This window comes from Trichosurus vulpecula, chromosome 4, assembly GCF_011100635.1.
Source record: "Trichosurus vulpecula isolate mTriVul1 chromosome 4, mTriVul1.pri, whole genome shotgun sequence".
Lineage (NCBI taxonomy): Eukaryota > Metazoa > Chordata > Mammalia > Diprotodontia > Phalangeridae > Trichosurus > Trichosurus vulpecula.
Window position 1 is genome coordinate 112,235,255 of NC_050576.1, and position 63,540 is coordinate 112,298,794.

A 63,540-nucleotide genomic window follows, 5' to 3' on the forward strand; every position below is an offset into this window, starting at 1 on the left:
GTGTGAAAGAGGACAGAGACGAAAATGAGTACATGAGAAAAGTACTGTGGCTCTAGAAAGACCTGAGTTGCATCAAGAGAGAGGAGGAAAGCCACAAAAGATCCCTGAGCTCCTGAGTCACCTTTCTTGACTGAACTAACTCCCTATGGAAGCAACTAGGAGGAGAAACTGAGTTTCAAGACTTTTAGCTTGCTTGCCCGAAAAGGACTGGGCCTGAACATAAGGATCACATGGGCTAAGAGGGGATGTCCATATTAAGTATATGTATGTATGTGTGTATGTGTATGTGTGTACATGTATATACACACATATGATTCATTTATTTTAATTTAATTTTTAAAATTTATTTTAACACACTTTTTAAAATTTTGAATTCCAAATTCTCTTCCTCCCACTCTTTCCCCAGCCATTGAGAAGGCATATTCATTTTTTAACATTGCAATTGAGAAACATTATGGCATAGTAGATACAGATCTAGCCTCTGGTTCATGACAACCTCTTACGAAGCTAGCTACTTATCAGGGCTCCATACAACTACCTATATATAAGTCGTAGAAGAGTTGCTGATCTGCATTGGCAGAGGGAGTTTTTTTTTTATTGGAAACTAATAAAATCTCAGATCTGGACCATAAAATAATGTAGTGATGTAAAGGACCTCACCTTAAAGGTAGCAGAGATGGCACAAGGTCAAGAACTTGGTTGGTGTAGTGGCCTTTGATGTTGCCAAGGAGAGATGCACCCACCTGAGCTGTATGCCTGTTGGTCAGAATGAAAATCTCCCAACATTTCTCTCCCCAACCTTTAGGGAGTTTGGATTGATGCATTCAGACTTTGACTGACTCACCAGTCACTCTCCTAATAAGAGAGGAAGGTTGCTGCTGAAGCTGAGCAAAAGGAGAATGAGGCTGGGGAGTACCCATGTCAGGAGCAGAGGCAGGTGGAAGGAATGGCTCCTTGACTAGTCAGCTGCTCTAGGAATCAAGAGGGGTACTCCCAGGAGCTGTGAAGATAAAGCACCAGGAACGAAACTTTCAGCTAGAGGTTACGTATGGGCAGGGAATGCCCCAGAAGCACATAACAGTGGATTTATTGAAACTGTTTGAACTGCCTAGTCCTAGGCTGATGATTCCTCATGCTCCCCCTGCCTCTTCACCTGCCTCTCCCTTTCCAAAAGACGTGTGCCTATTCCCTGAATCTCTTTCTAAAGAGTTGGTTTGCTTTCTCTTTCTTTTTGTATTTTAGATACGAGACACATGGTTAACTATTTCATTGCCAATCTACATATTTCATTACTCAAATGTCACAAAGGAAAGGAAATTCATGAGAGACAGACAGAGACAAAGAATGAGAGAGAATGAGAGAGAGGGAGAGAGAGAGAGAGAGAGAGAGAGAGAGAGAGAGAGAGAGAGAGAGAGAGAGAGAGAGATGAAGCTAAAGGGTGTGAGGGAATCATTCTTTTGATAGTCACAGAAAACTTGGTGGTTCCTGAGCGCTCTCTGGTTTTGGTTGGTGTGCATGGCTGCCTATATTTGATTGAAGCATGATGTTAGGTAGGCCCAGAGGACTTTAGGATATTTTTTAAAATGTAAAAATTTTTAAGGTCAGCTTAAGTGCTTCAGACACCTCCTGTGACTGAACTTTCTTGATTTTTTTGTACAAAAAAATTTTTTTGTCTAGTTTTCTTACTGGGTCTCTTGTTCTGAACCAAACAGCTGTATTTTATTATAGCTCTAATTGCATGCTTATGCTCTAAACTTTTGCTAGAGATATATCTTTACCAATTTTTCACATTGTGTGCTCTTTAGCAATGATATTTATTGCATTCCTCTGTACACTGTAATTATTATTTAAACCAAAACTAACACTGTCAGTCCAGGGATTGGAATGTTGGTGTGAAATGATGTACTTGTCTCTCCAGAGGGAACACATAGTATTTGGTTTGACTAATACATTGGGGGACGAGGATATTGAGAATGTACTTAGAGATGCTCTCTAATTTAGGGAGACACCATATCGTGTTATCTATGTTATATAAATTGTCTGAACTCAACAAGCATTCCAACATTCCTGCAGTGATGTAAGTGTGAGAGAATACTTAGAATCTAGTCACTAGTCCTCAGCACCAAAGATGAAAAAATAGAAATAAAGGTCAAGGCTTTCTTGCGAAAGGAGGGATTGTCTAGTGATGCCATGAGATATATGGCATTGTGGGCAATATGGTATGTAGAAAAGAGCACTGGTTAAGAAATTCAAGGATTTGGGATAAAAGTCTACTTCTGATGCTTATTGCCTATGTGGTCTTGGACAAATCATTCAACCTACCTTGGCCTCAGTTTTCTCATCTGTAAAATTAGGGCATTGGACTACATGGTCTCTGGGGTCCTTTCTACTTCTATATCTATGCCATTAAAACACTGGCATATATGGGAGAGACAGGAAAAGATAATGAATGACTTGTACAGTTGTCAGTACATATTTACAGAACTTTCTGCCCCAAGTGAAGAAGCTTCTCAGGAGACTATCCATGCATTGTTTGGGAGAAAGCATTTGTATCCTAGGTAGCAGTAGCAGGGAACTGATTTGAATAAGAGGCTGTTAATGGACAGCCTCTAGAGACTTGCATTTGATATCATATATGGCCTTTAAATCACAGGGTAGTGGTATTTGTGAAGACTAGAGAGGTAATTCTGTGACTTGGAGGAAATGGGAAAAGCCTAGAGCAGTTTTTCAATATCTATCAGCTAGATGGTGAAAGTCCTTTGTGGAAGGTCAGTTTCAAAGACCAAGAGTCCAAGAAGCAGCGACAGAGAAACAAGCCTTCAGATTATTCCAGATGAGCTGTGGGTTGAATGGTGATCAGAGGAGAGAGTGAAAGGTTGGTAATGCAGAAAAGAGACTCCTAGTGGCTCCAAAGAGAGGTGATGAGAGCCTACACCAGGGTGGCAGCAGTATCAGAGGATAAAAAGGAGTACCTTGGAAAGGTGTTGGAAATGAGAAATCAACAGACCTTGGTAACAGGTTGGATATGGGGGTGTGGGAGAGAGGACTCTATAAGGAAGCACTGAAGTGAAACAATAGGGAGCTTACATTATAATGGAGGAGATACCACATGCACATATATGCATTCAAAAATATGTACAGATTGAATACAAGGTATTTTGGGTAGAGGGTGCACTAGCAGCTGGGAGGGACCAGGAAAGGCTTTATATTATAGGTGAGAGTTGAGCTGAGTCTTGAGCTCATTGACAAGTTGGTGAATGTCCAGAAAGGGGCAATCAGGATGGTAGTGATGGGCATCAGAACATTGCTACTTGGTCAGTTAGAAGAACTGAAGATAGTTAACCTGGAGAAGAGATCTGTTTGAGAAACATGATGGTATTCTTCAAAAATCTGAAAGATTGTCATATGAAAAAGGAGTAAAACTTATTCAACTTGTCACCAGAAGGCAGATCTAGAACCAGCTGCAGGAAGGCAGATTTCAGCTAAACATTAGGGAAAACTTCTTAATAATTAGTACTATTCAAAAGTGGCATGATAGTAAGCTCTTCCATGTGTTTCACAGTAAAGGCTAAACGACTACTTGCTGGGAAGGGAACAAACATCTATTAAGCATCTACTATATGCCAGGAGGACAGCTAGGTGGCACAGTGGACAGAGTGATGGGCCTGGAGTCAGGAAGATTCACCTTCCTGAGTTCAAATCTGGCCTCTTACTAGCTGTGTGACCCTGGGCAAATTACTTAACCCTATTTGCTTCCATTTCCTCACCTATGAAATGAGCTGGAGAAGGAAATGGCAAACCACTCTACCAAGAAAACCCCAAATAGACTCACAAAAAGTCAGACATGACTGAAAACACACACACATATATACACACACTATCTATCTATCTATCTATCTATCTATCTATCTATCTATACATATACATATATATATATCAGGCACTGTGTTAAGTGCTTTACAAATATTATTACATTTGATTTGATTGAAAATGTTATAGAAGGTTTGGGTCTATGGTCTGGCTATATGGGTTGGACTAGATGACCCTATGGTTCTCTTTTCAACTCTGACATTCTAGGATTCTCCAACTAAAGGAGAGTATTTTCTTAACAGGTCTGAGCTTTTAAATTCTAATGATGTTGCCCCCTTTAAGGAGACAATGCACTTCTTCCATTCAAATCATATGACCATAAATATAGAATTAAATAGGACTTCAGAGGCCATTTAGTCTAATCCCTTTATTTTACAGATGGAGAAACTGAGGCCCAGGGGTCCATAACTTCCCCAAGGTCACATAGATGACAGAGCCTGGATTTGAACCTATGTCCTCTGACTTCAAATTTATTCCTCTTTCCATTGTACTCCACTTCCTCCAAGCATTTTTAGGATTCCCCATTAGGAACTGCCTTCAGTGTTATTTATCAATCCTTCAAGAAAAGCAGCCTCTTTATTTTATAGTCAAACTTTTACAAGTCTATAGTAAATGCTTGAAAATCAAGAGCTTAATAGGTCAAGCACCCCAATCATGTGCTTTTGCGGATGAGACAATGATAAGGCTGTCGGGTCGGCTAAAGATGTAAGGATATACCTTGTTTAGTGTACATCTATATGTTTCTTGCATGAATGAATTCATGTCTCCAGTCTTGGCCAATGGTGGCCAAATAGTATGTGTGTCTGTATGTGTAGTCCTAAATGTAATAATAATAGCTTTGCTTATATTATCTTATTTGATCCTTACAATAACTACGTGAGTCGGTCAATACCCATTTAAAAAGTGCCTACTATGTACTAGGCACTGTGCTAAGTGCTAAAGAATAGCAAAAAGCAGTCCCTGCTCTCAAGGAGTTCACAATCTAATGGAAAATATATTCTTCCATATGAGTGATTCATCTCCCAGACCACTTCCTCCTAACATATCTGAATATATGATTGTACCTGTACTGGAAACAATTCCCAGCCAAAGTAATCTTGACAATATTACTTCATCATAAGAAACAGTGAATATAAAGAATTCAGAGAAGCAAGGGAAGACATGAATTGATTCAAAGTAAAATAATCAGAATCAGGAAAGCAATTTACTCAATAACTACTACAAAGAAAGAAGAAAAAGCCCTGAATATTGTATAATGATATTGACCAAGTGTGGGCTTTACAAAGAAATGAGAAAAGGAACATCTCCCACTTCTTTAAAGGGGTATTATGGAAAATGGGCCATTTCACATACTGTCACACTCATTTATGTGCAGTTTTGCTCAACTGCTTTTTTAGCTTTCTCCTCTGGGGAGAGGAGAAAAAAGGGTTATATTTGGAAATGACAATGATACGAAAACAAAAGATATCCAATAAAAACATTTTAAGTCATTTGTCTTTTTCAGAAACACAAGGTTTAATCCAGACCTAAAGTATCATTCTCTTGTATTCCCAAAATGAAAACTCCCTGCCCAGCTATCCCCTAATTTAGCAGACCGAGCAGCCAAAAGACAAGACTAGCCAGTGAAAGGACAATTACTGACCCAACAACCAAAACTGAGAGACTTCTAACCCTAGTCCTCAAGATTTCAAGGGCTGAGGGTTCCCCCTTGCCGTAGCACTAAGTAAGAGAGGAACTGGGGTTTGTAAGTACTGTGACTTCATCTGTTTCCTGTTTCAACAGGACTACTGAAAAAAGAAAGGTCGGTGGAGGAGGGAAATGCCAGCAAGGATTGGAACGGCAGATTGAAAACCCCAAACATCAACCATTTCTCTTGCCCCATCTGAGACCAGAGTCAAACCTGATCCCCTAGAGAACGGGAATGTTAAGGCCCCAACACTGCTGCTCCTAAGAATACTCCCTTCTGCTGCTGGCCTGAAAGCATCTGGGACAAAAAGGTAACTGGGGGAGAAGCTTGTGTATTTTTGCCCATATCCGCATTTTGGTCTCTGACTTTGGGGTGGGTCAGAGAACGTTTTCACGTTTGATCTGCCTGGGGCAAAAGAAAGAAACACTAAAATGAATACTGTTGGGTGATCTGAAGAGCAGGAAAAAATAGAATTAAATTCCAAGAGCTCCAGTCAATGAGGACAAAGGGCAGCTGCCATCTCTTCTCTATATGATATGTAAGAAAGGAAACAAATGTGTATTCACAGGATCTCATGAGATCACAGATTTAAAGCTGAAAAGGATCTTAGAGGTCATCTAGTCCAATCCCCTCGTCTTATAGATAAGACAGCTACGGCTCAGACAGATTAAGTAACTAGCCCAATGGGTAATAAGTAATAAATGGAAGAGACAAGAACTTAAGTCCTCTGATTACAAATTCAGCACTCTTTCCACTACTCTGTTATGGTGAATGAATGAATGAAATACAGTCATCCCTCCAGAAAGGCGTAGGGATCAGGCTACTTGAAGATGAGTAAATGGAGTAGACGTTCTCTCAGGGCTCCCTTCTAGCCCGAATTTCATATATTAACTACTAAGCAGTGACGTTCCTGTTGGAGGGACTGTGGAAACTCATATTCAGGACTATAAGTGATCCTAGAGACCATCTAATTCAATCCCCTCATTTTTATAGGTAAGGGACTGAAACCTAGAGAGATTCATTGATTTGTTCAGGATCATACAACTTGTAAGCAGTTGAGGCAAGATTTGAAGCCAGATCTTCCTGACTCTGGGCAGCTAGGTGGCACAGTGCATAGAGTGCTGGGCTTGGAATCAGGAAGACTCATCTTCCTGATTTCAAATCTAGTCTCATATACTTACTAGCTGTAAGAACCTGGGAAAGTCATTTAATCTAATCTGCCTCAGCTTCTTCATATGTAAAATTACCTGGAGAGGGAAATGACAAACCACTCCAGTATCGTTGCCAAAAAAAAAAATGGGGTCAAGAAGAGTGGGACACAACTGAAATGACTCGGTGTCAACAATTCAACAGCAACCAACAACTTCCTGACTCCAAATTGGGCATTCTATCCTTTATTCCGTGGTGCCTTTCAGAGGTTTCCCCTCCTATCTCTAATTCCTAAGACACAGACAGACAGGGCCCTTACTCATGCAGGAAGTCCTGATGATTCAGCAAACTAACTTGTTAGCATAAAGTCCCTCAGGAATGGGGGGTGCAAAGTCAAGGGGAGTGCTGACCCAAGCGAGAGGCAGATGCTACTCAACCCAAAGACATAAACTTCCCCACTCCTTAGGAGCACCTCCCCTTGACACACTTCTTAGGAAGGAGGATTGGAAAAGGGGAACCAAGAATACCACAGCTTCTCTTCCTGGGCTCACTGCAGCCCACTGTTCATTGAGCACCAGGTATTCCTTCCAGATGCCACAAACCAGACACCTGACCAAGAGTGAGTATAAGTATCTTCTCAGTCTGGCCCTTCTGTGAACCAGTCAGAGTACAGAGTACCATAGGCTCTCCATTTCCTTTCTCTTCCCTTGCCTATGTCTCCAGTGCCCAGATTGGCAGGCTTCCTACTCCTGGGAAATCCCAAGACTTGGGTAATTTTGCTGCTGGCACTACAGGGCCAGAAGTATTTCTAGGACCATGGCTACCTCCATTCACTACTGTCCAGAAGAATTCACCTGAAAGGCTAGACACATCAGTCAATCAATAGATCCACAAGCTCCTCTAATATGCCAAGCACTGTGACAAGTACTAGGTATACAAGCAAAAGTGATAAAAAAAAGTCTCTGTCCTCAAGAAGTCAGAGTTTACATTCTATCAAGGGAAGCACCATGTACATATACTTGGCACAGAGTCAGTCTATATAAATGTCTGCTATGATGATTATCACATGTGTAAGTATACATAAGTGATGATATGGGGATAGGGAAAAGCTAGGAAAAGTTCTGAGACCATGGGAATCTAGGAATTTTCCCCTTCTCGAGGCGTCCTTTCTGCCAGGACCCCTTCTTGGGTCACTCACTGCACCTGCCCATTGGGAAGCGGGGAGCTGAGCAATTAATTAATTGGATCAGTGTAGCCAGCTGAGCTAGAGTCATCTCCCTCTGTCCCACCACTACCTCTATGATCTTCTATAGTGTGAGGAAGGGGAATTATCTCAACTATTCAGATCATTCACCTCAGCTACAGAGCCTGAGAGTCAATTGGTATCAGTAAGAATCAGTAAAAGTCAGAGGCAGGATAGGGTGGTGCCTGGAATACCACAGACACTTCAGGCAGCCTGTTCCCCACCTCCCAATCACCCTCTTCCTGTGTCAGTCATGTTCATGCCTACCTGACTAGTCCAGCCTGGACAGCAGCTATGCCCAAGCTAAAGAGAAACACCCCCCAATCTTCACCCTATCCAAAGAGGCCACCTCAAACTTTGGGCAAATATCCACTCCCCACCCAGCCCAGTAAACATCACATCCTAAGGTAGCCAGTGAGAGAAAAGGACAGGATGCACAATTTCCCCAATCTACAGCAGGCTTAGATTCATTGGGGTCCATCGATCTCTGTTCCAGCAGCTGCTAGAGAGGGAAATGAAAGGCCTGTATAATAACCACAAGGCAGGATGTAGAGGGAAGGTAGGTGGGGCAAGAGTTGGGGGTGGGGGAAGGGGAATAGGAGGGGAGAAGAGGAAAAAATACAAGAGCCTTAAGTCTAGTGCTAGACACTATGTCAGAAGTGAGACCATGTGGCAAAGAATTAGAAATTGAGGGGATGCCCGTCAATTGGGGGATGGTCAAACAAGTAGAGAAATGTGAATGTAATGGGATACTATTGGGCTATAAGAAATAATGAGCAGGCAGATTTCAGAAGAACCTAGACTTACATGAACTGATGCCAAGTGAAGTGAGCAGAACCAGAACATTGTACATAGTAGCAGCAACATTGTGCGATGATCACTAAGATAGACTTAGCTCTTCTCTGCAATGTAAGAATCTAAGACAATTTCAAAAGACTCATGATGGAAAATGCTGTACATATCCAGAGAAAGAACTATGGAGTCTGAATGCAGAGTGAAGCAGACTATTTTCACTTTTTTTGCTTGTTTGTTTTTATTTTCTTGTGATTTTTTTTCCTTTTGTTCTGATTCTTCTTTCACATGACTAATGTGGAAATATTTTTTAAAAAGAAGAAGAAGAAGAAGTGAGACCATGCAGAGGCACAGCAGTATGACTTTTACTCTTGACAAGGGTCTTTGGGGGAGTTAGCAATATGTCTATAATGCTGTGATCTGATGAGGTTTGCTGATGCTAAGGGTATATGATCCAGGGAGGGTTGGCAGGTAGTTCTAACACAGGTTTAGGAAATAGAGAGGCATGGCCTTCGTAGGCAGACTGCCTTAAAAAAGGAGTCTCCTTTCTAGTTATTGAGCCAGGAACTGAAATCTGAGGCTTGAATTATACCCTTCTTTGCATATAGCAGTAATCCAACATATGCTTAATGATTACTTGAAATGAGGCTAAAAGTCATGTCCTGCCTCTGAGACTGGGCTTTGGGATAGAAGAGGAACACTGATTTATGGTTCAACCATAGAGGGACACCAGTGGGAGTTCCAATCTAGAGCTTTGGCTGGCACCAGGCCTACTTGCCTTAAGAACAGTCCTTGATAGTCTCTAGTAACAGTCTATTCTACGAGATGGGGTGAAGATGTTGACTCCCTTCTAAGGACAGAACTCTATAGAGTCTAGAGAACAAAGAGAGAAAACTTCAAGTAAATCTTACGAAGGCCCTAAAAAATGAAGCTTTTAAAAAATGATTTAAAAAATGAAGTTAAGTATAGCTAGGCAAACTGGATAAAATACTGGTTCTGGAGTCAGGAAGATCTGAGTTCAAATGTGGCCTCAAACACTTACTAGCTGTGTCACCCTGGGCAAGTCACTTTACCTCTGTTTACCTCAGTTTCTTCAACCGTAAAATGTAAAACAGCACCTAATTCCTTGGGTTGTTGTGAGGATCAAATGTAAAGTGTTTAGCACAGTGACTGGCACATAGTAGGCACTTAATAAAGGCTTGTTCTTTTCCCTTCTTCTCCTTCACGGCAGAGGTAGGGGATTCCGAGTGTAGAACGTTGCATATAATGGTACACTTTTTCAGCGAAGCAGAACTTTTTTCCCTCTTTTTTATTTGTTATAAGAAATGGCTTTTGGGGGAAAGGGGGAAAGACATGTTGGGAAATCTAGGAGATATAAAACTAAAGACATGAATAAAAATTTATTTTTAAAGAATTAAGTCTAGCCTCAATTAAAGATTCATGTCCCCCAAAATCTGAAAACTCCTTACGGTTTTTACTTAATCCATGTTCATGGCATTCCTGACTAAGAAGGATGGAAAAGGGAAGATATTACTTCCCATTTTACAGGAGTAAACTAAAGGCAAGAAAGAAGTAGGAACTTGCCTAGGAGACAGAAGCTGTCAATGGACTCAGGAGGTCAGACTCCAGAACAGCACTCCATTCTGCCCATGTTTGTCTCTCTTCTTTACAGGAAAAGGGTTTGGGGGCTTGGTTCGGTTTGGTTTTCCTGCTCCACTGATACAAAATTCTTGTCCCTCTTCATGCCTCTTGGCTTGCTCTAGGATAAGAGAGGCATCCTAGGAACCAAGAGCCAAGCAAGACAAGTCACTAAAGCATCATGATCTACCCAGAGCCCAAGCCATTAGCTAGACCAGCCCGGAGAGCTGAGACCTATGAGGCCAAGTGTGAGCGTCGACAAGAGATCCGAGAGAGCCGTTGCCGACGCCCCAACATGACCACATGCCGCCAGATGAGGAGGACCAGAAGAAGGCCCCGCAATGAGCAGCCCCAGAGCCCTCGTCAACAGCAATTTTTTAAAAGAAGAAACTTGGAGGTGGAAGAAGGGAAAGTGAAAGGCTCATTATCTGAGACCCAGGGGGTCTTAAGTAAGGAAGGTGACCTCCAGGTATCCAACCTCTGCAGTGGCATGGAGTCATCATCTGGACAGCAGGTAGCCACTATGGAGGGATGTTCACACTATTTGCCCTAGTCTGGGGCTGAGGGAGGAACAACAGAGAATAAACTCACTTAAAAGTGATTTAAAATCAATCCCCTTCCCTTCAGCTATATAGTAAAGCTGCCATTTAACATGACTAACCTAATCAGAGTTCTCAACCAACTTTCTGCATCCGGGGGTTCCCCATTTTGGTACTGGACTCGGTGCAGACACCCAATTGTCTAGATCTGTTACGGTTCAGAATTCCTGAGCTCAAGCAATCCAGAAACTTCCGCCTCCCTGGTAGCAGGGATTATAGTTACATACCAGCATATCTGGCCAACATTTTTTATTTCAAAACTTCTTGAAAATCTTCCTAAAATATATCAAATACATATCCTTCCTTGTTAAGGATAACATAGAATGGAAGATTATATCAATAATATAGATGGAAGGGTTTTGTTGTTGTTTGGTGGCTTGAGGATCCTGTGGGTCCTTAGGACTATCATTCTGAACATAAGATTTTTTACTTTCACTCTCCTATTCATTCCAACACATGTGCTACATATAGTGCCCTACACTAGGCACAAAGAATGCAAAGATGAAAAATGACATTATGTCTGCCCTTTAAGGAACTGACAGCCTACTAGAGGGATGAGAACTGTAGGTCACTAAATATCACTAGATAAGAGAGGTCAAGGGAAAAAAATAAGCATTCCGTGGAAGAAGACATCACTTCTAGCTGAGAGATTTAGGAAAGGCAGTAGGAGGAGGTGGTACTTGAGCTGGGCCTGGAGGAAGGGAAATGACCACATGGCAGAGCTAAATAACAGATCTGGAGTCAGAAGAGACCTCAGAAGCCAACTAGTCCAACTCATTCATTTCATAGATGAGAAAACCAGCCCAGGGACCTTAAGTGACTTCCCCACAGTCACACAAGAATAAGCATCAGAGGTAAGATATGAACACAGGTCCTCTGACTCCAGAGTCAGCCCTCCTTCCACTGCACCACATTGATGTTCAGGCTCAATAAAACTATTGCTACAGTATATATCTCATGGTCAGTTCAGAGCCAGTCCAATCGACTACGCCTCTCACACCTACGTTATTCCCCGTACAAACCCTCATCAATGGTCAAGTTGGCCTTCTTGACATCCCCTAAACACAGAATGTTCATTCCTACCCCCAAACCTTTGTACCTTTCCCTCGGCCCCTCTTCCTTCTACATATTCAAATCCTATCCATCATTAAAGACCTATTTCAAACTCTGACTTTGATTTTTCTCTTCTCTATAGCATTTAAAATTGGTATTACAACCAGGGGTGGAGAACCTGCGGCCTCAAGGCCCCATGTGGCCTTCTAGGTCCTTGGGTGCACCCTTCTGACTGAGTCCAAGTCTTACAGAACAAATTCTTTTATTAAGGGGATTTGTTCTGGGAAGTGTAGATTCAGTCAAAGGCCACACTTGAGGACCCAGAGGGCCAAACACAGCCTTGAGGTCCTGTGTTACTTCCCCTCAACCATTAGTCCTTGTATTGCTTTTTCATTGTTTCACTGTTGTTAATCTTGCCTTCCCAAATAGATTATAAATTCTCAGAGGCAGAGCAGACAGCAAAAGTGTTTGCTATTTTTTCAGGCATTCCCACTATGACTAGAAAAGCATTAGGCCCTGAATAGGTATTCTATCTATCAGTACCTCTTGATTGATTCATCTGCAATTAATCAAGCAGACTGATGCTGAAAGAACCTTATGTTCAGAATGATAGCCCTAGAAAACCATGAGATCCTCAATCAACCAGAAAAAAACTCATTATATTATCTATATATTATAATATATTCTGTATTATTCTTTCCAAGGAAAGATACATATTTGATATATTTTAGGGAAGACCTTCAAGAAGTTTTGAAATAAAAAGGATTGGCCAGGCATGCTGGTACACATCTGTATGCTCTGTTCCCAAGGAGGGGCTGAGGCTGCTGGATCATTTGAGCTCAGAAGTTCTGAGCTGCAATAGATCTAAAGCCAATCAGGTGTCCATACTGAGTCCAGCACCAATATGGCAAGCCCCCAGAAGAAAGGATCCGTCAAAATCTCTAAGCATAAGGGGGAATTGTCCCAGATCTGAAAGGGAGCAGATCAAAGCTATTGTGTTGATTGGCAGTGGGATTGGGCCCATGAGTGACCATTGTACTTCTAGCCTGCCAAGACAGAGAGAGGAGAAAGAGAAGAGGAAGAAGGAGAGAAGAAAGAGGTTTTCAAGTTTACCTTCCTAAAAAATGAAATTAGTTACCAGAGTTTTCTCCCAACTTTCCAGTTACTCATCACTTTACTTTCCTTAGAGACCCTGAATCTGATAAGATTCCCTGGACTTTCTGTCCCTTTCTAGTGCAATGCTCAGGATTATAGAATGTGAGAATGGAGAACAACATCATAAATAATCTAATACAACCCCTACCTGAAATACAAATTTTCCCTAGAGAATTCCTGATTAAAAGTCATTCAATCTCTACTTGAACACTTCAATGATTCTGTCTGTCCAAAAGATAGCATTTCCAATATTCAAAAAGAACTATCCTAGGGCCTCTCCATTCCCCCAAAACCCCCATTTAGTCTTCGTTAGATTAAATATCTCCAGTTCCTTTGACATGCTCTTGTGACGTGGTTTGAAAGCTCTTTGCCATTTTGGTCACCTTGGCCTGAATGTAAGGCTTATCAATGTCCCTCCTTTTTAAAATGTGGAACACAGAACTGGACACATTCTTCAGATTTGGCCTGTCCAGGGTGTACTATAGTAAGATCTAATTTTGAATGCTATGCCTCCATTATTAATTGCAACAAGATTTTGTTAGCTTCTTTTCTATTTGTCCTAGCACAATGTTGATTCTTATTAAAACTGCAGTCTGCCAAAATCCTGGAACTGCACACTAACCACATCACTCTTTATCTTCTATTTATGCCCCTGATTTTTTTAACTTAAATGTCATCTCACTGTTCTAGCTTGTCTTTGTATTTTGACAATGCTTGTTGGGTTAAATGCTTTTTGATTTGGCTTGATCCTAATTCTGTCATCCAGACTATTAACTAAGCCTCCCAAATAAGAATTTCATTTGATAAGCATGCCTTCAGTGTTTAAAACACTCATTTTATTGATGAGAAACTTGAGGTATAGAGAAAGACATAGGCTCTTAGAGTCAGAAGAGATCTCACAGGTCATCTTGACCAAATTCTGAATCCCATCTACAATATCCATGACAAATTTTCATCTAGCTTCTTTTTTTTCTTTTCTTTTTTAAAGACTGGCTTTCCCTTTCTTGCCCAGACTGGACGTGCAGGGGCTACTCACAGGCCTGATCTTACTACTGACTGACGCAGAAACTTTGACCTGTTCCATATCTGACCCCTCCATAGGCAACCTGGTGAATCTCCCATCCTGGGGATTTACCATATTGGTACTGGACTTGGTACAGACACTTGATCAACAGAACCCCCTGCACATCAGACTTTCCAAACTCAGGGTATCCACTAGCTCCTGTGATTACATAAGTGGGATTACAAAGACATACCTCCACACCTGGCTCATCTAGCTTCTGGTGATAAGGTTAAGTGCCTCACCAAGGTCGCACAGCTAGTTTGTAAGAAAGCTGAGACCAGATTTCCTGACGCTTGGTCCAGTATTCAATCCACTTAAACAAAGAACTACAAGAACCCCAAATATTGTGAATGGAGCAATGAAAGCCTGGTCTGAGAGAGCACAACCATTGGACAGCCCTGACTATTATCTGTCTGAACTAGGGAGCAGTAGTACTGCCTAGGATCAAGGGGATGATTGAGATGTTCACTTTCCATGTCAAGAACGGTTAATTTCTAGAATGACTCTAGTGCCTTGAAAGCCAGGGCAGGAGAGTAAGTAAAAACAAAGTTTTCTTGGGTCATTCAGAGAGTTCCTGAGTCTAAAATTCCTAATTCGGTTTTTTGTAGCAGGTTGGAAAATCTTCTGAGGTTCGGGAATTGGCCTTTATCATCTCCTGATTTCTTTGCAGGAATCTGGGACCAGCACCAAGGTCTTTTCAATGCAACACCATCCTTCCCCAGGAAACCATAGGGATGCTTCTGACCATCCTTCTACTTGGGAACTCTTACCAGTGGAGGTGCTAGTCAAAAAGCCACTCACACTCAATCAAGGTATGAAGGAGATCCTTTCCCCTAGTGGTACAGAGCCATGCAGACAAACTCTCAGCAATGACTCCCAACTTACTGGAAATGGAAACTATCCTCCCCCAGCTACTCTTTCTCCAGGACCATTCTCTCCTATTCCTCTGACAGCTTCAGGGTCAGAGCTTCACCTCAACAAGTCTTCTCCCAACTCCTCTCTATTCCTCAGGTACACAGACGAAATCATTAGGAGTACAACTAACAATTAAAAATGATGCCAGCCAGCAAACCAAGTAAGTATGTCCATGGTTATATCCTGGTCCCAAACCCCTCACATTCCTATTTCCCTAGTCTGACTCCTTCTATAACACGTGTACTCCCAAAGGATGGGAGAGGGTAGGGACTGTATGTGTGTGTGTGTGTGTATTTATATGTATATATGTGTATGTGTCTGTATGTATATGTGTATACATACGTATATAGTATGTATATGTGTGTATGTGTATATATTTTCCTTCTAATATTAAAGGAAAGGAGGGAACCATAGACTGTGGGAAAGAATAGAATGGAAGGGGTTAATTTGCTGATGAACTTTGTGTCTCTTTAACACAGCTGTCCAAATCTAATAGCCATCTCCTTTTTCGTTTTTTCTTCTTTTCTCAGTTGCGGGATTACAGTCCTGGATAAGGTAAGAGAAATCCAGGCTGAAATAGGACACACTCCTTACAGAGCAGAGGAATTGATGAGGCAGTTAGGCAAAAATATGGGCCCAAAATACAACCCTAGTAAAATCCAGGATGGATATCAAAGACCCATAGGATCGTAGAGTTAGAAAGGACCTACGAAATCATTTGATCCAGCTCCTTCATTTTACAGATAAGAATTGATACAGGTTAAGTGATTTTCCCAGGATCATACAGGTAGAAAATAACAAAACTAGGATTCAAATGAATGAGTGAATGAAAAAACATTTATTAAGAGCTTATTCCAATGCCCTTTCCATTGCATCACTTACCTAAGGTCACACATAATCAACAAGCCTCTGTTAAGTGTCTCACATGTGCTAGACACAAGTACATACACACACACACACACATACACATACACACATACTTCACCCTTGCTTGTGACCTACTTGAGGTCATAGGCATTAAGTTCTTTTTAATATCTTTCTCTTTCTCCTTAGGAAATTATCCAGCTTTCTGACTACCTCAAAGTAAGTAATAAGCCAGCACCCACCCCATCCCTGCCAGTCGGCACTATCCTCCCTCTCAGTTTAATTTATCCTTCCTTCATTTCACTTCCAGGAAGCCCTGCAGAGAGAGTTGGTTCTGAAGCACAAGATGGTGGTTCTCCAAGAACTCCTGTCTACACTACTTCAAGCTTCTGACAGGTCTTGGAAGGTAAGAACAATCCCTTTCCATGCATGTGGCCCATTCAATTGGACAAGCAGCTGTTATATGCAAAGCACTGTAAGAAGTGCAAAGACAAACCAGGAAACCAGGAAAATGCCCACAAGGGGATTACATTCTACTGAGTCATTCAACATGTACACAGATATGTAAAAATAACTTGAAGAGGGAGAGAACAACAACTAAGAGAATGAGGAGAAGCTTTGTGAAGGAGGTGACACCTGATCTGAACCATGAAAGAAGCTAAGGATTCTAAGAGGTGTTTGACAGGGATTAATGTGAACTATCTGAAAAGATAAGTGAGGCTGGGGACAGACCATGAAGGGCTTTGTATGCCAAGCTAAGATGGTTAAGACCACTTTCGAAAAGGGCAGGTGGAGAGGTAGGGAAAACTAAGGCCCAGAGATGCTGAACAGCTTCTCAGATTGTAAAGCAAGTCCTGATATTAGTGCACACAGAAACTTCCTCTTGAGTCCCAACACAAGGTAATGTTGCCATGGAAAAAGAAGTTTGGGGAGCTACCAGTAACAAGAATCTCCCCTTTTTTTCTTTCACCAAAACAAATGAAGTTTTCTAAACATTGAGTGCAATCAAATTTCAATTACCCCATGTAGAACAATGAGTCTGATTCCCAGCTCATCCAAAGCCAAAATTAACCACAGACTAGTTCCATCCCTCACACTCCTACTCAAACATTTACAAGAGCATAGACTGTCAGACAGAAGGGACAACTCACAGATCTTGTCCAATACTCTCATTTTACAGAGGCCAGAAGGACATAAGCCCTACCCAGGAGGCCACACAAGGAGTTAGTGACAAAGTCAAGATTAAAGCTGTCTTCTCACTCCTCATCTAATGTTTTTTCTACTTACTGTACCAGAGTACACTCCATGGTTACCTCTTCCTGCCACCCAGCTAGTAATTAGTCAGGCAGTGCAAATTCATTTCCTTAGTCTATACAAAACAATGAAATGTTAGCACTTTTAGTGAACTTAAGGATCAGTTCCAACCCATTTATTTTACAAATAAGGAAACTGAGATTCCCCCAAAGGTGAATATTTATCCAAGATTACAAATAACTAGAATTAAATAACTGGAACCCAGATTTTCTGGTATGATTAAGGTTGATCAGTGGCACCACAAAAAACATTTTAGATGAAAGGAATTTGAGTTATCTGCACCCCTGCTCCCTTTCATTAAGCAGATGGATAGGATCATAGATGCAGGATCAGAAGGGACCATAGAGGAACCTGGTTTAACTATCTTGCTTTACAGATGATGAAACTGAGGCCCAGAGAGATTAAGTGACCCAGCCAAAGTAACACAGCTAGCGTCAGAAGCAAGTTATAAACTCAAGTCCTCTTGACTCCAGAGTCAGGGCTCTTTCCACAAAGCCATGCTACCTCAAAAGAGTCGCCTCTCTGCGCATTTGGGAGACACCTGAATAGTAAAGCAGTTGTAAAGGGGTACAATTGCACCAAGCCTAGCCCTAGAAAGGTCACAGACTTTCTGCTCAGCTCTACCACCTCAACTGGATCATAATCCCTCATTCTGTGTCCTCTTGGCCATAAGCTACATTGCAAGGTCATCTTTATTTAGTTGGGTGGAAGTGAAACAATTTTTTTTTTTTTTTTGCAAAGTGAGGACCCAGGGTTGAGGCAAACAGTCCTAGTTACCCTCTGAGGTTCTTTATTGCATGAGATAATATGTGTAAAGCAATATGCACATCTGAAAGCATTATATAAATGCCAGTTCTGATTCCTAAATTCCTGGATTAAGTAATTCCACGCATTTGAGCAGCATCTATGTGGCAATATGCTAGGCACTGGAGGAGATATAAAGGTTGAATGAGATCCAGTTCTGACCCTCATTAAGATTAATTAAAGAGAAGAGGGAGATATAACATATACCTACAAAATAATACCTGATTATTACTGAATATATACTGAAAAGTATAAAAACATCAAACATTTATTCAGAAGATGATGACGCACAAAGGCTGTGTGAAGTCCAAGAGGAAAAAATGTCAGTTACCAAGTGGAAGGATTTGAGAAGGCTTCTGATAGGAAGTGATGAGCTGAGCTTTAAAGAATGAGTAGGTGGGGCAGCTAGGTGGCGCAGTGAGTAGAGCACCAGCCCTGGAGTCAGGAGGACCCGAGTTCAAATCTAGCCTCAGACACTTGACACATGTACTAGCTGTGTGACCTTGGGCAAGTCACTTAACCCCAATTGCCCTGCCAAAAATCCAAAAAAAAAAAAAAAAGAATGAGTAGGAGGCAGGCTAGAGGCAGCTAGGTGGAAAAGTGGATAGAGTGCTGGGCCTGGAGTCAGGAAGACCTGAATTCATATCCAGCCTCAGACATTCACAAGCTTTGTGACCCTGGAAAAGCTATTAACATTATCCAGCAAGAAAGAGAAGAAGAAAAGGCTTTCACTCCAGACTCAGAAATGGGGAGCAGTGGTTCTTCTGACTGAGTCCCCATAACACTCCTCCCCCAACTTCCTGTTTTTAAGAAGAACATTCTCAGACTCTTCCACTGGGCTTCTGAGAGCCCTTGCTCTCACACTCAACTGACTTTTACCCCAGAGGTCTGAGCTTAACTGAAGATGAATAACCCCCTAAGAGGTCTCCAAGGCCTGGAAAAAAAATAATAATTTTAGGAGTCTGGCTCATCCTCAAAGTCCAAGAAGTTTGTTTTATCATCCTTTATTGGGTGAGGTAAGCCCCGCTACCTCTCCCCATACAACGTACTTCTCCATACAAAATACCTTCTCATAAACTAGCTATCAGAGGAAGCAAGATTCTAAATAGTTTTACTTAATGGGGACCTTGCAAGCTGGGCTCCCCTGGAAAGTCCTGAAGAACCCACTTGGGAGAGTGGAAAGGAGAGAGCATATGATGCTGACAAAAAAGAGAGCAGAGAGAGCTTGAGCTGTTTCATCTGATGAGATCTCCAAACACCACTGAGCAGAGATGTGAAACCGGTAGGGAGGAAGGGGCTTGGCTGCCCTGGCACAGGCTCACTGGTGTGGGGAAATGAGCTGTGGTTTGACACTTCTGTGAGGTGAGGTGGTGGTGTTTCTGGTAAACAGAACAAAGACAAAGTGGGAGGAAAAACTGAAACGGTTTCAAGAATTGAGTGCTACGAAGCCCATACTCTGCAACAGCAACAGTAACAGGTGTGTATGACTGGTCTTTGTCTCTTTGCCTTAGAATGCCCAAACATCCACAGGGCTGAACACCGGTGGATAGCAAAGGGTTTGTGGAAAGAGAAGCCTGTGGAGATACTGGAGGTTTTGTAAAAATACTGAAGTTTTGAAACTCAGCAGAGTTTAACCCAGCAAGAAATTCTCCTCATATGAAGTAGCTCTCCCCATGGGGCATTCTCTCTTGAAAAAAAATATTTATTTATTTATTCATTCATTCATTCGGAAGGTGATGGGCCTTCTGATCAGAACTTGAAGGGACTTTCCACAGCCAATAATATTTAATGCATAATCCTATCTTTTCAAAAATGTTCTGTTTCCATGTTCACTTGTATCAGTGTGAGATTTCTTATAAATGAAGTTTTATGCATTCAGGTATTTTGGATGATGTCTGATGTGACCATTAATAAAAGGTGCAGTGAAGTAGTAGACAATCTTGCCATCTGAATACAACAAGAATTTTCTGTTCTGCACAGGGAGCTATAAAGTTGTCAAGAAGTAACTGTCTTGCTATAGGGAATTGGTTGGTCATCTTTGCCTTAATCAGCTATTATGTCCATCAGAGAACCTAGAGAGATCTTCACAAGATGATCATATCATGGGCCTCCTGACGAGTCTGGTCTGATCTTAAATGTCTATTGATGGCCTTTTATTTAAAAAAAACAATATTTTCTTCAATTAACAAGCAGTTATTTTCTCTCCCTCCTACCTCCTCCCACCTTGGGTGCATTAAGGGACAGGGGAAGTGAAATCTTGCAACAAATATAGATAGTCAAGCAAAACAAATTTTCACGTTAGCCATGTTCAAAAACATATGTTTCATTTTGTATCTTGAGTCCATCACCTCTTTGACAGGAGGTAAGTAATGCCCTTCATCACTGGTACTCTAGAATTGTAGCTGGTCATTGCATTGATAAATTCTTAATTCTTTCAAAGCTGTTTGATTTTGTCATGTGTATAAATTGTTCTCCTAGTTCTGCTCCCTTTACTTTGCATCAATTCATACAAGTCTTCCCAAGTGTCTCTGAAATAATTCCTTTCAGTATTTCTTATAGCATAATATATATATGCCCTAATTTGTTCAGCCTTTCCTTGATTCATGGGTACCCCCTTAGTTTCCAGTTTTCTGCCACTAAAAAACAGCTGCTATAAATATTTTTGTACATATGGGTTCTTTCCTTCTTTCTTTCATCTCTCTGGAATATAGGCCTACTAGGAATATCACTAAATCAAAGGGTATGTACAGTTTAGTTAACTTTTTAAAGATATTTCCAAATTCATCACTCCACAAACTATGCATTTTGATATTGTTTTCCCAAAGGTCATCCAACAGTCTGTCATTTTCCTTTTGTCAGTTTTGCCAATCTAATGAGTTTAAGGTGAAAACTCAGAATTGTTTTAGTGTGTATTTCTCTAATAGTAATTTTTCATATAACTATTGATAGCTTGGATTTCTTCCTTTAAAAACCAGCTATTCACACCTTTTGACCATTTATCACTTGGGGTAAAGGCCTGCCCTCCCACCCCAAGGCCAGAACAGATTGGAGAGAATGCTAACACAAATTGTATTTTTTTTTCTTACATTCTAATGCCTCCTATAAAGTGTCCAAAAAAAGTAGAAATCTTTTCTGAGTCAAGCTAGAAAATTAGTTATTTATCATCTGGAGCAGCTCATGAATGCATTCTGCAGTTGGTTTTTCAAGGTTCTTCAGTAGCATTCACATAAAAATGAGCAACAATGCTGAAGTTCTATCTGCCATTTTCTTCTTTAATATTGCAGCCTCATGGTCTGGGGTCTAGAGCAATGACACTGAGGCCATGTTTTACTGCAGTTTGATAACAACCCATTTTTTAAAATAACATTTTATACTGAGCAAGTTAAACCAGGCAACCAGTACAGTACAGTCCAGGGCACTCTGCAGTTTCTGCCTTTAATGGTACATAGATGTCAAACATCATTTTACATGTTAGTTCCACAGATTCAGTCAAATACATTTCATTAATTATCTCTTCTTGACAAGTCTGCCAGGCCCACATATTTTCTGAGACCCCTGAAAGCACTCTTTTCAGGAAATCTGTTGAAAGGCCATAGTTTTGTTTTTGTTGGCAGGGGGAGGTGCAGGAAGGAGGGTGGCTTTTTTCTCGTTCATTTGCCCTTATTCTTCATCTTACTGCCACAAGTGACTGACAGGTGTGTGTGGTACACAGAGCCCTAGCAGTCCCTTTCCCAGAGACTTTTGGATCTCGGATCTTCCTAAACCATGATTTGAGGGGATGATTTCTGGTACCACTTAATGTCCTGATTGCTTTGAGTTATGAACTGCTAAGGATAGAAGAGGCCTGCGAGTGAGGAGACAGAATTGGAGTCAGTGAGCCTTTGTTCCCTCAGTTATAAAAGAAAGGGAATTGGACAAGCTGAATTCTGAAGTCTTTTCCAGCCCTCTGTTTTTTATCATCTTTACTAATTTGCTGGTATGAGGTGAAACATCAGGATTGTTTTAATTTACTTTTCTTTTGTTGATGGTTTAGAGCAGTGGTAACAAATTCAAATAGAAATAGATCCCTGCTGGCAGCATATTGCCTTAGAAAACCTCAAGTTAACATTATCTGTGTCGTGTTATATTTTATTTATTTTGCTAAACATTTCCCACATATGCTTCAATATTGTTCAGGCAGCACTTGAAAATTCTAAAGGCAGCAACTTGGGGGCTGGGAGTTTGACACCTCTGGTTTGGAACATTTTTTCATTTATTATTGATGGATTTAATTCCTTTTATAAAAAAACTATATTTTTTGACCACTTATCTGTTAAGGAATGACTTTCGGTCTTATATGTGTCTGTTAATTCCCTATATATCTTGAATATCAGACTTTTATCAGAGATGTTTGATGCAAAGAATTTTTCATAACAATTTCTCTTCTAGATGCATTGGTTCTCTTTGTGTGAAAGGTTTTTATATTTCTGTAACTGAAATTGTCTATTTTATCTGTTATGATTATTTATATCTCTTGTATTTTCTCATTAATAATACTTCTCAGGGAAATGGGAATGATATGGGGGAAATTCAGGCAATGTAAAAATATATATATCAATAAAAAAATTTACTTAAAATTTAAAAAAAAAAGAATAGGTAGGGAGAGAACACCAGCACAAGGGCACTGTTCAAACTGGTAAACAGCAAGGGGGAAAGAGAGAAGAGAGAGGGCTGACCCCTGTTCTCTTTCATCCTCGCTTTGTTCTCCTGGTAAACTTTATACTTTGGTCCAGTTTGATCAGTATACAGAGCAGCCAGAGAATAGTAGAAAAGGCCCGGGACTGCAAATAATAAAGCCTGGCTCTGTCACTAACACACTGTGTGGCCTTGGAGAAGTTACTTCATTCCTTAAGGTTTGGTTTCTTCAATCTATAAAATGAGGGGCTTGGACTAGATGATCTTTGCCTTCTCTTCTGGGACTAATAACCTATGATTCTATGAATCCATTTGGTCCCACAAAGGATAAATGAATTCTCAGGAGGCTGGGGTTGGAGACCCTAGACTCTACTGGTGGGTTGCTCTTGGGGAAGCTGAAAATACCTGGAACAATAAAAATTCCTTGCTCATTCTTCTATCTGTCCATTGGCTTTAGAGGCCTGGATGAAGCTTTTAGAACGAAAAAAAAAACAGAAGTGAAGTTTTTGTTTTGCTTTGTTTCAACAAATCATTTTTTGTTTTTGAAAGTTACAAACGTAAGACAGGAAGGTTAAAGGGTGGGGTTCCTGTTGGTTAGGAGAGAGGCCACTAGCTATGATCAAAATGGAAGATGAAAGATGCTGCTTTATCAACCCCTGAAGTAGGCCAGAAAGGGGAAGAGCATCTCAACTGGAGAGGAAATATCTCACTGATGCTTCAGTGTTCTGGTATTAGATGGAGGTGGGGATAAAGACGGGGAATTTGTGTGGAGAAGAGTGTCCAAGGCAGAAAAGAGATCTCCTTTCTAACCTATTCTAGCTCACCCCTGCCTGGGAGTAAACCAGGAAAGCCAGGTGGGTTGTGGATGACAAATAAACCTAGATTATTTGTAGAAGCTAACTGCAGGAGACAAGGCTGGGAAGGTGATGAATGGCCTACAAGGGCTTTAGAAGTGCAGCTAAGGGTGGGCTAGGAGAGGCTGGAGCAGGAAGCCTTGAGCAGTAAATTAGTAATTGCCACAGATATCCTTTTCTCTGGAAAATAAGGTTTTGTTGGGTTTTTCCTGGTAGTAGAACTGACCTAACTTGTGATCTCATTGCCAGTGCAGAATAGCACCTGCTCTTCAATTAACAGTTTTAGTTTTAGAGAGTTGCCTGAGAGCACTGAAAGGTTGTGACTTGTCCAGTGTCACACAGCCAGGCTGTGTCAAGGGCAGGACCTGAACCCAGGTCTTCTAGCTGCCAGGCTGACACTCTATCCACTATGCCTTATCATTAATCTGCATTAACCTCCCCAATCTCAGAGCCTTCCAGAGACGACATCCGATGCCAAAAAAGCAGAAAAATCCTCAGTAGGGATGAAACTAATAAGTTGCAAAATGTGGGGGAATCAAGAGGACTAAAAACCAAGTTAGCAAATATGTTTCTACTTTATTAGAGCCCAAAATAGGTATCATGGGGTGCAATGTGGTACACTAGTGCTGGCTCTAAAGTCAGAGGACTTGGGTTAGAATCCCACCCCGAACACCATCTGCATGACCATGGGTAAGTCACTCTGCCTTGATGGGCCTCAGTCTCCTCACCTATAAAATGTGGGGGCTGGATTAAATTATCCTTAAGGGTCCCGAATGGCTCTAGATTAATAATTTACTTGTGGGAGTCCTAAATATTTTATTCAACCTCATTAAGGAATACTAGACAAAAATAGTTCTCATGAAGTGGATATACATTCCCCACAACCCTCTCCCCTCCCACCCTGGCAGGTAACTTTTCTCATTGAATTTCCATAATATTACCAGATGGGGCCACTCTGTAAATAGATGAAATAGGAAACCTCCACTGCAGAGGTGTCAAACTCCCTGCAATCTGCAAAACTCCCAAGTGTGGGGAGAACCAAACTAAAATGTATTTGGGAAATGTTTAACAAAATAAATAAAAATGTAATAAAACATAGATAATGTCGATTTGTTGTTTTCTAAGTCGATGCATGACCTGTTGGGCCCCGTTTCTATGTGAGTTTGACACTACTGCTCTAACGTGATATACTCTGGGGGAAGCCTGTCTCTCCATCACTGATGAACGACTCATTTCTAGGGGTCATAAAGGCTTTTCAATATTCAAGAGCCACCTGTCGTTGTTGCTGTTCAGTCACTTTTTCAGTCACGTCCGACTCTTTGTGACCCCATTTGGGGTTTTCTTGGCAAAGATTCTGGAGTGGTTTGGCATTTCCTTCTCTAACTTATATTACAGATGAGGGAACTAAGGCAAACAGGGTTAAGTGACTTGCCCAGGGTCACACAGCTAGTAAGTGTCTAAGGTCACATTTGAACTCAGACTCCAGGCTGGGTGCTCTACCCACTGTGCCACCTAGCTGCCCCCCCAAGAGCCGCCTAGTGAGATTGAAATCGTTCTGGGTGGAATAGTATCGTAAGCATTAACAGAGGTTAATAGCTAATGCCCTGGCTAAAGATTCAGGAGCCGGAAGCTTGAGTGAAATACAGGCCGCCCTGTGGGAATGAGCAACAGGCAGAGAAGTGGGAAGAGGAAGACTTAAAAAGAGAGTAGGATCTTTGCCCACAGACAAATGTCTAGGTGCCTAATTCACAATTTTGCTTCCTTTGAGGTGGCTTTAGTCTGGCAGGGAAATACAGAAGAAAGAACTTTGGTTCTAGAATCAGAGGACATGGGTTCAAATCTAACCTATGACTGCTTGCTCCCTGTGTGACCTCGAGTTAGATGCTAGACTTCCATGGGTCTGTTTTTTCATCTGTAGGATGAGTCAGACTAGCTAGCCTCTGAGTTCCCTTGAGGCTCTAGATCTAGGGTCCTATGATATCTGTGCCATTAGGAAAGGCCCTTTGCATCATTCTAGCTCCTAGCATCTCTTTTTAAATCTGCTTTTAATATGTTTTGATACCAGTCATTTCTCGCTAAACATTTCCTCCAACCCCCTAATACGATCCACTTCACTCCTGTAATTGCTCCAACCAGAGGAGAGGTAGAGTCTCTACCCTTCCTAATAACCCTTGTCTGTCCCTTGTCCTACCAGGCTTCTGGCTAAGTGGTAAAAAGCTCCTTGCTGGCTTCAGGTTAGCCCAAACTCACATTCTTTCATCCCACGCTCTCCCCAGGGACAGCTGAATGAGGACAAGCTGAAGTGCAAACTGAGATCCCTGGAAAACCAGCTATACACCTATACCCAGGTAATGGCCCAGAGGGACCCTTTAAGTGCTGGTAAAAGGAGAAGCCTGCCTGGGAGCTCAAGACGATGTCCCAGAAGGGCCAATGTGACTGATAGACACTCATTCGAGCTCACCTACCTCTGTGATGGCATCTTTCTTCTGAGGATTTCCTCAGAGTCCCTGGCTTCTCCCCTTGCTGTACTCTTTACCCTTTCCCTCCTTTCCTTCCAATGAATCTCAATACTTAGCATATTATGGACCCAAGGGAAATCTTAAAGCTAAACTAGAAACCCAAAGACAGGCACTTGGTAAACACAGATATCAACCAGACAGTTTTTGTGCCCGGAGCTTTGACAAACTAGGGTTATATAGTTTGGGTCTTTTAATGAAGTCTGACAAACTGAAATCTGGCTCCCTGAGACTCTGAGACCAGCCCTAGCCCCCGGTAAGAAGGAGAATACAGTTAACTCCTAATCACCTACAATTTAGTGCATCTATAGACAATCTTGCTTCCAACTCTTTTGTAATACTATCAGCTCAGCCTTAGTAACTCCTTGACTGGTGTAAAAGAGAAGGAGAATTGAAGTTTCCTTCATTGACAGAAAAGTACTTAATCATACAACGAGCAAGCTAAAGAGGGGTGGTCAAGGCCATCCGGGGTGGTATTTGGCAGTAGTCTGACAGGTTCTTAACATGCAGTAAGCATGAGAGAGGGGTAGGAAAGGGGTAAATGAGTAAGAATGAAGAAGCTAGAAACTTACCGGCTCTTCCTGAGTGTTTTTGCAGTGAGGTTTCATCATTTGATCTGATATACTGTGAATTCTTAGACACACCCTGTTTTAAATGTAAGTGCTCAAAGTTAAAACAAAAGGATTTAAGGATTGTCTTGCATTTTGAATTATCTGTACCTAGATACTATCTAATTAATGCAAATAATCAATAGCTGACTCTAAAAGCAATCCATCTTCTTTATTCATGTGGTATATCGTTACTCACCCTCAATAGGAAAGTCAGTCAACAAGCATTGGTTAAATGACTACTACATGACAGACATAGATTTGTGAGATCAATTTGATTCAAATCCCTTCTTTCTTGTGCCTGTAATGAGATGTCAGGTAAGAAAGCCTTACTCTCTCTCTCGCATTCACCTTTCTCCTGTCTGTCTAAAGTAATCTGCCCTAGCTCTCATCACCTGGGAGGAAGAAGTATGTATAACTGACCAATGGCAGCTTTGCCCTCTTCTTTGCAGAAATACTCCAAAGAAGGTGCAAAAAAGGTCCTTCTGGAAATGGAGGACCAGAAGCAGAGCTATGAGCAAAAGGCAAAGGAGACCCTGCAGAAACTGCTGGAGGAAAAAACAGCGGCGGAGCAGCAGCTGGAGAGCACTCAGGTACAGGGCAGGGCTTGGCTTGGGGGCAGGATGGGAAGAGAGGCAAACATCCTGAGGTGTCACCCTCTCCATCTTTGCACTCCCCCAGAGGTCCCTGGCCATGGCTGAGCTCAAGTGTGAGCAGTGGAGGGAACAGTACGAGACTTTAAAGAAAGACTGGAGAGACCTAGGGGCCAAGCACAGTGAACTGGAGAGTCAGCTCTACGTTCTACAGTCCAAATTGCAGGTACAAGCCAGAGATGGCAGGGGAAAGGCCTGGGGAAAGAGAGAGGGAGGCCCTAGGCCTGGAACCACAGATCCGGACTAAGGAAATTTCACTCTCAGTCCCATACCCAGGTACCTATGCCCTCCACTTGGCCAAGGAAGTTCAGAAATAAGGCATCATGGCTTAAAGGAGAGAGCATTGGACTTGAATCCAGAAGACTTGGATTTGAGTCCTGCCCCACCCCCACCACCTACTAGCCCTTTCGTCACCTACAAAAATGGGACATTACCTGTCTAATAGGGCTGCTGGGAGGAAAGCGCCTTGTAAATGATAAAGCATTATATGGAAATAAGCTTCTGATGTTATCCTTTTCATAAGGATGTACTGTGAACAGTTCTTTAGTATTGCTGAGAAATGAGGTTATCAGAGTGTGTGGAGCTGTGCAACAACCAGAGAGAAGAAACACTTGCCGTCTGGCAGCTTCCTTTTTTAACTAACTAGACACTGACCTCAGTCGGTCCTGTGCTTTGTAAGTGTAAGTGTTGTGCCCTCTAAATTTCAGCATCCTGGAACAAAATCCCGGCCACCCTGCCCTAGCTACAGCTCTAGTGAAGGGAGTAACCACCCCCACAACAAAAATCACAGATCCTATACAACTTCTTCACAAATATTGTTTCAGTTACTGATAGGTTTCCTTATAAATTTTGATTTATTTTATGGGGCATGCCCTGTCTCTCTGCCTACATAGCCTTTGTCTTTGAGGACTGAAAATTCCTCAGAGGCAGAGGATTTATTATTTGTTTTGTATTTCTCTTGCTCTATCTCACATAAAACCTCACACAGACAGAAATGTATACACAGTTAATACTCAACAAATGTTGTTAACCCTCTTCGCAGCTTCAAAACTGTGCTAATTTTTTTAAAAGGCAGAATAGTGGTGGTCACAAAGTAAGGAAAACAAGGAATGAATAACAACTAATTCTCTCTGGTATGACATGGATTATTTTCCTAGTAATATAGGAAAAGTTTTACTCTTTCCCACAGTTCTAGCACTCTAAAACCTGGGCAGGGCAAGTGGAGATTAGCCCCAAGGTGCCAAAGTTTAGAGGGCAATACTTATAATCCTTCAGGAGGTAGAAATTATCCAGTTTAGTACCAAGGTAGTATACTTAGCCTAAAGGCTATACCCCACCCTTCTCATTCCCCATAGTCATGGACCAGTATTGCAGTGTCTCCACGTCGGTCTCCTCTTCAGCATCCTGGGTCTCTCCTCCAAAGGTCCTTATGAGCTGAGGTCTGACATCTTTCCATGTAGTTTCTCCACACCACTCTCAAAATATTTGGTCTTTGTCCTAGGTGCAAGAATTGCTAGTTTTGCTAAAACCTCTTCCATCTCTAAGAGCCTTTGATTATTTGACATGAGAACAGGCTAAGACAGAGCTTTGCATCTCCTCCCATCACTGACCCTCATCTCTGGGAGGGGGTCCCTCCTCCTTGCAGGGAGCAGACAGCAGAGATTTTCAGCTAAACCAGGCCCTACATCTTCTGGAGCGTGAACACCAGGACCTTCAAACGCAGATTGACCGCCTTCAGGGGGACAGAGAACTGGGTTGTTCTAACATCAGTGACCTGCAAGGTACCATTCCAGTCCAGAGCTGAGAGTTATGACTGACTGACCACTTGCCACTTATTTGTTTTGTGTGCTTTGTGATAAGAGGGCAACACATATGGTATAACATTTGACTTAAAATTACACAAGCTGCATTGAAATCCTGTCTCTGACACTTTAATGCTGAGCAAATAGCTTCTCTGAGGCTCAGTTTTTTCCACCTGTGCAGCTGGGATAATACCTATGCTATCCACCTCACAAGGTCACTGTGAGTAGCATAATAACTGAGATTTATATATGGTTTTAAAGTTTGTAAAAATACATTTTCTCATTTGAATCTCACAACAACCCTACAAAGTAGATACTACAGTTATCATTATTCCAGTTTCACAGATGAAGAAACTGAGGCTCAGAGAGGTCAAGTCACTTGAATGTGAGCACAGAGTCACTGTCAGAGACAGAATTTGAACTCAGATCTTGAACTCCCCAGTACAGCACTCTATCACTGCTGCTATATAAACCTAATTATTGTTCCAGAACTTTATTAGGGAAAAATAGTGGGGCTATATCTCAGTTTGAAAAGCTGTATTAAAGAATCTTGAGGTCTCATGTCTCTTCTGCCTTCCCTCCCCCACAGTTCTCACCTTCTCTCCCCTCACCATTCTCCACCCCTATCCCCAGCCATCTTTTTGGAGGCCCTGTTGTAGTTGCTTATGTAACTTGTCATGACTGCCTGTATTCTCAGCTTAAAAAGAAAAGGGTAAGGCATGGGAGATATAAGGGTCCTCAATCTAAAAGGGATTCTTGTACTGAGGGAGAGGCTGAATAAAATGTCCTTTAAAGTCCTTGCCAACCCAGTCCAGCTATGCCAGCTGTGAGGACCAAACCATGGGTAACTATAGTAATTAATCCAGCTAGTCCAATGTGAAGCTGCTAAACCAAATGAGAAAACACTAACACTTTGAAAACCTTAAAATTCTATATAAATGTTAGCTCTTACTTATTAAATCTGTGGTATTCAGATTCTTTTTTCCTCATGTTGTGACAAGGGAATGATAAAATCAGCATCTAGTGGATAACCAGTGCAACACCTCCCAAACAAGAAAAATACTACTGTAGATTCCCAATTCAATTCATCGGTATTTGCTAAGCACCTAATATGTGTGCAGGGTGCTCAACTTCTGGGGGAGATAGAAAAAAAAAGGGCCTTGCTCCCTGCCCACAGGATGGTTACACTCTAGCAAATCCAGCCTCATGCACTGAATGTATTGGCACTGAAGATTTTTCTTTTCTTTTTTTTTTTGCTTGTACTTTTCTATTTCCAGGTCAACTACAAAGATCAGAAGAGGAAAAGCTTGTCCTAAAGTCTACAGTGGAGCACTTGCAGAGTAAGTCCTCCCTTCCAATCCTGCAGTTCTTCCCATTCCCCTACAAGATAATTCCCCCTAAACTGGCCATCTGAAGCTAGGCTCCAACTGGTTTTCCTTGACGGAGACCCATGCAAGCTGGACACACCTGGAAAGCAGTCAGGAACCTCCCACCTTGGAAAGGTAGGAGAGAGCTTGTAGCAATGACAAAAGGGGAGAAACACAGGGACTAGATGGAAAAGGATGGCATGGGTGGGTAAGCTTGAAGAGAAGTAGAAAGAAAATGGATTTTGTGCCTGGGCAGCCATTGGTATTGGTGGATGAATCAGAAACCAGGTACGTAAAGGAACAAGAGCTGAGTTGGAAGATTTGTTATTGATGAGGCAGGGGTAGCCCCAAAGAGGCAGAGGCTTATAGACTAGATCAGCCTCAGGGTCCTAACTGGAATGTTGGGATAAGAGAGATTTCATCTTATAGAGGTCCTCTAGTCCAGCCTCTTTGCTTTACAGAGAGAAAGTTGAGGTCCAGACTTAGGCCTTCTATCATAACAGAAAGCTACCGGGTCCTGCCCTTGTAGTGCCCATGATTAATGGCATAGCTCCTCACCTGTGATGCATTTGATCTTTTCTCAAGTATCCTTCCCAAGCCCATTAGTAGAAAGCTTGGAAGCTTTCCCACTAGGAAGACCTGGATTCAAGTCCTATCTCTGACACCTACTATGTGTTCCTGAGCAAGTCGTTTAACATCTAAGTGCTCTAGGCAAGCTGTGGAGAAGGTGGGTTTCTTCATCCCAGAGTTCAATACTTCATACCAATGAAATCACAGGTCTAGTCTGTATCTCTATCCCCCTTCTCTCCCATACCCTCACTTTATTGTTGTTCAGGCATTTTTCAGTTGTGTCTGACTCTTCATGACCCCAGTTGGGATTTTCTTGACAAAGATACTAGAGTGATTTGCCATTTCATTCTCCAGCTCATTTTACAGATGAGAAAACTGAGGTAAACAGGGTTAAGTGACTTGTCCAGGGTTACACAGCTACTAAGTGTCTAAGGCCAGATTTGAACTCAAGAAGATGAATCTTCCTGACTCCAGGCCTGACATTCTATCCACCCTGGTTGCCTCACTTGCATTTTCCTGAAACCTCAGAGGAAAAAAGAACATGAGTCCAGTTTTTTGCTTCTCCTGATAACTTCACATCTAAAGCGTACTTTTCCTTTTAAAATTTTTTTTATTTATTTCATTAATATTTCCCAATTAAGTAAAAATAATTTAACAATCTTTTTATTAAATTTTGAGTTTCAAATTCTCTCACTCCCTCCTGCCCCTTCTCCCCACCTTGAGAAAGTAAGCAATGTGATAACAATTATACGTGTGAAGTACAAAACACATTTTCATATTAGTCATTTTGCAAAAGAAAACACAAACAAAATAAAACAATAAAAATAAAGTTTTTTTTTAAGTATGCTTTAATCTGTATTCAGAGTTCATCAGTTCTCCCTTTGGAGGTGGATAACATTTTTCATCATGGGTCCTTTGGAATTGTCTTGGATCACTGTCTTGATCAGAGTAACTAAGTCTTTCACAGTTGATCTTTATTACAATATTGCTGTTGCTATGTTCAATGTTATCCTAGTTCTGCTCACTTCACTTTGCATGAGTTCTTATACATCTTCCTATGTTTTCCAGAAACTATCCTCTTTGTCATTTCTTACAGCACAATAGTATTCCATCACAATCATATACCACAACTTGGTTCAGCCATTCCCCAGTTGATGGGCATCCTCTCAATTTCCAATTCTTTGGAAAGAGCTGCTATAAATAAGTCCTTTTTCTCTTTTCTTTGATCTCTTTGGCATATAGATCTAGTGGTATGGGTCAAAGGGTATGCACGATTTTATAGCCCTTTGGGCATAGTTCCAAATTGTTCTCCAGAATAGTTGGAATAATTTACAACTCCACTAAGATTGTATTAGTATCCCAACTTTTCCACATCCCCTCCAGCATTTGTCATTTTCCTTTTCTGTCATGTTATCTAATCTGACAGGTGTGAGGTGTGAGAAAAAATTGCACTTTTTTTTTAATCAGTAGTGTTTGACAGCATTTTTTCATGTGACTATTGATAGTTTTGATTTTTCCTTCTGAAAAGTGTTTGTTCATATCCTTTGACCATTTATCTACTGTGGAATCATTCCTTGTATATTTGAGAAATGAGGCCTTTATCAGAAAAACTTGCTGTAAGAAAAAAATTTTCCCCAGCTTCCTGTTTTCCTTCTAATTTTGGCCACATTAGTTTTATTTGTGTAAAAGCTTTCATATTTCATGTAATCAAAATTATCTATTTTACTTCCTATCATCCTCTCTCTTGTTTGATCATGATCTCTTTCCTTTCCATAGATCTGACAGGAACAGTTTTCCATGCTCCCCTAATTTATTTATGATATCACCCTTTATGTCTAAATCATTTATCCATTTTGACCTTATCCTGGTATATCCAGTGTAAGATGTTGGTCTATACCTAGTTTCTGCCAAACTGCTTTCCAGTTTTCCTAGCAAATTTTATCAAATGGTTAAGTTCTCAACCCAAAATCTGGTGTCTTTGGGTTTATCAAACTCTAGATTACTATAGTCATTTGCTACTATGTATTGTGTACCTAATCTATTCCACTGATCCACCACTCTATTTCTTAGCCAGTATCTGGTTGTTTTGATGATTATCATTTTGTAATATAGTTTGAAATCTGAAATTGCTAGGCTGTCTTCCTTCACCTTTTGTCCTTCCAGATGAATTTTGTTATTTTTTCTGGCTCTATAAAATAATTCTTTGGTAGTTTGATTGGTATGGCACAGAATAAGTAAGTTAACTTAGGCAGGATTGTCATTTTTATTATGTTGACTTGGCCTTCCCATAAGCAATTAATATTTCTACAGCTGTTTAGATCTGTCTTTATTTGTGTGAAAAGTGTTTTGTAATTGTATTCATATAATTCTAGGATTTGTCTTGGCAGGTAGATTCACCAGTATTTTATATTGTCCGCAATTATTTCAACTGGAATTTCTTCTTCTATCTCTTCCTGCTGGACTCTGTTGGTAGTATACAGAAATGCAGATGATATATATTATATCCTACAGATGATATATATTATATCCTACAACTACTAGTTGTTTAGTTGATTCTCTAAGTATACCATCATATTGTCTGCAAAGAGTAATAGTTTTCTTTCCTCATTGCCTATTTTTATTCTTTCAGTTTCTTTTTCTTGTCTTATTGCTATACTAGAATTTCTAGTACAATATTGAATAATAGTGGGGATAATTGACATCCTTGTTTCATTCCTGATCTTACCGGGAAGACTTCAAGTTTATCCTCCTCACAAACAATGTTTCCTCTTGGGTTTAGACAGATACTACTTATTATTTTAAGAAAGACTCCATTGTTTCATACATTTTCTAGTGTTTTTGATAGGAATGAGTATTGTATTTTGTAAAAGGCTTTTTTTGCATCTATTGATATAATCTTGTGATTTTTGTTATTGATATGGTCAATTATGCTGATAGTTTTCCTAATACTGGTATAAGTCCAACCTGGTCATAGTGTATGCTTTTTGTGATACATTACTGTAATCTCCTTCCTAGTATTTTATTTAAAATTTTTGCATCAATATTTATTAGGGAAATTGGTCTATAGTTTTCTTTCTGTTTTTGCTTTTCCTGGTTTAGGTATCAAAATCATATTTGTGTCACAAAAAGAATTTGGTAGGACTCCTTCTTTACCTACTTCTTCCTCTATGGTATAGGAATTAATTATTCCTTAAATATTTGGTAGAATTCAATTGTAGAACTCTTCTGGTCCTGAAGTTCTTAGGGAGCTCATTGATAGCTTTTTCTAAGATAAGATTATTTAATTATTCTATTTCCTCTTCTATTTATCTGGGTAGTTTATATTTTCATAAATATTGATCCATTTCACTTAGATTGTCAGTTTTTCTGGAATATAATTGGGCAAAGTAACTCCTAACAATTGTTTAAATTTCCTCTTCATTGGTGGCGCATTCACCTTTTTCATTTTTTGATACTAGTAATTTAGTTTTCTTCTTTTTTTAATCAAACTGACTGATGGTTTATCTAGATTATTGTGGGGGGGGGCATCTCAGAAAACTAGCTCCTAGTTTTATTTATTAGTTCAATAGTTTTTTTTTTCTTTCAAATTTATTAATCTCTCCTTTGGTTTTCAGGATTTCCATTTTGGTTTTTAATTGGGGATTTTTAATTTGTTTTTTTTTCTAGTTTTTTTTAGTTGCATGCCCAATTCATTGATCTGTTCTCCCTCTCTTTTATTGATGTACCCATTTAGAGATACCAATTTTCCCCTGAGTACCGCTTTGACTGCATCACACAAATTTTGGAATGTTGTCTCATTGTCTCAACAAACAAATTACTGATATTTCTATGATTTGTTCTTTGACCTATTCATTTTTTAGAGTTAAACTGTTTAGTTTCCAATTAATTTTTAACCTATGTTTCCATGGAGCTTTCTTAAATGTAAGTCTTTTTAACTGAATTATGGTCTGAAAAGGTTGCATTTAATATTTCTGCTTTTCCGCATTTAGTTGTGAGGTTTTTGTGCCCTATTATGTGATCAGTTTTTGTGAAGATGCCATGTACAGCTGAGAAAAAAGTATACTCCTTTCTATTCCTATTGTTTTCTCCAGAGGCCTATAATATCTAAGTTTTCTAAGATTTTATTTATTTCCTTGACTTCTTTCTTATTTATTTTACGGTTACAATTATCTTGTCCCCCACTAGTATAGTTTTACTATCTATTTCCTCTTGTAATTCATTCACCTTTTCCTTTAATAATTTGAATGCTGTGCCATTTGGTACATATCAGTTTAGTAATGATATTACTTCATTGTCTATGGTTCCTTTTATCAAGATGTAGTTTCCCTGCTTATACTTTTTAATTCGGTTTGCTTTTGCTTTGTCTGAAATCATGACTGCCACCCCTGTTTTTTTACTTCAGCTGAAGCATAATAGATTCTGCTCCAGCCCCTTATTTTAATTCTGTGTGTATCTCTGTTTTAATTTTATTTCCTGTAAACAACATATTATTGGATTTGGGTTTCTAATCCATTCTACTATCTGCTTCCATTTTATGGGTGAATTCATCCCATTCACATTCACAGTTGTGATTACTAATTATGCATTTTCCTTCATCATATTTTCTTCTGTTTATCCTTCTCTCTCTTTCTATCCTGTGCCTCCTCTAGTCTGTTTTGCTTCTGACAACCGCCTTCCCTTTTATCACTTCCCCCTTTCTCTTATCTTCTTCCCTTCCTTCTTCACTGTTGGGTAAGATAGATTTCTATTACCAATTAAGTATGTCCCTTAAAGAATACTTTTCTAAGGCTTTGGATAGCAGGGTGCTCCTGACCAGCAGCTGGAAACCACATGTCTAAATCAGTGCTCCTCCCTATTACCATCTTTGATCCCATTCCCAATGAATCAAATAGTGATAGAGTTGACACAAGAAAAAAGATGGGACATGTTTAGAAGCTTCCTTGTGAACAGAGGCAGCAGAGCTACTCACGTAGAAGAAGCTATGCAGGTGAATATGTTCAGCTGAGGATGTGATGAGAAAAGAGAGAAAGGACAGAAAAGTCCTTGGTCAGGACGCTTAAGAGGAGTTTGGTCAAATGCACCACTTGGAAAGAGCCATGACATTAATTATCAGCACTTCAAGAAGAGGGTCTGGTAGTTTTCTGCTATGACAGACAAGTCTAGGACCACCCCGCCCCCGCCCCACTTTCTCATCCATAAAGAGAGGAGGCTGGACTAGATGACCTCTGACATCATCTAGAGATCTCATTCAGAAATAGAAGAGCTTCATTCATGCCAAAGGAAGGGGCCTGAATGAAACTCAATGGGACCAGCATGCTCAGCCTAGAAAAGAACAGAGCATCCTGTTTTTTTACAGGTCTTCTCCTGAGCCAATCCACCCAGCTTCACACCCAAGAGGAACTTATGCCAAAGAAAGGTCAGCCAATTCCCTACACCCAAGTCTAAGACTTCTGTACTTGTTTGCCTGGAGGCATTGGGCTGGACTAGAAGACTACTTAAAGTCCCTACCCAGCCCTGAGATTCTGTAACTCTAGACCAACAGAAATTTCAAAGTACTCTTGTGCAGCACTAAGCTAGTTTACTCTTCAGGAAGCCTTCTGTTGCTAAGACAGTAAGATGTTCAGACACTGTGAAATGAGATTTCTGTTCTCTGTGAAAACCTGTATCTGTGATGGTGAACATGCAAAATAAATTGATTTTGAACTCAGGATTCCTATGTCAATTCTTACTCCCTTGACTGAGGTTGTGATTGTGATCCCCTAAATCACTTCCAAGCCTCTCTGCCTACATACCACCCAGCAAAACCAGGAGCACCACTCCGCAGCAACTTTCCCCTTATCCTAAAGGATTTGCTGATAAAATATTCCTGGAGATTGGCAACAGAATCCTCATGGACCAGTCCATGTACTCTGTTGCCTATTGCCACTTAATTGGAAAGTGAAGTATGCTCCTTGGCTAAGGGTAGAAAAGGAAAGGAGTAAAAATCAATTACTGGGTCTCATAGCCAGATATTCAAAAGACAGTGTGGTATAACAGAGACCTGAGTCATGAAGACCTGAGTTCAAGTCCTGTCTCTTACGCATCCTAGCTTGTGTGATCCTCGGCAAGTCACTTAACTTGTCTCTCAGTGATTTAGGCCAGGGCTTCTTAAACTTTTTCCACTCACGACCCCTCCCACTGCGTGGCCTGAGGGAATTCCAGTGCAAAGTGCTCATGCTTTGTGTTCAGAACCAAGGCTACAGTGAAGTTGAGTGATGCAACACTGACAAGCACTGCCAGAAACACCTCAGATTCATTAGGCATTTGATTTTAAATTAATTTTTGGCCAGTGCGTGTTCAGAAACCTTTCACTATTGCCAAATTTTTCAAGACCCATATGGTGTCACAACCCACAGTTTAAGAAACGCTGTTCTAGGCAACTCTGAGGCTTTATGTTGCAGAGAAAGTGCCATCTGCACTAGTAGAAGGAGTTCCCCATACCAAGAAAATCACGGTTCCAGGACCTTTCTCTAAATCACATGATACTTTCTAACTTTTTTCCAGTTACTTTCATATCTGTGACATGAAAGGTTAAGTGCTAAAGGCTGACAGCTAATAAGTACAGAGTTGGGACATAAACACTTTATCATCTTCAGGAAGAGCAAAAATTATGATGCCCATTTTACAAATTAGGAAACTGAGGAAAAGGGTAACTTGCTTCTGATCATGCAATTATTAGTGGCAAAGCCCATGTGAGAAATCAAAACTCCAGACACCTGGCCCAATGTTTTTTCTACTATGTTATGCTGCACCCTTGGGATTTTTTAAAAAATTAGTCTAAAGAAGAGAAGGCAGAGGGATATTAGAATAACTGTTTTCACATATGTAAAGATTCATTTTGGGAACCGTGAGACTCAGAACTAGAAAATTCTTTATAAATTATCTAGGCCACCTCATTCGTGTTATAGATGAGAAAACATAAGCCCAGAAAGCACAAATGCCTTGCCAGCTAGTTTCTGCTTCTTAGAGGTATTTGCTGTCACTGCTGAAGTTAGAACAAGAAGGAAAGGGTTCCAGCTAAAGCAACAAGGCTCAGGTTAGACACCAAATAGGACTATAAAGATGTGGATTCTCCTTCATAGGATACCTTTAAATATGGAGGTGCCTATTAGATGAATTCTCCTGAGAGCAAGATCTTTCCAACCCAAAGTTCATGGCTTTCCTTGCCCACAAACCAGTCTCCTCCTTCTCCAAACCATGGACTACATGCTCACAGATAGTCTGGCTAATTTTCTAGGTCAGACTTGTCCTACATGGAGTTCAGCCCCCACCCATCTGGAGGAGAAGTCCAAGGGTTCAGGGGAGGAGAAAGAAAAGAATCTCAGGGACCAGCTGCAAGAGAAGACTTTGCAGCTCCAAGCCAAAGAGAAGGAGGTGAGAAGCGGGTTCAACTGTGTGGGAGGAGATTCAGCTGCTTCTGTAACAATGTAAGCCAAAAGAATGATTCCCAAACTCAGGTGTTGTACCTAAGTATGTGCATCTTCCCAAAGATAGTCATTTAAGACATTTTTTCCTTGAATTATGAATATCTTAACATTTTCCTTTCCGTTTTCCTGAACCAATACCTTGTCAAGACACAAAACACACAGCCCAGGCTTTTCTCAACAGTAACCTTTGCGTTTGCACAGCACAATTCAGAAATAGGTTAACTCTTCACATTTGACCAGAAGTATATGTTTCAGCCCAATAAAAGTCCCTATACTGTATGGGTGGTTCTTTAATTTCAAACAGACACAGAGACCACTAAATCATACATAACGACCCCTGCAGGCCTTATCTTGACTTAGTTTTAAAATGTAATGTTATCTATGTTTTATTGTATTTTTATTTTGTTAAAAGTTTCTCCAATTATATTCCAACACCTCTGCTTTAAGTCACACAATGCCTCACATTTGTACAGCAATTGAGTTTTCCAAGAAGCTTCTAGATCCAGGGAGGCAGCTATGGTGTCAAGGAAGGAATCTGGTTAGAGCCCTGACTCTGACCCTTACTAACAGTGTGATCATAGTTTAAGTCACTTTTCTGAGGGCCACTTTTCTCAGCTGTCAAATGGTGTTGGCCTAACTACCTAACTACTCTTTGCCCCTACCTATCTCCCAGGAAGGAAAGCATTTTATAAATTATAAATCCCTACATAAATTACTTATTGACTTTTGTTTTTTTATTGATTCTCATAGCAACCTTGTGAAGTAGACAGAACAGGTATTATTATCTGTATCATTTTACAGATGAAGAAACTGAGGCTCAATGTGACTAACCAACTTCTCCCAATTGAATATAAGTCAGGAATTGGCTTTTGTACTGGCTTTTGTTTTGTCTTTGCATCTCAACACCAGCCTGGCAGTGTATACAAAGCCAAGCCTCTTGGAGGACCTGGGTTGAAGTCCTACCCCTCTGATGCATACTAGCTAAGAAACCCTAAATACTTCACTTAGTCTTTTTTTTTTGGGAGGGGGGCAGGCAGGGCAATTGGGGTTAAGTGCCCAAGGCCACACAGCTAGTGTGTCAAGTGTCTGAGGCTGGATTTGAACTCAGGTCCTCTTGACTCCAGGGCCGATGCTCTACTCACTGTGCCACCTAGCTGCCCCTACTTCACTTAATGTTGTGGTGCTCTAGGCAACTGCCAACCTGCATTATAGAAGTTCCACTGTAGGAGATCCTGACAGCAATGAAATTGCAGATCCTGGTCCTATCCCTATCCTCTAAACAAACAATAGGCATCTAATAAATGCTTGCCAAATTGAATCAAAGGTCACACAGCTAGTAAGTGGCAAAGCAGGAACATAAACATCTAACTTTGGACTCCAAGTCTACTGTTCTTTCCCTGTGCTGTGATGCCATGGCATGTTTTTCACATATATACGTACATGTGTACACACACACACCTCTCACTACCAGGGAAAATGATAAATCTTAAAAGTAACGTCTGATGTGCAGGTTTTGAAGCTCTATGTCAGTTCTCACTATTAACAGACCCAAGTCACCGCCAGCTCCTTCTTTAAAGGCCTGAAGTAGCTGCCACATTGTGAAGAAAACTAGAAATGCCTAGAAAGACTGTGAATTATGGGAGGATGGCAAAGGAAATAACAATGACTATGGTCGTATTATTATCTTCAGTGTGAAGAGTTACATTCGGAACTGGACAGCCTGAGTGACGAGTACCTCTCCTGCCTGAGGAAGCTACAGCAATGCCGAGAGGAGCTGAACCGGGGTCAACAGGCCCGCCGCAGAGTAAGGCTGAGACCCCCTTTGCCACTGACCCTCCAGCCCAAAGACGCCTGCTGTAACTCACTGCAGATAAAACACTCTCTAACTAATCTAACTAGTCCCACTGTTTCTACCACATGCTACATAAAGAGTAAGGCTAGTCCAGGTACCAAGACACATCTACTGGCCTCGAAGTCAGGACCTGAGCCACATAGTGGCTACGTGACTGTCAGCAAGTCACTTAATGCCTCTGTTCCAGGCAACTCTCTAAGATTACAAAATGCATGGAGGATGCTGACCTGCATTAGTCAAAGGAGTTTCTTCACCCACGAGTTGCTTCTGCCAACAAGTTCACAGGTTCGGTTCCTATCCACGACAGGCATAATATTCTGAGACAAATCATGTGGGAAATAGGGACCATAAGGAGATGAAATAGCTAGAAGTAAGAGGGCAGGAAACGTGGGGAATGTGAATGAGGGCAAAGTAAATGATGCTGATCTTTTATAAAATGCTGCACAGCTGTGACAAGCTCAATCACATAAGCATCCTATCAGCTGAGCCCTGCCTTGCCCCTGCCCAGGGCTGTGAGCTGGCAGCCTTCTAAGAGGCTTTCTTTTTAAATGCAAGGCAGACTGCAATTGGGCAATGGGATGGGGCCAAGCTTTTCATTCTGCCAAAGGAGAGGAAGAGTCAGGCTCCAGGAAACTTACTTCTTTTCCCCATTTCAGAGACGATGTGGCTGTTGGCTCCCTGTGCTAATAGTAGTGATTGCTACAGCACTAGCAGCATTTCTGGCCAACACAGACAGAGTGGTGATCTGAATTCCCTGCAACAGCTGGAAAAAAGAAATGCCTTGAGAGGAGAGGCAATGAAGCAGCGGAAGATTCAAAGAGGATTTCTTGTTTTGTTCTTTTTCATACTGCTGGAGGTTGGGGAGGGGGGAGATCCTGACCTGTTTTACTTTGGGGGCTAATTGTAGGATGTGTCAATAAATTCCACCAGACTGTATATAATCTCAGTCTTTGGGTGTCCACCATGTGCTGCTGACTGACAGATGACATTTGACCAGTAACTTCCCTAGATGTGGTCAGACCATATCTGTAGTATTACGTCCATTTCGGGGGACTGCATTTTAAGAAGGACGTGGGAAGCATCCAACGGGATACTAGGATGGTGAAGGGCCCTGTGTTCATAGCAAATGGGAATTAGTCAAAAGAACTCCAGATGTTTAACCTAAAGAAGAGAATACTGGGGGAATGGGCCGGGGTGGGGGGGGAGGGGTAGAGGGGTGAAGGACGCTGCAGCCATCCCATGGAAGAAAACTCAAGATTTATTCAGTTTTGCCCCAGAGGTCACACCAAAAAGCAAACAATGGGTAGAAATTATAATGTGTTATTTGCAATGTTACTATAAAAAAAGAGCAAAACTGTTCTCCCCAGAAGATATAACCCACTCCCCACCACCTATTGGACAAGAAACAAGATACCAGAGAAAGGACTCAGTGCCAGCCATCGCAGCCCGGCCCTATCAGAATGACCACACTTCATAATTATAACACCACATTTTTCCTCACAACCACTTTGTGAAGTAGGCAGTGTAAGTATTGCTACTCCCAGTTCACAGATAAGGACTCACGTTCAGAGATAGTAAGGGACTTGCCTATGATCACACAGCTAATCATCACCATTCACTGAGTGCCCAGCAGGTAGAAGGAGACCAGAATCACAGTACCACCGAAGGCAATGTGACAACTTCAGTGGAAATGGTAATGTCAGCAAAATCACCCTGAGCCCCACACCGAGCCCTGAGGTCCTCCTCCCACATGTCTAGGATGTTTTTCAGGGCTGGGTACAAGCTCTCTGGGACACTGAAAGAATACAGCTGAATCTGGGGGAGGCCTGTGAGCCAGCAGCATGAAGTTCGAGCAGTAAACACACGCAGTGGGATCAGGGCCAAGCAATTGCTGTCCCCTTGAGATGGGTGGAAAAAATAGGGGACAGGATAGCCCAGGAGAATCCCAAACACTGTGCAAAGATTCCAGCCAGCAGAAGAGAACTCACTTCGGGAGACGGGCAAAAGGCAATTCCCCTCCAGGCTCTGTAGGTGGGTCATGATTTCAGCCAAGTGGTCCTTCAAATCTCCAAGCTCACCAAGTAGGCAGAGGGTTGGGTGAGATCTGAAACTTGAAATATCCACGAAGGTCACAGGGCTGCACAGCACCTGCTGTATATGCTGACACACTTGCCCAGGACTGACAATCAGGATGTTTTCCCCCAACTCCAAAATATGCAGTGCCTGGGGCAAGAGGCCCAGCCTCTGGAGCTCTCCCACATATCTCTGAACTTGGTCAGCCCCGGCAGCATTGCAATCATACAGGACTGCTGGCTTCAGCCCCCTGGCCACAGCTCTGACCTCTCCAGCTAGGTGTAGGCAAACTGCTCGAGGTGGACCCCTTCTTTTCCCCACACCCAGGGTCTTCTGAGCTACTGCCACCAACGCTTGAGGATTCAATGCTGACATCAGGCCTTTGCACAAGATCTGGAATGACCTGACATAATTTCCCTGGGCCAAGCTCTAACAACTCAACTTGTCAGACTTTAGGCACTGGAGGAAGGATCTGAAAACAAATGAACAGGAGATAATTATGGAGAACTAATGACACACTTTGGCACTCTTCCAACACAGTCTTCCCATTGGCATGACATCATCTTTCAAAGTGATTACCCAGCTCTTACCCTGACATCTCAATGCATTCCAAAGTTTGGGGTCTCTCAAGTGTTTCAAGTTATACAGAAAAGAAGACTTAGGACTTTAGGTGGCACAGTGGAGAGCATGCTGGGCCTGGGGTCAGGAAGACCTAAGTTCAAATCTGGCCTCAGACACTTATTAGCTGTGTGGCCCTGGGGAAGTCACTTAACCTCTGTTTGCCTCAGTTTCCTCATCTGTAAAATGGGGGTGATGATAATAGCACCAACTTTGCAGGGTTGTTGTGAGGTCCAAATAAGATAATTGTAAAGCACTTAGCACAGTGCCTAACACACAGTAAACTCTATATAAATGTTAGCCCCCGTTATTACAAATTCAAATGTAACCCTGACTCAGTTCTTACATCCTAAGTCCTTTTTCTTCAATTCAACAAGCATTTATTATCAGGTGCCTACTCTGTGCAACATGTATACAGGTAAATAAATAAAAATATATACAAAATGAACAGAAAGTAATATTGAAGGAGAGAGAGCACACTAAAAATGGAGGGGATCAGGGAGGACTTCATGTAGACAATGGCACTTGAAAGGAAATAAGGATTCCAAGAGATAGAGATGAGGGAGGAGAGTGTTCCAGGCATGGGGGACAATTTGTGTGTGCAGAGGCATAGAAAATGAAAATGTAATATAATTCAGGGGGAACAGCAAATAGGCTGGAATGCAGATGGGGATGGGGGAAGGAGGAATGTGAAATCAGTCTAGAAAGATAGGCCAGACCAGGAGTGGGGAACCTTCGGCCTCAAGGCCACATGTGACCCTTTAAATTTGCAAGTGCTGCCCTTTGACTGAATTCAAACTTCACAGAACAAATCCCCTTAATAAAAGGATTTGTTCTAGCCTCTAGACAATATCACTACTAGGTCTGTATCCCAGAGATCCAAGAAAAAGGAAAAAGATGTATATGCACAAAATATTTATAGCAGCTCTTTTTGTGGTGGCAAAGAACTGGAAATTGAGGGGATGTCTATCAATTAGGGAATGGCTGAACAAGTTGTGGTGTATGATTATGATGGAATACTATTGTGCTATAAGAAAAGACAAAGAGGAGAGTTTGAGAAAAACCTAGGAAAACATATATGAACTCATGCAAAGTGAAGTGAGAAGAACCAAGAAAACATTGTATAAGATAAGAGCAATATTGCAACAATAACCAACCAACTGTGAAAGACTTAGCTACTTTGATGAATATGATGACCAATGATAATTCCAAAGGATTCTGATGAAAACTACAACCCATCTCCAGAAAACTGATTACATATTGAAGCATATTTTTTTCACTTTGTTTTTCTTGTTTTGGATTTTTTTTTTTTGCAACATGACTTATATGGAAATGCATGACTTTACATGTAAAATGAATATCTTATTGCTTGCCTTCTCAATGGGTGGTAGAGAGTCTGGAAGGCAGAGAAATTCAGAACTAAAAATTTTAAAATAAATGTTAAAAAAAATAAAAAGCCTGGGGGGAGAAAGACTAGAATTAGAGTGTGAACAGCTTTAAACAATAAACAGTGAAATTTTTTATCATTTTCAGAGTAAACAGGGAGCCACAAAAACTACTTGAGCAGGGGAGTGACAAGACCTGTGTTTTGGAAAGAATATTTTGGTAGCTATATGGAGGATGTATTTAAGAGGGGAAAAACTAAAGGCAGGGAGATTATAATTGTCCAGACAAGGAGATAGCCATGTAAATAAAGAGAAACAGATACTAGAAATGTCATGGAAGTAGTAATGGCAAGACTAGGCAACTTAGTGGCTCAAAAGGGGGAAGGGGCTGCCCTTGATGGAAACCAAGATGTTAAGAGAAGAGAGGTAGCTTTAAGGAAAAAGATATTCTAACTTGAACAGGTTGAGTTTGAAAGATCTATGTAACAGCCAAGTAGAGATGTGCCCTAGGTAAATAGTGACTGGGGAACAGAGCTCAGGAGAGAAAATGGGGCTGGATATGTAGATTTCATTGTTCTCTGCATTTAGACCAGAACTGGATCCAGGATTGCTGATGAGATCTCTGAGAAAACTGTGTAAAGAGAAGAACCAAGATGGAGTTCTGAGATACACTGGCTCATAGGTGGCAGGACACAGAGAAGACCCAGAAAAAGAAACTGAAATGGATCAGATATATAAAAGGAGAACAAGAGCGGTATACTAAAAACCAGATATGAGAAAGTATACAGGAAGTCTGAGGCAACAGTGTCAAGTGTGTCAGAGGTCTAGAAGGATTCAACTTTGTCTAATATTCACGTCTATTTCCTCTGTGTAAAATGTTCTCCTGGGTCCGCTCACTTCACTTTGCACGAGTTCCTATAAGTCTTCCCAGATTCTTTTGAAAGGCTGTCAGTTCTCACAGAACAAGAGTATTCCATCACAATCATATGCCACAACTTGTTCAGCCATTCCCCAATTTAAATGCCTACTACTTTCAATGTACTCTTTGACAATCATGACCTGTGTGACCCTAAGGAAGTGACCTGATCTCACAGGCCTCAGAAGTCCTGTTATTTTCTACACTAGGGGAATATAAAGGGAAGGTCCCTTTCTGAATCGATTCTGCCCTACCAAGGGTCCCTCCAGCTGCTCTCCACTTGGGCCAACCACCCCAGGCTAAATCTCTGAAAGAATCCAGCTCAAAATTTACCCTTTACTTTTACTGTGACCCTTAAAAAACATGTATGTGTATGTGTGTATATGTATATCAGCCCTGCGCTTTCATTGCCATAAGGAGCTCCTCCTTAGTAGATTTTCCCAAGTGAATGCACATTAGCCCCTTCTCTGTAATTGATGGCTTAGAGAGTGGTCTGGGGAAACTGAGAAGTGACAGGCCACGGGTCAGTGCTAGTGACCCACGTGTCAGAGATGGGACTACTTTGTCCGAGGTCTTCCCCAGCTCTCAACTCACTACACCCAAATTCCCCTCTCCTAGATCAAAATTCAGATCGCTGCCAGGTGTCAGGAGATAATCTGATTAAATTTATCCGTTGTAAACTATGAATAGTGCGGCTAGGTGGCGCTATAGTAGATGGAGCGCCCGGCCTGGGGTAAGGAAGATTCACTTCCCTGAGTTCATATCCGCCCTCAGACACTTACTAGCGGTGTGACCCTGGGTAAGTCATTCTACCTGGTTTGCCTCAGTTTCTTCATCTGTAAAATGAGCTGAAGAAGAAAATGTCAAACCCCTCCAGGGGCTTTGCTAAGAAAACCCAAAATGGGGTCGGGAGGAGTCAGACATGACTGAAAAACCACTGAAAACTACGAACTGCTAGAAGTCAGTCTAACCTAAGGAGTATTGGACGTGTGGAAGGCCTGGCGCTTCTGGTCCTGCCCTCCTCCAACCCCGGAGTCCAGCCCCGCTTCCCGCCCCCGGCGAAATGGACTCCCCCGGCTGTGGTGGGAGCGCTCGAGCCCTACAGCGCGCATGTGCACACAAGCCAACGCGCGGGCACCGACGCACTCCCCGTCTTCTCCCTCCCGCGCCCTTCCCCCACTTCCCCGGCTCACACACCTGGTACCGGAGCTTCAAGCTCGGCTCACCGGAAGTACGAGCTGAGTTGTGGTCCCGCCCCTTCCTCCCTTGCCAGGGCACCGCCCCCGTGCTGACGGGCAGCTCTGCAGCGCCTCGGGCCTGCGAGATGCAATGACCGTCCCTTCATCCTGCCCTCTTTTTTTCCTCCAAATGAAAATTTTTAAAGCAAAACATTGAAGAAATGAAGTTCATTTTTATTAAAATCTTACAGTATGCGGGGTCTTTTTGAAGGGATGTGACTAACTTACTACAACATATATGATAATTTAATATTTATAAAGCGCTTTGTAAACCTACATAAAGGCTAGCTATTTTCATTATCTTTATTTTATTTCAGGAGCCAGTTTTTCCCCACATTTTGTGAGATATTAGGAAGGACTCTGTTTTAGACTGGCAATAATTACTTGAGGAAAATTAATCAAGTTTTATTAGGCACTACTAATAATAGCTAATTTTTTGTCTTTTAATTTTTTTAACAATTTAAAAAAAATTTTGAGTTTCAAGTTCTCCCCCTCTTGCCCCTCCCCCAGCCACAGAGAAGGAAAACAATATAATATCAGTTATACATGTAAAGTCATGCAAAAAAAAAAATAGCTGACGTTTATATAGCACTTACTATGTAAGGGTAGGTTATAAATGACTTTGAATGCCAAAGAGAGGATTTTATATTAGATTTTGCTGGTGATATGGCGCCAGTGGAGTTTACTAAAAAGCAGGATGGTGGGAAGGGGTAGGGACCATAGAGTACACAGGAGACAGGCAATAGAGGTGAGAAGGCATGTCTTGCTTCTGGCACTGATTAGCTGTGAGATCCTGGGCAAATCACTTAATCTCTAGACAACTCTCTAAGGAAAGTTCTTAACTTGGGATCCAGTGAACTTATTTGGGGTTTTTAATGGGCTAATAACAAATTGGCTTCTTTGTAATTTATGTATTTTATTTTATGCATTTAAAAATATTATTCCAAGGAGTCCATGACACACAAAAATAGTTAAGACCCCCTATTCTAAAATTATAAATTACCAGTTCATAACACTGTAAATTCCCCATACTTAAGAAGGAACAACATCAAACCAGAAAATACATATGTATGTGTATGTTTATGTGTATCCCATACTCTGGAATGCCTATTCCCAACTCTCACTTGCTCTAATGAGTCAGGTCCCCAGAGCATGAGTACGATCTCTGCCCCACCCCCACCCAGGATTCTAGGGGTAGCTCTGGGGGCTTTTTTTTGAGGGGGGGGTGCTTTTTCTTAGTGTTACTACTCAGGAGTTCCTATTGATGCGTTTCTTTTCATGATTATGAGTTGATTAACAGGCAGACTTAATTAGTGTTTAGAAAAAGACATTTCCTAAAGTGGCATTGTAATAATAGCAGTTGGTACAAAACAGGCCCCACCAAAAGTCACACTCTCCCGTGAGTACATACAGAGTCTAAGGAAATTTTAAATAAAGTTTAAAAACACTTGACAAAAAAAGTAATTCACAGCTCCTAGCTACTGACTGGTTCTTTACTCCACTTCATGAAATGCTCAAGGAGTTCCACTTGGTATGTCTTCTTTTCTGGGCTCCTTATGGAGTTCCCAATCTTTGTCCAGTCTGTCATTGGCCTTCAATAGAAGAAACTGATGACAGCTCTGACAAGGGTGCTGATGAAAATTCCTTCAGACCTTCAAAGTTCACAAGGTCCTCCTCTGGCCATGGCTGGGAAAGGGATAGTGCAGATGTGCACAACTGGGCAATAGGTAGGGGCCAAAATTAAAACAGGCTAAACTTCAGGCTGCAGATAGGTTTTTAGCGGCTCACTTTCCAAGTAAAATAATGTATAAATAATGATTAAACTATTTTGCAAATAAACCATATTTTTTAAAAAGGGAAATTTCAATTAATTACACTTACTACTTAAGATTTTTATTTATTATGAAATCGGTCCTCTCAGACTAGAATCAGACTGAGGATGGTTGGTTGCTGAGGGTCACATGACAGACAGAAGAAAGTGGACAGAGCCAACCCACCCACCAAGTTACATGACAGGCACAATAATGACCACTAGGAGGCAGGTTAAGTGGTACACGGACAAAGCCCTCGTTACAGCTTTCCTTTCTGTTATGTTCTCTACATTTTTCACAAGTTACCTAAAATCCATATGTTGTGTAGACTTAGGATAGAGGAAAGAGATTAAGACTGAAGTCTGAGGTATTTTCCTCCTCACTGCCCCCCCAAACAAATTTCTTCCTAAAAGTGACACTTTCACATTTCTGCTTTTTGCTATATGTCAAATTTCCCTCTGGCTGAACTGCCTTGATATTTTATAGACGTTCCCTAGAGTGTGATGAAGTTTCCTTAGGCAAATCAAACATTCTCTCCATGCAACATCACTTCTGGTTCATCCAATGGCTGGAGACATCTAATGGTCAAGGCATTTGCACACTTAGTTGGATGCCTTTGATTGCTCTGATTCAATAAAGTTGCATTCCCTGTTTAAGGTACTAGGACATGCCATTTTATCATTTGGGTTAACTGGGGTGCTGTAATTTGATTGCTTAACTGTATCAGCCCCCTACTCATATATACTCAGGATGGCTGAAAATACAAAGGAGCTGAAAAACCCTCCTGCCATTAAGGAGCTTATTTTCTGTTGTTGGAAGGGGGCTAAAAACATAGCTTAAATTTAGTGTTGATGGAGGTGTGGGCTACCAATTCCCGACTGTCCCAGGGTCATGAGAACACCAGTAGTACTGAGATGCAGCCACTTCTGCGGACTCAATTGCATATTAAGAAGCGACTCTGAAAAGGAAAGCAACAAGGATTTCTTTTGAACATCCACTAGAATCTATGATCTATTCAATTTAACAAGCATTAATTAAGCACCTACTATGAGCTGTGATAGGGACTGGCAATGCAAAAGGGGACCAAAAGATTTCAGGCTGTGCCTTCAAAGAGCATGCATTCTACTGGAGCATAGAACATGTAGTGACTAGCTAAGAAAAACAACACAAAGCAGTCTGAGGAAGGAGAGAGCATTAAGAACTAGTGACTCACAGAAGATGTAGTTGGTAAGCTGGTTCTTGAAAGACGCTGAGGATTCTAAGAGACAGAAGTGAGAAAGGAAGTGTTTTCCAAACATAAATAATCTATGCAAAGAAATTGAGCCAGGAAATGAGCTACTACTAACTTTAGCACTTTCCTATGTGAACAGTTTGGTTGCTGAAATGGGTAGAAAAAGAATTTTGGTGCACAGAAAAAAGGATGAAATCAACTTTTGAAGAAATATTTTTCTCAGATAAAATGTGAAAGAGAACAGTTAGGAAGAACTGGACAGAAAACTGCCCCTCTGAGAGGACTCGTTTGAAGGCAGAGATGGCCACAGGACACTGTAATCCATCAGTTTATTTACATGTGAGTGTTTCCATTTGACAAAGTCTTCTGTAAAATAACTGTTTAGAGACTGGAGGATGATTAAAAATTAAGGGTGGGTTCATGCCCAACAGAAAGGTAGATTTTTCGAGTTTTACATCATGAGGTAAAAATGAGTCAATGACAACCATGATGCCCTGATTTGAGAAATGGGAATTGTTAATACCTGTTAAGAAGCTGGAAGGAGAGGAAGCAAACAGGAGGGCCTCAGCTGGTTTGCTTCTGAGTCTGCTAATTGGTAGAGAGGCATTGCTTTGCTCTTTGGCTGGAAGAGTTTCCAGGAAGCTCATTAAGAAAACTGAATTCTGCTGCCGTTTGGCACCAGCTTGAGAGAGATTCCCGTCTCTCAAGGGTACCTGATTGCTCTCTACTAACTTTATGGTAGGAGTAAAGGAAACAAAGGGAGAAGAAAATAGTCTTCCCATCTATTTTGCTATGAAAGGCTTGAAGCTGATTGGACAAAGCAGAAACCCCTGCTATTTGCAAATCCAAGGAGGAGTTTTGCAGTTAGAAGAGGCTAACTAGCTAAGCCCTGGTTGGACAAAGTAGAATCCCATTGAGTGAAGATCTGATTGGACTCTTCTGCATTGTCCCTGAACCAATACAAGCAATTATCACTACAATAGCATAACAAGTTCTTAGTACCCTGTTTTGTGTAAATAAGTTTAATGTGAAGGTACATGTAGAACCAATATCAAGACTACATGCTCTCTTGCGGGGTAGCAGGGAGAAAAAAGAGGGGGAGAAAATTTGGAACTCAGAAACTTGTGGAACTGAGTGTTGTAAACTAAAAATATAAAATAAATTTAAAATTTTTAAAAGTTAAAAGAGCTTGTCACTGTTTTCTAGCTGGGCCTGACTCAGGCCAGTACCTCAGTAGTTTAGGGTTAATGCTGGAACAAAATAAGATAGGTCACTCAGCAGTTTAGAGAAAGAGATTTGCTGCTAGGTCTCAATTAATTTGAGTTCCATCCAATAATGTGACATTTGAGTTGGTGTGAATTTATAAGAAGATATCAGGTTCCACTTAATGTAGCCAGAATTCAATTAATGTGAAGCATGCAAGCCAATCAAGATTTTAACATGCTATGTTGTTTGAAGTTTCTTATTGTCAAGTGTGGATGTAATGTGGTGCTGCATACAGTATTACCAATAGTTGTGTTATGTTTTTTAAGAGCCTGACAGCACACTAAAAAGCGGAGACATCACCTTGCAGACAAAGGTCCATATAGTCAAAGCTATGGTTTTTCCGGTAGTAATATGTGGCTGTGAGAGCTGGACTATAAGGAAAGCTGAGCACCACAAAATCAAGGCTTTAGAATTATGGTGCTAGAGAGAGCTCCTTGGACAGCAAGCAGATGAAAGCAGTCAATACTTAAAGAAATTAATTCAGACTATTTACTGGAAGGTCAAATACTGAAGCTGAAACTTCAATACTTTGGCCGCATAAGACAGGACTCATTGGAAAAGACTCTGATGTTGGGAAAGATTGAAGGCAAAAGGAAAAGGGGACAGCAGAGGATATAAGATGAATAGATAGTGTCATGGAAGGAACGACCATGAGCTTGAACAGACTTCAGGAGATAGTGGAAGATAGAAGGGCCTGGCATTCCGTGGTCCATGGGGTCCCAAAGAATCAGAGATGATGGAATGACTAAATAACAACAAAAGCAAAATATTTTAGGTAGGAACACTACTATTGCAAAAAGAGGAGGAACTTGTTATTACATTAGAAGAAAAGATTTGCTGTAATTGAGTGGTATAAACATAGTCATAGTAACTCTCTGGGTTGCTGAGTGGTTAAGGAGATAGAGCTGGGCCTGGAGTCAGGAAGACCTGAGTTCAAATGTGGCCTCAGACACTAACTAACTGTGTGTCCCTGGGCAAGTCCCTTAACCTCTGCTCACCTCCATTTCCACAGCTGGAAATATTAGCACCTACCTTGAAGAGTTGTAGTGAGGATCAGATGAGGTGTTTGGTAAAGCATTTAGCACAATGCCTGGCACATAATAGGTATTAAATAAATGCTAACTGCTGTCTTTACTATTATTATTATTATTAACTCTAAAATAGGATGAGATACCAGAATGTCTGAATCTAGGGTACAGATGTTATAAAACACACAGGTGAAATAAAAGAAAAACACAAAGTTGCATCAGCTTTTTGTGACTGCAAACAACTACAAGGAATGGACGTGTTACAGTAATAGAAATGAGCAATCTTTTAACTGTATGAATTGAAGGCAACTCAAAATGCATTACTCTTAGCAGAGCAGCCCTTCAGAGAAGTGCTTCACATTTATTTAAAGCAATGAAAAGAAATAAAAATGAAATGGATAGTGAAGAAACTTTTACCACAAGTGTTAGTTCATCAATTTAGAAATCAAGATGAATTGAATAATGGTAAAATTATCAGAGAGGCAGCCAAGGCAAATAGGATGTGGTGGCTAAATATTCTGATATTTTTTAAGAAAATAATCAAAAACATGGATACACTGATTAACAAAAGTTTAAGGTGGGTAAAACAAGCTTATTCTAGAAAAGGATGCTTTCCAGAACTTACATCTTAGAGAAAAAAATTAAAGCTGAATTTAAAGTGTCTATTGCTTTATTGCTTTATTGGGAGGGAATGGAGAGGGAGATTTTAAGTTAAAACCAATTCTTGCTTATCAGTCTTTAAATCCTAGGGCTCTGAGAAGCTACAACCTTTCTGGTTCTATGGAGGTCAAATAAGAAAGTATGGTTAATTAAAGCTGGTTTTGAAAACTGGTTTCCAAGTTATTCTAGCCTAATTGTTGAAAAATATTGCAAGGTCAACAATATCCTATTTAAAATATCATTGTTTTTAGATAGTGCCCAGGTCATGCAACTAACTATACTTGGTTCATTGTGTGAGAATGTGAACATGCAAATTTGCCAAGATGTGAATAAAGCTCTTTGTTCCTCCCAAAATATGTATGAATATTTAAAGAGAAGACAATTCAATCTGTACAACTAAAATATTTTGAACCACAATAATTATGTTTCTATAATCGTCAGTGTAGGCTCATATTTAGATATATTCAGTATTTTTTATTTTTAAAATTTTGCTTTCTATAACTACTCATTACTTTGTAATAAACTTGAACCAAATGTTTTTTCTTGTCCTTTGCTATTAGTAAACATTAAGAAAAGCATTTTAAAATTTTTTATTGCATATTTCCATTAGGCTGGAGTCAATTACTATATTTTACATATTATTATATCTTTGAATAGTATGAATTCAAATAATGAGACCTACTTAGCCATAACTGGAGAATAATGCTCAACAGTGATTGGCATTGAGGATACTTTGAGTTGATTCAGCTCTAAAAGGACCCTGATCTGAACTGAATGAATGAATGAAAAAAAGCATAAATTTATTGCTTACTAAGTACAAAAGCATCCCTCCAATCCTTTCCTGGGGATAAGTAGTATAATGACCACTGAGTGTTGTATTAGTAGCAACCCAGAAGAGATTCCAGATCAAGTTCTAGAGAGGAAGCAACGGGTTGCAGTAGAGTTACCTTCTGCTATTACCTATGCCAGTGCCTACTTTTCTGCCACTGCAAGCTGCTCCTCTATCTGCTTCTGTCCCTTCTTCCGCTTTGTAATAAAATTGAGTCAGAAATACAATTTCATTTTATATTACATTAATAAATACTCTACTGTCCGTTGCCTCTGGGATCTACTGCCTACCATCTCTTCTGTCAAGGTCAGTTACTACTGCCATTACTAGGCAGGCCTGAACTCTTCATCCCAGGCTGGGTTTGTGTTGCTCTAGGCTTAGGTACTGAGGCCTAACTCTGCTCATCCAATGGCAGGCCTTACTCAACTCCCCTTATGTTTGTCATGTTACTCCATTCTCTTATGTTTGTCAAGAACATTGTGGATGCTACTAGATTACTAAAGCCTAATCCTGCCCTCCAGTGCTGGGGCCAGGTGCTGCAGGCTTTAGTGTCACTGCCCCTGACTGATCTACCATAGTCTCTGAATTCAGAAACTGTTGTGTGTGATAAGTCAAGGTACTCAAAAGGATTCTGATCTATCTTACTGGGGCTTGGCTTTCCCCCTCTTCTCAGTAGCCATCCTCTCCAGGTCAGAAAATTCTTCCTGCTTCAAGTTAGCCTCCACTGAAGGACTGAACCTACCAGGTTGCCACCAAGCTACGAAGGTCCAGCTCAGGATTGTCATTTCTGCTCAGAAAAGGCAGAAAGCAAAACAAAAACCAACTAAGCCAGAGACCTCTGGGCCAGTACTTGTATCCTATTTACACTGTACAAACAATACCCATTTCTGTCATGGTGGTAAGTGTACCTGCAGCCTGAGCACACGCACAGAGAGAGAAAGAGAGAGAGAGAGAGAGAGAGAGAGAGAGAGAGAGAGAGAGAGAGAGAGATTTATAGTTCACTGTTCATAGTCAGAACTGAGAATGGAAACTTTTTAATCTGATGCATTCAGCATCCCTGCCCATCTTCAACAAATTATCTAGTGGGGCTGAGGGGGGAATATGCATTTAACACATTTGTCTATATCTCCAGTTCCAGAAATGTCTCTGGACTCCTGGTGAGAGTTAAACATTGTCTTCTCAAGTCCCTCCCCCAATGGCTTGCACCAAAGAACAGCAACGAAGTCCATGTGGCAAAATTCCAGTTGGCCTCTCAGATGCCAGCTTTTTAAAAAAGGACAAAACAAAATCTGAACAGCTCCTTCAGCCCAGTAGCTAGTCCTAAAATTCCAGGGATTTGCCTTTGTTTGCATTCTTTCACTGTCAAGTACATTATGCCACTGCTCAAAGGCAATATGTGTCTGTATGCAATGACAGAACTGAGGACTGCTTGTTCTTCTGGACTGTCATTTCCAAAGCCATTCAAAACTAGTTATTTTCCCAGTCACACACAAATGGTGACTAAATTCCCTTCGAGTGGGGAAAGGCCTTCTTTTTACAAACTCTCGCAAAGGTAATTAAATGATGACCATTAGCAATACAAAGTTGGGGCACATCTTATTCTTCTGTATTTGTCCTTTTAATCCTAAAAAAAAAAAATTAAATCCCTCCTAACAGCTATGGAAGTAAACTGAGTTCTGAGGAGAAAGAACTCCTAGTAAAACTTGGAAAAGGTCAAAATTATCAAGCTGGAAGGCCATGGAGAACACACCTGGTGGGAGTAAAAGAGAGTTTACCACAGTTATCTTTAAGGTACAGTTCTCAACACAAAGAACACGTTCACATCATCCTCTCCTTACTGATGCAGCACCTTTGTTTGTCCACAGGAAGTTTATGCTCTAATTTCCCAGATGTGCTTCACGGGAAGTGATCACCATCTCTAGAAGCAATAACAAATATACCAGCAGAAGCACAAAGGCCAATCTGGATTCATCTTCCTTTTTGCAACCCAGTCTCTCCTTCAGTGAGATCATTCTGTTTCAGTCCTGCACAGCTACGGACGTTCTGGGCCATACCTGACTCAGGGCAGTCCCTGTGAGTTTATTTTGGATATTTGGAAAAAAAATGAGACGCTCCTAGATGATTCAACAGTTAATAAAAAAGAGACCCCCTAGCCATAGCAGGAGAAGGATATTTAGGACAGGCATTAAGGACAGACACCTTGATGTTGAGTTGACTCAGTTGATCCAAGGAAGCTCTCTTGCTTGAGTTGTCCATATTTGTCCACCAACCAAGCATCTGAGAGGATTCTTCAAGCTCCTCGTGACTGTTTGGTACTTGGGCAAACAGCAATGACAAATAGACATAATAATAGCTAGCAGTTATATAGTGAGTTATGGTTTACCAAGTGCTGTTACTTTGAGATAATGCATGTTATCTCATTTGACGCTCACAACAACCCTAATGTTATCTCTATTTTACAGTTGAGGAAACTGAGGCTGAGGAAGGTTAAGTGGTTTGCTCAGGGTCACACACCTAAGAAGAGTCAGAGGAGAGTTTTGAACTCAGTTCTTCCTGACTCCAAGTCCAGCACTCTTATCTTTTGTGCCACCTGATTGTCAGCCCCTGGAGCCATAGCAAGTCTCAAGAATGGTTTTAATGCCATTTAAGGAAAAACTAGCCCAACTTGGATGAGGGCAAGGGTTGGGATATTGCTCCTACCATACACTGCTTCATCAGCTTTAGAGGAGAGGAGGATGAGATTTGCCCAACATAGAGGTTGAGGACCAAATGGGGAGCAGTTAGCAGAAGAGCAGTTTTGTCTGGTGCATATTGCTCCTGAAAAGCCCAAGAAAATCAAGGTCTGCACTTCATAGTTGTGAGTTGCACCAGGGTACAGGGGTGCTCCATTCATATGCTTCCCTCCTAGATTTGAATAAGGGGGTGCCCACTTTCTCCCATGAACACTGTGCACATTGGTGGGAAAGTATGACTCACGTTATTGGGTGATGTTTTGGTTATTCCTATATTTATATTGAATAACTGTGATGTTACAATTAGTCTTGCTTTTGCCTTACCGTTTTATAAAGGTTAATGATGTCACTGTGAATGACTGATTTGGGGTAAGTGGGAAGTGCATTGATGGAGGCTCAGGTGCTACAAAGGTGTGTAATATGAGTGCATCCCAATATCCCTTCCCCATCCCTGGCCCTGTGACCAACAGAGTGCCCCTGAGAAAGTTTGAGTCTAGTGTTCCATCTCTGGAAAACCCAGACCTGCTGACATGAGTTGAGGTTGGACGAATAAGCCAACCCAGAGATCAAGAATGAGTGGTCTCATCACACTTGGTCTACACTGTGTTTGGGGAACAACAAGAAGACCAATTTAGTTGGATTATTAGAGTGTTTAAAGGGAAATACGAGTAGTAGTCTGGCACCAGATTGTAAAGAGGTTTTTGGTGCCAAGTTATAATATTAGTCTTTTATCCCGGAAGCAATATCTGAGCCCCTCCTAGCACCTAGAAGTTCTCTGCACACCATAGATACTTAAAAATTGTTTTTTGAATAAATAAATCTCTCTCTGTAAAATCCAAGGATTTGGGGTGGGGGTAGCCTAAAAACTTAAGAATAGGATGCGAAACAAGGTCCTAGGTCATTAAAATTGTAAGGGCACTGTGTATTTGAATTGAGTCTTTATTAAACTGTTCAGTGATGCAAAAAAAAAAAATAGCTTCATTTCTAAGGTATTGAGAAGACAAGAGATATAGTATAAAAGTCATTGACCTTAGAATTGGTGACCTCGCTTCAAATCCATAACAACTGGGTAACTTTGAGTAAGTCACTCAACTTCATCATCTGTTTCCTCAGCTCTAAAATCAAGGGGCTCCAAGTCAGATGGTTGCCTGGGGTCCAAGACTAAACAATTGCTAGAGAAAAGGTAGTTAAAAAAATAAATAAATAAATCTTAGCCTCCAGGCTTCTTCTGGCTTTTGTTGACTTACCAAACAGATTCCCAGGTGTGATGTGGATCAAATGAAGTTAACACCCATTTGCAAGGGAGAGACTTAACCAGCAGCTGCACCACAGCAGAGGGCAGCAGAGAGCAGCCGAGATGCCCAACAGTGACACAATGAAAGGCAAAACCAGAACCCATCAAAGAGATGGCTTGACAGCCAGAAGTGAACCGCATGTTAATGTCACCAAAGGATGTCAGCAGCTCTGCAACTGCCCCAGACACACACGCGCTCTGGCCACACTTGTTCCTTACATTTGTGTCCCTTCTCTTCCTTTTTTTCAGTTACCTATGCTTTTTTGTTGTCATTTTTTAGTCGCGTCCAACTCTCCATAATCCCATTTCGGGTTTTCCTGGCAGAGATACTGGAGTGGTTTGCCATTTCCTTCTCTAGCTCATTTTACAGATGAGGAAACTGAGACCAACAGAGTTAAGTGACTAACCCAGGGTCAGAGCTAGTAACTATCTAAGGCCGGATTGGAACTCAGGAAGAGTTCAGGCATGGCATTCTGTCCACTGCACCACCTAGCTGCCCTCACCTGTGTTTATTGTCTGCATATGTTATACCAAGAGCCAGTGAGACACGCCACAGAGTATAAGTTTTAAATGGAGAATTTATTAGCCGGCAACCATTCGGGGTTTCACCCAAATCAAAATGACTTCGAATTGGGGTGAAGAAGTAGTTTATATAGAAAATACAGGGTACAGAGGTTAATTATCTCTTGGAATTTACAGGCCAGGTCACAGGTTGGGGGGGGAACAGGAACAAAGGTCCTGACAGATCAAAAGATTCTGACAGGTTATCGTTAAGTGGGATAATCTTATTGACATTCCTTGGTGGAGTCACAGAGCCCCAGGGACATTTGCTAAATGCCAAAAGGTCTGAGTCCATTCTTTATTATGCAAACTGGGGTTTTCTCAGGGGTCTCCTTAGTAATAACTGATTTTCCAGTACCACACATACACATACGTGTAGTAACCTGTGAGCGTACCCCTGCAGACATGGGGGGAAGGGGAGATCTTTTCTTATTTCTGAATTGGCTATGCTGTTTGGTTAAATGTCTTATGCTTTGAACTTAACAAAAAAAAAAAAGGGTTAAAATGAAGCAGTTGGATTAGATGGTCCCTAAGATTCCTGAGGCTATTCACAGAGCCACCACACTCCTTCAGGCCCTTATCACCCCTCACCCAGACAAGCGCAATAGCTTCCTAAAGTTTTCCAGCCTTGAGTCTCTTAATCCTTTCTGCACACAGCTACCAGTGATTGTATTAAAGCAATGAAAAGGCCAATATCACTTCTCTAACCCCTGCTCAGTGCACTCTAGTGGGTCTATCTATATTACCTCTAGGTTCAAATATAAACTTCTTTGTTAAAGATCTTCACAACCTTGGGACCTGCCTGTTTTTCTAGTATTTTCACACATTCTCTCCCCTACCCATTCTACAATCCAGACATTTTGTCCTACTCACCCAGGTGCATCTCCAATCTCTATCTTTGCAATGGTTGTTCCCCTGCTACCCTTTTCATCTCCCATTCTCAGGATCCTTGACTTCCTTCAAAGCTCAACTCAAAGGCTACCTTCTACAGGGGCATTTCCTGGTTCCCCCAGGCGCTAATGCCATCCCATCTAAGGTTACCCTCCGTTGTATGTAGCTTGTATGTACCTATTTATTTACATGTTGTCTCCCCCCTTTGAATTTATTTACATATTGTCTCCTCAGGGGCAGGAACTGGTTTTCGTTTGGTTGGTTTTTGTTAATTTCAGTTTTTACTGAAATGTGCTTAGCCCAGTTCTTGGAACACAGTTTACAATGTTTGTTATAATAAATGTTTCCTGATTGATCGATCCTATGAAATCCTATTGATCATATAGATCCTTTCAGCTTCCATCCCCAAGCAGAAGAAGCAGGAGAAAACTGAGGCACTGACGCTTGCAGTTGGGATTTGGGGTATAAATTGTCATCGGCCACCAGTGATTTGGCTTAACAGGAAGGTGGGAACCCAAGAGTCAAGGGAGGAAAGAAAACTGCTCTAAGCCGCTTGAAAACATCAGGGGTCCTGATTCCAGTTTTTGAGAAAATTCCTACTATTGCCAAAAAAACACAAGAGGAGGAAACTATTCTAGTTTTATCTAGTTAAGGCTACATAAAACCACTCATGTAGGACTCCAGCCTGTCTTCACATTTTCAATTCCAGTTACATACTAAAGATTGGTGTTTGGGAGCACTTGCAGAGCACCATGTTCCATGCATACTATGCCATCTCAAATACAGATAATAACTAATTTTTATACACTTGCAAAATATTTTACATATAGTTTCTCATTTGAGCCTCAGTATAACTCTAAGAGATAGGTACCTTAGGTATTATTATTATAATACCCATTTTACAGATGAGGAAAATGAAGCTTAAAGAAGTTAAATAATTTGCCTGTGGTCATACAATCAGCAAGGTGAGCTTCGAACCAAAGTCTTCCTGATTATAAGTTCAAACGTTAACTACTATACTATGAGATGTGGTATCCTCAGACACCTGTGATTGTCAGATCTGTACAGGAAAGAATGAGAAAATAGGGAGAAAGTTGGCATTGCTTGGCAGCTTCCTTGGGCTTTCCCCTGTAATTATGCTTTTTTTTTTAAAGCTTTACATTAAAGAGATACAATTCTAAACAAAGCTCACAAGGAGACTGAGTGAATTCACTCCAACTCTTGCTGGAGGGAATATAATGCTGACCCTTCCCTTTTCTCCTCCTTATTCCATGTGTCCCCTCTCATGGACCTGACTTTTTACTCTTTTGTGAAGACCCTAATAGCAGGGAAAAAGAGCCAGGACTTTCTATTAGTGGAAGGCAGTGGGCCCTTATGGTAGTGGCATACTCCATGCCAATCAGATGCCACTTGTTAGCCCTTCCCTGAAGCAATTTCAGTAGGAACTGAATGTTGGCTCCAGCAGAGGGAAGGGTGCTGGGATTGTGGAAGAGTGGATCACAGAGGCTCCCACTTGTCAGCTACCAGAGTACTGCTGACATCTTCCCATTGGGCCCAGAGTCAGAGCTGATTTTAGCAGCAACAGAACACAAACACTGGCTAGCTCCAGGACCTTATCTTTCATCATAAATGTGGGGGGGAGAGGGGCGGAGGGGAGCAGCGTGAATCTCTGTCCCGGGACATTCTTCAGCATTCAGCTGCCCAGTTTGAACAAGGCCTCTTCCATTTCTTGCCACACCCCACCCCCAGGGCCTACACCCTGATAAGCAAGGCACCTCCCCAGGCTACCATACTTTCTCTTGCTCCTGCCTGCTATGAGGCAGGGCTCCTTGGGTCTTACAAAATTCAACATCTCCATTAGCCAAGAGGATGAATTTTAAGGGAGGCTCTTGAGCATTGCAGTCTTGTGTTTCCCTCAAGAAACTTCTCTACAACCACTGGTACTCAGCCTAAATTCACTGCTTAATGGTTAGCATACTCACATCCCCTTATACTCACACCCCATTCCTACGATCCTGAACTTCCAGTGGCCAAGGTACAAACCTTGTTCTTCTTTCTTATGCCAAGCTGCCTCAACCCTACCCTCATGATGTACCACTCCAGATCTTCCTACCCCTTCCGCTGTGCTCTCTGCAATGCCTGCTTCATAATTAATAAACTTGCTTTCATCTCGAACCTCTTTTTCACTCCTCTCATTTTCTAGTCCTCGATGAGATGTAGTTCCTTCCTGATGACACTGTTTCCCTCACCACCCTTTCCAGTGTTGGCTACACTTTTTCTCATATCACTCCCCTGCTTCTGCTGGATGTGAGGAATGTTCCTTACTCCTTGTTGCTACTTCTAAACTTTCCCTTGACTACCTTCTCCAAGTAATCTCTCCTCCTCTATGGTTCCTTCTACCCCACTTTATCATCCCATCTAGAGCCAGATGGCTGTTATCTATTGACCCCTGTGTCTTTCTCCTTCCTTCTTCAGTGAGTTCAGTAATTTGATTCATGGTCTTTCCTCCCCAATGCTTGCCCTTGTATAAGAGATTTCAACATATAGACTGATGTATACATCAATACAATACATAATGATACTCCTTCAAGTACCCTAACTTCTCAATTCTTCAATCTATTCAGTTCCTATGATCTGCTCCTTTACTTTACCTCAACTACATGGAGATGGTCACATCCATGACCCACAAATACTGCACTTCCATGTTCATGAACTCAAAAATCCCTTATCTGATCATAATCTGTTATTATTCCATCTTTCCCTATGTCTTATGACCACTAACCCTGTTCTTCATCCTCACCATGACCTCCATTCCTTCTAGGCCTCAGAGTCTTCCCAAGCTATTACCCCTGCACTCCTGTACTGGCTACACTCTCCTCTCTACTCTGTCTGGACCCTTTAGTGAACCAACTCAGCTTCCACCCTTGTTTCCCTTGCCCCCTTTTCCTATCATTTATCCAGTTTTGCCAAGTATCCACCCAAGACTGCTCCCACCATCTGTCTCTTAATCCTATCCATATACTGCTGAAAGGAACTGGAAGATATCACAAAACCTAGCTGACTAGGCCCATTACAAATTTATGTTATCTAATCTCAACTGGGCCTTCTTTTCCTGTCTGGCTGGTTTGAGGGAGAAAGCGATCTTATAAGCCTCTGGATGAAGAGGGCCCCTGAGGTCTTCAGTTCAGGCCAGCAAGTAACCAACAAATATAGACCTCTATTCTTTACCTCTTTTTTTTTTCTTTTTTCCTCTTACATGAAGGAATATCAGACTAAGCACTGACCTTGTGAACTTTGAAAGGTCAAGGGAGTGAGTGGCCAAAGGAATCCATACCAGATTTTGGAGATAGCAGAGCCTAAAAAGGAATAAAAAAAGGCCCAAGGAATTTGCTTGATCCAGCATAACAGTGAATCACAGTCAGCCAAGAAAGGGGAATAACAATTCATCCACTGCTAACCCATGCCACATTTGAAAGTGAACTTAATGGGACAAGTTTCATCTACCTTAAATCCGAGCCCACTCTTCCCCCTTCTACCAGATTCTGTGTTTAAGGTAGAGTGCATACCACACACCCCCCAATTTGGGGGGGATGTGTTAATACTTCTATTCTTACTATTTCTTCTCATTAAATATCCCTGTGTAAAAGCTTTTAAAAAATCCTCAACTCCACCCTTACTACAGTTAGGAAAACATTCAATTCCATGCTTTGATTCAGTATTTCACTTTCCACAGTGGCTATTCCAAACTCTCTCATCTTTCCAAAAGCCTTCCACCACACCCCTTCCCCATCCTCTCAGCCACGGACTTAGCCCACCTACTTCACTGAAAAAAGTAAAGATCTTTAACTGAGAGCTCACTTTCCTCTCCTCCTCTTTAGTTCACATCACAGACATCTTCCTCCATTATCTCTTCCTTCACTCCAGGCACAGATGAAGAGGTGGCCATTCTCCTTACCAAAGCAGAACCTTCTAAATATATCCCTGATTCAGTCCCTCCAGATTTCTCCAGCAAATGGGGAACCTTTATTATTCTCACTCACTCTTTTACCTTCAATCACTCCTTATCGACATACTCTCTTTTTCAGCTCAACAACTTGCGAAAGCCACATAAAATGTGTCTCTTCTCTCTCACTTTCTGGCTTCTGACCTCATATTTCAATCAAAATTATCAATGCTCTCGACACATCTAGTAGCCTTTACTTCAGTCCTGATGCTCTGAGCTCCCTGCAGCATCTAACATCGCCAATCACCTTCGTCTTTTGGATACTCTCTCATCACTAGGTTTTCACGACACTGGTCCCTCCTGGTTCTCTTTCTGTTTGTCTAACCATTCCATCCCAGTTACCTTTCCTGGTTCTTAGGTGTCAAACCCTCTAGCATTCTGGGCCCCCTTCTCTTTTCTGTCTCTATATCTCTATCTCTCTCTCTTGCTTGGTGATGTTATCAGCTCTCATGGGTCCAATTATCATCTCTGTACAGACATTTATCAGATGGATATA

The 63,540-nt window shown here is 41.2% G+C and overlaps 2 protein-coding genes across 3 annotated transcripts; one reads left to right on the plus strand and one right to left on the minus strand.

Annotated features, from left to right (window-relative positions):
- The first annotated feature begins 5,687 nt into the window (after positions 1–5,687).
- On the plus strand, positions 5,688–41,424 carry TRAF3IP3 (TRAF3 interacting protein 3). 2 transcript variants are annotated; one of them, XM_036756949.1, is made up of 16 exons: positions 5,688–5,867; positions 10,505–10,893; positions 14,920–15,061; positions 15,261–15,324; positions 15,695–15,719; positions 16,218–16,247; positions 16,339–16,434; positions 25,951–26,022; positions 27,251–27,391; positions 27,480–27,617; positions 29,097–29,232; positions 30,531–30,593; positions 36,547–36,606; positions 38,467–38,603; positions 40,347–40,460; positions 41,165–41,424. In XM_036756949.1, the coding sequence occupies exons 2-16, from the start codon at positions 10,561–10,563 to the stop codon at positions 41,255–41,257; spliced, it is 1,644 nt and encodes a 547-aa protein (XP_036612844.1). In that variant the 5' UTR covers positions 5,688–5,867; positions 10,505–10,560; the 3' UTR covers positions 41,258–41,424. The 2 variants fall into 2 exon arrangements, with proteins under 2 accessions (XP_036612844.1, XP_036612845.1); XM_036756950.1 differs by lacking the exon at positions 5,688–5,867 and adding an exon at positions 7,278–7,325.
- Positions 41,425–41,778: 354 nt separating this feature from the next.
- Positions 41,779–46,743, minus strand: C4H1orf74 (chromosome 4 C1orf74 homolog). The gene is made up of 2 exons (XM_036756952.1): positions 46,698–46,743; positions 41,779–43,053 (listed from the first exon to the last, which is right to left on the minus strand). The coding sequence occupies exon 2, from the start codon at positions 42,954–42,956 to the stop codon at positions 42,159–42,161; it is 798 nt and encodes a 265-aa protein (XP_036612847.1). The 5' UTR covers positions 42,957–43,053; positions 46,698–46,743; the 3' UTR covers positions 41,779–42,158.
- Between the last annotated feature and the right edge of the window lie 16,797 nt (positions 46,744–63,540).

Excerpts from the sequence above, each read along its gene's own strand:
- TRAF3IP3 (XM_036756949.1), top strand. The coding sequence starts at position 10,561 with ATGATCTACCCAGAGCCCAAGCCATTAGCTAGACCAGCCCGGAGAGCT. Across the intron at positions 10,894-14,919 it reads AGTCATCATCTGGACAGCAG|GAATCTGGGACCAGCACCAA; the intron begins GTAGCCACTATG and ends ATTTCTTTGCAG. Across the intron at positions 16,435-25,950 it reads CTTCTGACAGGTCTTGGAAG|GGACAGCTGAATGAGGACAA; the intron begins GTAAGAACAATC and ends CGCTCTCCCCAG.
- C4H1orf74 (XM_036756952.1), bottom strand. The coding sequence starts at position 42,956 with ATGTCAGCATTGAATCCTCAAGCGTTGGTGGCAGTAGCTCAGAAGACC.